This window comes from Miscanthus floridulus, chromosome 1 (genome assembly GCF_019320115.1).
Source record: "Miscanthus floridulus cultivar M001 chromosome 1, ASM1932011v1, whole genome shotgun sequence".
Taxonomy (NCBI): domain Eukaryota; kingdom Viridiplantae; phylum Streptophyta; class Magnoliopsida; order Poales; family Poaceae; genus Miscanthus; species Miscanthus floridulus.
In genome coordinates, this window is record NC_089580.1 from 111732405 (window position 1) to 111804493 (window position 72089).

General features: G+C 43.0%; 2 protein-coding genes across 4 annotated transcripts; both read left to right on the forward strand.

The window, feature by feature from the left end:
- The first annotated feature begins 24133 nt into the window (after positions 1 to 24133).
- LOC136538952 (probable E3 ubiquitin-protein ligase RHB1A) lies at positions 24134 to 29053 on the forward strand. 3 transcript variants are annotated; one of them, XM_066530879.1, is made up of 6 exons: positions 24134 to 24380; positions 26077 to 26182; positions 26810 to 26984; positions 27058 to 27225; positions 28271 to 28380; positions 28753 to 29053. In XM_066530879.1, exons 2-6 carry the CDS (start codon positions 26117 to 26119, stop codon positions 28780 to 28782), a joined length of 549 nt encoding a protein of 182 aa, XP_066386976.1. In that variant the 5' UTR covers positions 24134 to 24380; positions 26077 to 26116; the 3' UTR covers positions 28783 to 29053. The 3 variants fall into 3 exon arrangements, with proteins under 3 accessions (XP_066386976.1, XP_066386970.1, XP_066386981.1); XM_066530873.1 differs by having other exon boundaries at positions 24134 to 26182; XM_066530884.1 differs by having other exon boundaries at positions 24136 to 26182; positions 27076 to 27225.
- Positions 29054 to 47187: 18134 nt separating this feature from the next.
- On the forward strand, positions 47188 to 48354 carry LOC136461539 (uncharacterized). The gene has a single exon (XM_066460812.1). It carries the CDS (start codon positions 47188 to 47190, stop codon positions 48352 to 48354), a length of 1167 nt encoding a protein of 388 aa, XP_066316909.1.
- The last annotated feature ends 23735 nt before the right edge of the window (positions 48355 to 72089 follow it).

The window sequence follows — 72089 nt, forward strand, 5'->3', positions numbered from 1 at the left end:
CTACAAGTGGTATTTCTTACAAATTGGTATCTTTAAGCATCTAGTTACTTGTTATGCCTATGTTTGCATTTTCATACTTATATCTTTTGTCATGCATACACTAGGTATATCTTATGGTAGGCTTGCTCGGTTTCGTTCTTAACCCTTGGAGCAAACCTACATGGTTTAAAATTGTTTAGGAGCATGACACATAGCTTGTCTTACAATTGTTTATCTAATATGTGCCAAAGTCCAAATTGTAGATAATTTCTCCCGAATATCATCTTCTAAAATGATTCTCATATTCATGTGATGTCATTTTTCAAGTGGTATTTTTATTCTAAAATCAATGTGCATGTTTCCTACAAGTATTCCATACTTGTGTGCACAAATTTAGGGGGATGTTACTCTATAAGTTGGATGCCTTGAGACTAACACCTTTTCAAGCTTATCATGTGTGTAGTAGTCTCATTGCAAGGAAAATGGAGTCCCTGGAGTTAAGCATCATACTTCAAATATCCACCACCTATTGCAAGTGGTAGAAATCAAATTGGTTTCCACATGTGGTATTTCTAAACCGATATCATTATGTTGATTTTATTTTGATATTCATATGCTTTCTCCATGCATTATATAGATTAAATTCCCTTGAGCAATAATTTGCCAAATATGCATATGCCTTGCTTTCTACCATATGTATGCATATATTTAGGGGGAGCTTACTCTATATAATGTGAGAGTCAAATTTTATGACCTATTCCACTCTAGACACAAAGGATCACAAAGTTTGACCCTCCCTTGTGCTACTAATGTCTTCCTTTTTGGTGTTTGATTCCAAAGAGGGAGAATTTAGAGGACCAAAAGCAAGCATTAATTTGTAGGGCCATAAGCTAGATAATTTACAAGTAGTAATGGTCTACAAGTGGTAATGATCGAAGAAAGGGAGGATAGTGGATTATGGATTAGTCTATGTAATGAGGAGAATTTGTAGGAAGCAAGGCTTAAATCCATAATGCCACATGGGGACATTTTGCAAGGGCAAGATAAGTTTTTATGTAGTATCTTTTAGTCTTACAAGTAGTATCTTTTAGCATCATATAAACTTGCCCCTTGCATTGCATCCTAGCAAGTAGGTAGTTTTTTAAATTCCAAATTTTTATTATTTGCTTGCTTTGGTCGTGTTGTCATCAATCACCAAAAAGGGGGAGATTGTAAGGAAAATAGACCCTAGGCCCATTTACTTTAGATTTTGGTGTTTGATGACCAACACAACTAAATTGAACTAATGAATTTGCAAGTGATTGTTTTGTAGTTCAATAGGATGCAAGACATGACTTGGACGAAGGCAATGTGATGATCCGATGATCAACACCATAAGCAAGACCTTAGAAGCACAAGAGAAGACACAAGATATCAAGCAAAGTCCAAGCACGAAGATAGGAACCAAGCCGTACGCAAGATCATGAAGAAACGAGCTCATAGAAGTGACCGGACGCTGGTAGCACAGTGACCGGATGCCCTGATCAAAAGGCTCGGCAGTAGCAGTGACCGGACGCTGGTGGCAGATCGATCGGACATAGGACAACAGAGTCCGGTCGAGTACAGAGAGGTTCTAGAGCGGTGAAAATGCGACCGGACGCGTCCAGTGGCAAATGCGACCGGACGCGTCCGGTGGCATGTGACCGGACGCTGGCAGCGTCCGATCAGTGGATCGCGGCTCCAACGGTCGGGATGACCAAACACGTCCAATTAGGACAACCTTAGTGTCCGGTCAGTAGCAGAAAAGCAGAATTTCATCCCCAACGGCTACTTTCTCAGTGGGGCTTATAAATACAACCCCCAACCAGCCAAATAAAAAAGTGGAGCTGAGAAAACATATTTAGGATGTTGATACACCATTTTAGTGATCTCCACTTGCATAGTGCTTAGTGTTTCATCAGGTGATTAGCATAGGTGCTTTTGCGAAGTGCTTAAGTTAATTAGACCACCGCTTATGTGCTTGCTCTAGGTTTAGGCCTAGTGTTTAGTAAGGTTTGCATACCTCTTACCACTCGGTGCTTGCGCACACCATTGTTGTACATTGGAGGGGCATGTAGTCTTGCGAGATCACACCAACCGCGTTTGTGGTGTGGCCACCACCATGTACCAGAGGGAACAAGGCCTGCGGCATTTCAACCGGAAACTTGATAGTGAAGACGGCGGGGAGCATCCGAGAGAGGCTTGTCGGAAGGCACGTCGGAGACCCACTTGCACGTGGGAAAGGCCCGAGGCTATCCATGGAGTTACCTGACCAGGAGCTTGGCCCTTGTGAGGGATTCCTTGCTAGGGGCTCCAATGAGGACTAGGGGGAAGCTTGCGCTTCTTGATACCTCAGTAAAAATACCAGAGTCGTCGACGAGAGTTTGCATATCTCTACCTTGCTCTTTAGCTTCCGCATTTACATTGATTGTATAACTCCTTTGGCGGTAGAGATAGCAACACATTAGCAAAACTATAGTTGCACATTTAGATAGTTTATCTTTTGCATAGGTTTTACTAAGGTTAGAAAAAGAGGCCATAGTTTAGAGTTAGAATTTTAAGTTGCCTAATTCACCCCCTCTCTTAGGCGTCACGGTCCCCTTCAAGTACTTTTCAATGTAATCAAAGTGGTGAATCCAAGCATGCATTATGAGTACATCCCAAAACCAAATGCATGGAAGGATGGGAGACAGATATTCTTCCATGCTTTGTGGTGCTTCCCTCAGTGTGTCGAGGCCTTTAGGCACTGTCGTCCTGTCTTCTCCATTGATGGTACATTCTTGATTGACAAATACCAGAGCAAACTTCTTATAGCCATATCCTGTGACGTGAATAATAAGTTGGTTCCTTTGGCATTTGCTTTGGCTGAGAAGGAGAACAATGATAGTTGAGGATGGTTCTTGAGGCTAGTCCGAATACATGTGGTTGGGCCTAGCAGGAGGTTGGTGTCATATCTGATAGGCACCAGGGCATACTTAATGCGTGCGAGAGCAGATAGAGGGGTATGCACCTTTGCACCATTGTTGGTGTACTCGGTACCTTGCCGAGAATCTACTCCAGAAGGATGGTGTGAAGGATAACTTTGATCTATTCTAGGAGGCTGCTCCACAACTTGAGGACAAGTACTTTCAGAAAAAGTTGGAGCAGGTTAGAACCACATCAAATGTAGAAGGTAGACAATGGCTCATAGGTTTGATGAGGGATTTGGAGAAATGGACAAGAGCTCACGATGTCGATGGATGGAGGTATGAGTTTTAGTATAGCAACATGGCGGAATCATTCAATAAGTTGCTATTGGGGATCCGTGGTATGCCCATGAATGCAATCGTTCAATTCACCTTCTACAAGCTTGTTGCATGGTTCAATGATAGACACACCCATGCATTGAAGTTGCAAAGTGATAGAGAGATATGGGCTCTAAAACCAAAGGCACACCTAGAGAAGGCAAATGAAAGGGCTGGCACACATGAGGTTATATGTTTTGACCATGCCACAAGGACTTATAAGGTCAAGCATAGGGGTGGTACAACGTCCAACGGCGAGGTCCGAGAGTCAAGGATGCATGTGGTAATCTTCCAAGATTTCACATGCACTTGTCGTAAACCAAGGCAGTACCACTTTCTATGTTCTCATTTGGTGGTAGGAGCTAGGCATCACAACTTTAATATCGAGAATAGGATACCTCACGAGTTCAGTGTCGACACGCTTGTGCACACATGGAGCCCCCACTTCATGCCTTTTTGGGACCCTAGAGAGTGGCCTCCATATGATGGGCCAAAGTACATTGCGGATCCAGCTTACCGTTGGAACAAGCATGGATCAAGGAAGAGGAGGAGGCACATGATGGTTATGGATCAAATACCTAGAAGAATGAGGCATGGGAGAGGAACCCCATTTCTTACTGACCTCGAGCAATATGAGTGCGGTAAGTGTGGTAGACTAGGACACAATTCATGCACTTGCCATTGGCAGATTAGTGAGGTGTGACTATTGGTTGTTTTCATTATTTCATATTTGTCGTATTCATTCAATTAATTATGCATGTCTCAATTTATGCTTGTAATTGTGTCAATTACTTATACATTTCTAAGTTTATGTTTCATTGTATACTAAATTTCGATTTCATTGACTTTTTTGTAGGATAGCGCAATTCTACTTGCTCGACCCGATGTACGAGGAGACCCACCGAGGATGTCTCATAGCAGAGGGGTAGATAATAATCTATATGTTTTGTTCAAATTTTTTTGAGCGTACATGTGTTCGTGAAGTAATGGGAGACTATGTTTTATTCTATGTAGGACCTTCCGCTCCTTCGTCCTAGAACCCACAATGGGTTCTTGGACATGCAGTACGACAACAGGTACACTCCTTTCCTACAAAGAGTTGGCCTAGATGTCATCTCTTTTCAGGTTCATCGTGGGTTGCCCAAGTTCAACTCAATGGCCATAACTGTGTTGGTTGACAAGTATTATCTTTAATCATTGCCTTCATTCATGGCCATTTGTTCATGCGCTTGCCTTTTTGACATGTAATATTGCTTTGTCTAAAATGTAGGTGGCGGCCAGAGACTCATAGCTTTCACTTGCCTTTCGGAGAGATGACAGTCACGCTTCAGGACTGTCAGGAGATGCTAGGTCTGAGGATTCACGACAACACAGTGACTAGGCAGTGCAGGTTAGAAGGCTAGAGAGCATGAGTAGAGGCCTTCCTTGAGAGTGAGGTTGGCAAGCAAGGGGCTCGCACTTCTGGAGTTCTAATCTCCTGGCTCCGGCAAGAGTTCACATAGTGCCATGAGGAGGTAGATGAGGAGATAGTTGGGTACTACTATAGGGCATGGATCCTACACCTGTTTGCCTACGTTCTCTTCCCCGACGCCATGGGTGACACTACGTCGTGGATGTGGGTCCACTGCCTCAGTGACTGGGACCAGGCAGGTCAGTATAGCTGGGGCTCTATAGTGTTGGGTTTTCTTTACCAGTAGTTTTGTGAGGCGTGTTGTCGGACTTCGTCCTCAGTGTCACTTGGTGGATGCGTGTATCTGCTCTAGTTGTGGATGTGGGCTCATCTACCAGTTGGCCATCCCGAGGTTTTGGCTCATTGTGAGTGGTTCCTAGGCCAGCCTCCACATCGGCAGCCGATGTGGGCGTACCTTTGGGACCAGGTTAGGGTTCCGCATGCGAGGTTAGAGCGGGAGTACATTGAGTTCACGAACGAGCTAGACATGCTCATGGTGTGTAGTGTAGGTAAATTTTATTTCCCATGCTGGTTTGAAATGGTTTAGTATAGCATCTAACATCTTGTTTGGACATGTTGCAGGTGTCGTGGGAGCCGTACGATGGAGAGGGGCACTTTCTTTTCAGTTGAGCAACATGTGTGGGTGCAACGATGACTTCTATAAGATGAGGTGCCCTCTAATCTGTTTCTATGCTGTCGAGTTCCACCTACAAGATAGAGTTGCACGCCAATTTAGAGTGAGACAGCTTTGGCCAACGGCTCCATTCTCGACTGACGTTGACTTACACAAGTAAGTGTTTTGCTATTTTAATTGTCTCGTGATAGTCCATTTCCATTAATTCCTATATAAGATGAAGTAATGATGACATACGTATACTTTTAATATGGTGACATATACATGGATTGAGATGAATGTGCGTGTATGGGTATTTCTTGTTCTCATCATTATGGCAAGTTATATGACTATGGGTTCAACCCATGTCATGATCTATTTTCTCTTTTTTCTTTGAAACCCACATGGTAACATTTTCCATAGTGAAGCTTACATATGATGATACAGTTATGTATGATTTCTTCAATCACTCTATACCTTTCTTGAGAAGCTTGCATCAAATAGCCCCATCATATAGCTTAGGCGCCATCGTTTTACAGCATCAATTTCATACCAGCCAGAAACTAACATCTTACGTAATGTGCAGGTTGGATCATTAGAAGAACAGGAAGATTTTTGATTGGGAGAAGCACCACCAGTACTGCATTGAACAATAGGAGCTGTTGCACGACAACGTGGACGAGAACAACGAGCCGCACACGAACCGTGAGTATAGGCGCTACCATGCTTGGTACCAACGTGCGACACGTTGCAGTCTGAGGCTACAATGGACACAAGATGACTATGCCGACATCGAGTCCTTCGACGATGAAGACACGGCGTACGACCAAACTACTCGTGTAGGAAGGCAAGTGGAGGCAGGACCAATTTTGGATAGAGTGGTAAGTCAATTGCCTTATTTTTCTATATTAAGTTGCATACCAATACATTCTGCGTTTAAGGTCTCTATTTTAGTTAGTGGCACCTTTGAGTCATAGCATCCTTATAATTTAGTACAACTGATGGAGTTAAGGAACTGGTCAAGAATTAACTAGTACTCTGTACTAGATTCGTAGCGTCCTTATTTTTCAATGTCCACCACAATCTTACTGTGAACTTTGTTGCAGGGCAATACCCTCAAATGCTCGGTTGAAGACATTGAGCGCTTTTATCCGAGAGTCAGGGACGACGACACGCATAGCTTCCTAGATATAAGATTTAAAATATTCTTTAAAATATATTATTAATATGCTAAATTCTTTTAGTTAACATTATTTTGTACAACAGAGACTGTCACGTCGGCTACGCCGTGCGGCTGCTCGTTATGGTTGTAGGACAGCCATTACGCAAAAAGTGCACGTTCCTTCCGCAGGCAGAGAAGGCTTAGGTTTATCTAGCCAAGCACCTACAGGGTCCATAGGCATTGCATACGAGGATGAGGTGGACCAGAGGCATGAGGAACTTGGCCTGTCTCAGCTCTAGGATGCTCCCTCGACTCAGCCTACATAGCCTTCAGGCACTAGGCGACGCCATCCACCTGACCCTTACACTCCAAGCACCGACGCTCTTGGTCACAAGGGTAAGGGTAAGACTAGAAGGCAGTGAGAGTTTGTGGTAGATGTTATTATGTAGTATTATGGACTTTGTGGATTTTCATTATGAACTATTATGGACTGTATGGACTATTATTATCGAATATGAACTACTATGTACTATAATTATGGACTGTGTGGACTATTAATATGCTCATGTATATGATTTTAGATGAATGTGGCATATATTTGTATGTTTGTACATGTTGTATTGAGGTTAAATATTCATCTCATATTTGTGTATGGATGGCATCAAAAAATAGGGCAAATTATGGCGAAATTTTCTGCCTAAAGTACATATTAATCAACGACATTAGTTTTTTCGGTTCAAAGTAGTGATTGAAGTCTGAAATCGAATAGGCTTTTTAGTCATGGAATCTAGAAGAAATAGCCTTTATAGTGATTTGTCATGTCACTGTCGAATAGACTTTTCAGTGTCCTTCAAAATAGTGATTGAAATCTAAAATCAAATAGGCTTTTCAATCATGGAATTTAGGCTCTCCTGTGTCCTATGATGTAGGCTTTTTGGTGATTTTGAGTAGACTTTTTAGGAGCATTTACAGCATAATACAACGGTTAGCAAACCTGCCTTCGCCTATATATATGCATTCTAGGATGCATTGCTAACCAAAAGGAAAACCAAACTAGTATTTGGTTTTGTTGGAGTAGGAATGTCTGGAGGGTCATCTAGAGGAAAGGGTTTTGGGAGTGGGAGAGGAAGGGGGGGACGAAGGGAACTCTCATTGTGTGGGAGGGGTCTCTTGGGCCTAATTTCTTTAAGGAACCAGTGTATCAGTTTCCTCCCAAGAGCAAGAGTGATTTCACTAAAGAGTGCCCTCTCAGAGGATACGATAATAGGAAGGAAGATTGATAAAAATGCATACATGATGAGGACTGCTTAGTACAGATGTTCACCGAGGGGATCGATGGATGTGGTAGAACCTCCTAAGTTATAGGGCCCACATGCACCTGTCATAGTCCGACGACCTTTGACATCTATGCATATGTTTCCATGAACTTAAAAAGACTATCGGGTGTCCTCGGGGAACCCCGAATCATCCACGATTTCTGAGCAGGATCACGTTACAGAGTCATTGCAGTATTACAACATTTATTCAAATATCAACACGAGAGTAAAAACAACGGAAGTCTTACGATAACATAGTTTACAAACTAGTTGTTTCAAACCTTACAGACTAAGTTCGATAATTATTACAAACCATAGTAGTAGTGGAGTGGCATAATTAATATATACATAACACACAAAATAAACATCCTGCCCAAGGATCACACATTTACTTCTCATCGTCAGAACAAACGATAGTCATGCAGCACGATCCAAAACAGATCTGCTCATGAGGCTCACCTGCAACAAGGGTCAACGAACCCTGAGTACAAAAGTACTCAACAAGACTTATCCGAAATATTAACTGATAAACTCAGTAATGCAGGCTCAGGAATTCAAGGTATTGCTTTAACAATGATCAAAGTTCTTTTGCGTAAAAGCTCTTTTAACAACATTCTTTATATAGAAAACTTCTCAAGAATTATATACAAAGCTGACACGATCCGCACTGAGATCATGAAACTTCATATCCAACACCTTCACAAGCCTTATTCAAGTTCCGGTTATTAATTCTATGATGATGAACAGTGAGTTGAGTCTCCATAATCGAGGAGCAACGATGATTCGAACTGATTAAACAACCCAGCTGGGGATTCCAGACCACACGACATATGCAGGTCCCCGACCTACATATACCAACCTACCCTCGGATCCTCTAAAACAAGAACAGGTCCGCGCCACCCGAGAATACAGTACTCCACCATTCCAGCCCATGGCCACGTGGGTACACGCTATTCCCGCCATCTCTCCACTCCCAGTGCGCGAGTAGCCATTCTTATAATAGAATAACCGAGTAAAGGCTTACCGGAGTATGTGGTTAGTACTACAAATTCTCACCTCATGTAATTCAACAACGGACGTGCCTTAATCGACACAGGTGGAAAGAACCTGCTCACAAGACCTCCATGTCTTGTGGCTCACACACACCGAGTCCGCCCGGTCTAGATTTATTACTCCACATTCCCATATCACATGCTAACTTAATTAACCAATGTTCCATTTAAAACTTGCAGGTGGCAGGTAGTCACCCGACTTTCATCGTTCTACGCATAGCTAACCAAAACTAGGCATATACGAGTTTAAAACTGGTAATATGGTAAACATGGAATAACAAGGGTGATAATGCACCAATTAGGCTCTTACTTAACTCCTAATCACTTAATGCAGTACCGGAAAGCAAAAGCGAAATTAATTTGTAAAACACAAGGTAGGGTTGTATGCATCCGGGGCTTGCCTTCGTTGACGGAAAAGTCCAGTTCCTGCGACGTTACACAAGTATTCGATCTGACCTCAACAGACGGATTAACCTCCTCAACAACTTGATTAACTACCATGTTTTCACCTTCATTCACTACACGTAATAACAATGCCATGTTTAACATGATGCGGAATACGAAACATGATGCTCGATGATGGATGCAAAAATTAACAATTTGAATACAACTTTCCTTCGTGGTACAGTTGCGAGTCAAACAACTAAATCTTTTTCGTAACACATACATCAATTGCCAAGGATCATTATCAACTAATGACCCAAGGTCATCACTCAATCCAAAATTTTAAACAAAACCTAAATCATTAAAGGTTACTATTTGCTTTTATGAATTAATTATTTAATTCAAAATCATGAAATAAATCAACTTATTCTAATTGAGCTCAAAATTTTTGTAAATGTTCATTACATGATAAGTAAGTGACAAAACAAATTTCATAATTTTTGGACAATTAAATAAGCCTAGAAAAATCATGGAAATCCATTTATTAATAAATGGAGCAATTTTTTATCACATGCAAAAATTGCTGAAAAAACATTATTTTATATTTTTCTTAAATAATATACATTACAGAGGAGTCACACAAAAATTTTCATAATTTTTGGAGCTCTAAATAAATCTACACAAAAATAACAAAAATAGACACTTTTCATTCAAATCTGAAAATAGAAAAATCTATTTGAATGCTGAGTCACTGACAACGGGTCCCACCTGTCATCCCTAACCTCATGCGCTGACCACGATGGCGACGGCGCTGACCGACGTAAACTCATCGATGGTGAGCCCAACGGCGACGGCCAACGTACCAAAATGATCATCAAGACTAGGCGCATCGATTGACGTCCCTATCAGCCCTGATTACGGTCCTATACTAGCTCGTCGTCGGCCATGGCGGACGTGGTGGCACGGCAGCGCTACGCCGGTGGTGTGTGACCGGTAGAGCTCAAACAAGGGATCTAGGAAGCACCAGTGTCTCACCTCGAACACGTTGAAGCAAGGAGCGAGGTCGGAGAAGCAACGGAGAGGCGTGACGACGATCACGGTGATCACGGCGGAGCAAAACGTCGTCGGCGATGGTGTACCGGCGACTGCAGTGGTCAAAATGAGCAACCAGCTATGGATTAAGTACTACATCATTGAGACAAAATAGAATCAGCCAAAACCAGGGACGGAGATGCACCGTGGAGCTCTGGCCGCGGCGATTCGTGCTCGGCGGAGGAGTTGCCTGCTGCGAGGAAGAAGACGATGCAACTCGAGTTCCTGACTAAGACTAGCTGAATTGGTGGGTCGGCTGGATGCGCAAAGATATGGCAGAGCTGGAGCACGCTTTGCCGAGACAGCAATGGCGCTAGGTCAACGGTGAGAGCTCGATGGAGCTGCGGCGGCGGTGACTGGAAAAACAGAGAAGGAAGAAAAACGATGACGACGGCGTCTCGGTTCTTATAACACGACTCAGAAGCTCAAGGAAGCCACGATGGAGCCGTTTCCACGCCAGCGTGACGCCAAGGACGGCCACGACGCACCTGGAACGCTGAAGAAGGTCGCCGGCGGTGTAGCTACGGCGGTGAACACTGTTCACAGTATTTACAACTTTGCCATTCGCCAAAATTCACAAATTACTCCCAAATTTTCATAACAACTCAAAAATCTCCAAAAACAAAAGTTGTTAAAAATCAAAAGTTCTACAACTTTTCTTTTATAACCATCTTCTAATTCGGTCTAGTTTTTGAAATGAACTTTTAAATTTAAAAGGGGAAAATTAACGAATTACGCCTTTTCAAATTACTCCTAATTTTTCCAAACAACTTGAAAAACTCCAAATATAAACTTTGCTTAACTAGTCAAGCTCTACACTTTTGCTTTAAGGCTCAACCCCAAAATATGCTTAGATTTTGAAATGGATTTTCAGGGTAGGATTTAAATGTTGAAAAGCGGGGTTTTCTCGAAAAATTCAAAATCCAAACAAACTTTGAACTTGAGTCAAACAATACAATGCAACACATACCCCATAAATATAAACTTGTGTTAGTGTATGCATCTCAAAGTTTTCACCAAATGCCAAATGCTTTGCAATGCATATGATGACATGTCAGATTTTAATATTTAAACACCCGAGGTGTTACAATCCTTCCCCCTAAAAGAAATCTTGCCTCGAGATTCAAAGCCATAGGGTAAGTAATGGAAAAGGAAATGTGTCGCGAGAACACATACAAACTCTGTCCATAAAACAGCTGAGGTCCCTTTACAAAACACAATTTGTAGTAACCGAGCTCAACTAACATTACTCTATTCTATATTGACGCTAAAAATTAGGGAAACTTTTCTAACAAGTAATCTTCTGATTCCCAAGTAGCTTCCTCTTCTGAATGTTGATTCCATTGTATTTTATAGAACTTGATTGCCCGTCTTCAAGTAACACGATCTTTCCGATCTAACACTCGGATAGGATATTCGGAATAAGTTAAATCCGGTTCTAGTTCCACTCCTTCAACTTCAACGTTCTGTTTAGGCACTCGGAGACATTTTTTTAATTGAGAAACATGGAACACATCATGCACAGCTGCGAGATGTTCAGGTAATTTCAAGCGATATGCTACTTTTCCATACCTCTCCAAAATTTGATACGGTCCAATGTATCAGGGTGCCAACTTTCCTTTAATACCAAAACGGTTAACTCCCTTCATTGGTGATACTTTCAGATATACAAAATCTCCTTTGTTGAATACCAATGGTCTCCATCTTCTATCTGCATAACTCTTTTGTCGGGATTGAGCTATCTTCAAATTACTCTGTATTTGCCTAACCTTGTCTTCTGTTTCTTTTACAAGGTCAACTCCAAAGAATCTTCTCTCTCTAGGCTCAGACCAACTCAACGATGTTCTGCATCTACGACCATAGAGTGCTTCAAATGGAGCCATTCTAATGCTTTCCTGATAACTATTGTTGTATGAGAACTCAGCCAAAGGTAAGCATTCGTCCCACTTATTGGAATAGTTAAGGACACAACACCTTAACATATCTTCAAGTACTTGATTAACTCTTTTAGTCTGTCCATCAGTCTAAGGATGATAAACTGTACTATACAGAAGTTTAGTACCCAATGAAGAATGTAATTGTTTTCAAAAGTTGGAGACAAACTGTGTACCCCTATCTGACATAATAGTCATGGGTACTCCATGGAGACTCATGATTCTTGCTAAGTACATTTTGGCATATTGGATCGTAGGATATATTGTCTTGACTGGAAGAAAATGCGCTGACTTAGTGAGCCGATCTACAATAACCCATACTAAGTCAAATCCCTTTGATGTCTTGGGTAGACCAACAATAAAGTCCATACTTATGTCCTCCCACTTCCAAGATGGAATAGGTAATGGTTGTAACTCACCAGCAGACTTCAAATGTATAGCTTTCACCTTTTGACAAGTATCACACTTTGCTATATATCTAGCAATCTCTATTTTCATTTTAGTCCACTAGAATCTTTGCTTCAAGTCATGGTACATCTTGTTACTTTCCGGATGGATTGATAACCTAGTACCATGTGCCTCATCTAGAATTGACTGCCGCAACTCAGGAACTTTTGGTACCACCAGGCGATCCTTGAACCATAACACATCTTCACCATCTATGCTAAAGCATTCTGCCTTTCCATTCTTGACTCTTTCCTTGATATGGGCTATACCCTTGTTTTCCTTTTAAGCAGCAATAACTTGATCTCGAATAGTGGCTTCAACAATTATGTTGGTCAAACTTCCTTGTTGAATTACTTCTACATTCAACTTTTCCATTTCTTGACATAAATTCAAACCCATTGTTCTCACTGTTAGACAATTGCAATAACTTTTGCGACTGAGGGCATCTGCAACTACATTTGCTTTACCAGGGTGATAATGTACTTCCAAATCGTAATCCTTAATCAGTTCTAACCATCTTCTTTGTCGCATGTTCAACTCTGACTGAGTGAAGATATACTTTAAGCTCTTGTGGTCTGTATACATATGGTACATATTACCAAGCAGGTAATGCCGCCAAATCTTCAGAGCATGAACCACAGCTGCTAACTCCAAGTCATGAGTCGGATAGTGTTCTTCATGTTGCTTAAGTTGCCGGGATGCATAGGCAATAACTCGGCCTTCTTGCATCAACACACATCCAATACCAATACCTGAAGCATCATAATAAACATCAAACGGCTTCTCGATATCAGGTTGGGCTAATACTGGTGCAGTGGTTAACAGTCTCTTTAAAGTCTGGAAAGCCTCCTCACAATCTGATGACCAGACAAACTTAACTTGGTTCTTCAACAATTCAGTTATGGACTTTGATATTTTTGAGAAATCTGGAATAAACCGACGGTAATACCCCGCCAATCCTAGAAAACTCCGAACTTGATGAACTATGGCTGGTGGTTTCCAATCAAGCACATCCTTCACTTTGCTAGGATCAACTGCAACTCCTTCGGATGACAAGACATGTCCAAGCAATTGCACTTCCTTAAGCCAAAAATCACACTTGCTGAACTTGGCATATAGTTGATGTTCTCTCAAGCGGGTCAGAACAATTCTAAGATGTTCCGCATGTTCTTTCTTATTCTTGGAATATACTAAAATGTCATCAATAAACACCACTACAAACTTGTCTAGCTTAGGCATGAATACTGAGTTCATCAGATACATGAAATGAGCTAGAGCATTTGTCAAACCAAAAGACATTACCAAGTATTCATATAATCCATATCTTGTGATAAATGCCGTTTTGGGAATATCTTTAGGCTTTATCTTAATTTGATGATACCCTGATCTCAAATCTATCTTGGAGAAAACTTTGGCTCCGGCCAATTGATCAAAAAGCAAATCTATCCAAGGTAGTGGATACTTATTCTTGATGGTCACTTCATTCAATGGACGATAGTCAACACATAACCTCAGGGTCTCATCTTTCTTTTTCACAAAAATTGCCGGACATCCCCAAGGTGAAGAACTAGGTTGGATAAATCCTTTCTCAATCAATTCTTGTAACTGGGTCTTTAACTCGGCCAATTCCTTAGGTGGCATCCTATAAGCTCTCCAAGAAATCGGAGCTGTTCTAGGTTGTAACTCTATATTGAACTGTACATCCCTATCAGGTGGTAGACCGGGTAAATCTTCAGGAAATACATCCAGAAATTCACACACTACCGGAATATCTCTAATCTCTTTGACAGCAGTTGCACAAATCTTGCCCACTGATCTTCTTAGGGTTGGAAGTTGGATAAGAAGTTGAGAATTACTATCCGGCAAACTCACTCTTAAGGTCCTATTCAAAGCATCTATAACAGCCTTATGCTGATACATCCAATTCATTCCCAAAATTACATCTATATCCTGATCCTTAAGGATAATCATGGTAGTGGGAAAAATATGCCCACCCAGGTTTACGGGTACCTGGTATACCATTTCCTTAGTACATAGACGTCCCCCGGGCGACTGTATAAAGAAACTTTCCTTTGTTGCCCCAATTGAAATTTCATGCTTCACGACAAATGTTCTATTGATGAATGAATGCGATGCGCCAGAATCAAAAAGTATAACTGCAGGATGATTGGCAACAGGAAACATACCCATCATCACTAGTTCCCCTTCCGGAATTTCTCCAACTTGAATATAGAACACCCGTCCTGTCTTCTTCTCATCTTTGTCCTTCTGAGCATTCTGATTGGGGTTCTTGTTTGGTGCCTGACCCTATTGTTGATTGGCAGAGGCCTTTTGATAATTTTGATTAGCCTGCCTAGGATATGGACATTCCCTGGAGAAATGACCAGTCCTTCCACAATTGTAACACGGATAGTTGTGACCCTGGGATGTTGGAGCATTGCCACCAGGAGCATTGGTTGACTGTGAATTCGGATAGGTTATAGCAGGACGGACATTTGACTGTTGCCCAACTTGGAACTGTGGCGGACGGTAAGGAGGACGATTATGATGTACCGGATGATAAATCACCCTCTGCCTCTTCTGATTTCTCCCAAAAGATCCAGACATCACACTCTTTTTCTTTTTGAGCTCCTTATGCTGCCGATACTTTGACTCTAAAGCAATTGCAATATTTACTGCCTCATGATAAGTAACATTGGTGCAAGTGGTCATTATAGTCTGCAACTTGGTATTCAGGCCTCTCATAAACCACCTCTTCTTCTTAGCATCAGTATTGACATGTTTGGATGCATATTGGGACAGATGATTAAATCTTCCCACATACTGCATCACGGTTTGATCTCCTTGTTTTAAAGCAAGGAATTCATCTAGCTTCATAGCCATCACTCCTTCAGGGATATAATGGGCTCTGAAGGTAGTACGGAACTCAGCCCAAGTGATTGGAATGCCAACTGGTTGCATAGCCACTAAGTTTGCCCACCAAGCACTTGCTGCTCCTCTAAGTTGCTGGGCGGCAAACGCAGGTTTCTGATACTCCGTGCATGGAATAAGGTCAAATTTCTGCTCCATGGTTCGAAGCTAGTCATCAGCCTCCAATGGTTCATCTGCCTTGGTGAACACCGGGGGTCTTATGTCTATGAAATCAACATATGTAGCCTCCTGTCTGTTATGGTGGCGTCCATGGTTTCCATGCATGTGATTCTGATTACTCTGAGCCATCTCATGAAGCAAACGAGAATTTTCAGCCATCACATTGACAAGTGCGGTTATAGCATCAGCTAAATTTGTTGGAACTGGTGGCGGATCTGGAATACCGTCCTCATCTTGTGAAGTTCCTGGAATAAACGAACCCCGCGTACGACGCATCTGCTCATAACAAACCAAACTTTATTCACATGTCTTTATTGAATTGTACCAAAGCTTACTCTAGACACATTATATAGAGTTTACTAATGTACAAACAAACCCACGAGTACAAAAACAAAACTACATAGCTTAACTAGAGCTACTACTATACTACTCTACTCTTTTCCTCAATTTCTTCAAACTTCAGGCTCGATATCCATTCCGGAATTATTACCGCCTTCATCATCACTTTCATCGATCATTACTAATTCTTTAGGATCTTCTTCTTCTTCCTCTCCCGATTCATCATCATCAGCAAGGATGACACCGGGGTCCATGGCATCAGCTTTAGGCTCATGATTAGGATTTAGTAGATTGCTAAGCCTATGAACTTCCTCATGTAGATAGGTATTATGTTCTTCTAAATCTTCTACATAGAATTCTAGCTCATGAGTTCTAGCTCTAGCTACATTTTCCCTCTGCCAAGCTTCATTTCTTCCCTCCACCGTATGAACCAACATACGTTCGCAGTTCCTATGCGTGGTAGTGAGATGCCTCAATTGACCCTGTAATTCTCCTATTTGTATAACATCCAAAGCCCTATCTCTAGTAGATTGTGCTAACTCTATAGAAACCCTCAGTATCTCTGCCTGGGGATCAGGCCTAGTACTGCTACTACTAGCACCATCATTTCTAGGGGCAAGTTGGTGACGAGGAACTCCTTTGGGTCCAGTGGACTTACGGGGCATCATCTTAGCACGAGCCATACTGTAGGAAGCCAATTTAATCCAAGTGAGACCATTTGATCAAAATCCAAAAAGTAGCTACGATGGATTACATTCCTCAAACCAGACTCACTACTCAACTCCAGACTAAGAGGTGAAGGAAGTAACGAGTGAATTATTCATGATGCATGAATCGTTCTTACGAACAAAAACATCAAAGTTTATAATGCACATAAATAACATTTATTTTTACATAGGGCATAATAAGATTACTACTCCACCACACAAAACCATTTTAATCAAATATGGAATGGTGAGAAAGAAATAAGATAAGTCAGAAGCAATTTGGACCAAATTATCAAGTTAAATTTAGTCATCCCAAATCATTTTAAAGTTTTTGTAAAACAATACAACAAAAACCTTGTAACGATAGCGCTCTGATACCATTCTGTGGCAGAACCTCCTAAGTTATAGGGCCCACATGCACCTATCATAGTCCGACGACCTTTGACATCTATGCATATGTTTCCATGAACTTAAAAAGACTGTCGGGTGTCCTCGGGGAACCCCGAATCATCCATGATTTCCGAGCAGGATCACGTTACAGAGTCATTGCAGTATTACAACATTTATTCAAATATCAACACCAGAGTAAAAACAACAGAAGTCTTATGATAACATAGTTTACAAACTAGTTATTTCAAACCTTACAAACTAAGTTCGATAATTATTACAAACCATAGTAGTAGTGGAGTGGCATAATTAATATATACATAACACACAAAATAAACATCCTGCCCAAGGATCACACATTTACTTCTCATCGTCAGAACAAACGATAGTCATGCAGCACGATCTAAAACAGATCTGCTCATGAGGCTCACCTGCAACAAGGGTCAACGAACCCTGAGTACAAAAGTACTCAACAAGACTTATCCGAAATATTAACTGATAAACTCAGTAATGCAGGCTCAGGAATTCAAGGTATAGCTTTAACAATGATCAAAGTTCTTTTGCGTAAAAGCTCTTTTAACAACATTCTTTATATAGAAAACTTCTCAAGAATTATATACAAAGCTGACACGATCCGCACTGAGATCATGAAACTTCATATCCAACACCTTCACAAGCCTTATTCAAGTTCCGGTTATTAATTCTATGATGATGAACAGTGAGTTGAGTCTCCATAACCGAGGAGCAACGACGATTCGAACCGATTAAACAACCCAGCTGGGGATTCCAGACCACACGACATATGCAGGTCCCCGACCTACATATACCAACCTACCCTCGGATCCTCTAAAACAAGAATGGGTCCGCGCCACCCGAGAATACAGTACTCCACCATTCCAGCCCATGGCCACGTGGGTACACACTATTCCTGTCATCTCTCCACTTCCAGTGCGCGAGTAGCCATTCTTATAATAGAATAACCGAGTAAAGGCTTACCGGAGTATATGGTTAGTACTACAAATTCTCACCTCATGCAATTCAACAACGGACGTGCCTTAATCGACACAGGCGGAAAGAACCTGCTCACAAGACCTCCATGTCTTGTGGCTCACACACACCGAGTCCGCTCGGTCTAGATTTATTACTCCACATTCCCATATCACATGCTAACATAATTAACCAATGTTCCATTTAAAACTTGCAGGTGGCAGGTAGTCACCCGACTTTCATCGTTCTATGCATAGCTAAGCAAAACAAGGCATATACGAGTTTAAAACTAGTAATATGGTAAACATGGAATAACAAGGGTGATAATGCACCAATTAGGCTCTTACTTAACTCCTAATCACTTAATGCAGTACCAGAAAGCAAAAGCGAAATTAATTTGTAAAACACAAGGTAGGGTTGTATGCATCCGGGGCTTGCCTTCGTTGACGGAAAAGTCCAGTTCCTGCGACGTTACACAAGTATTCGATCCGACCTCAATAGACGGATTAACCTCCTCAACAACTTGATTAACTACCACGTTTTCACCTTCGTTCACTACACGTAATAACAATGCCATGTTTAACATGATGCGGAATACGAAACATGATGCTCGATGATGGATGCAAAAATTAACAATTTGAATACAACTTTCCTTCGCGGTACAGTTGCAAGTCAAACAACTAAATCTTTTTTGTAACACATACATCAATTGCCAAGGATCATTATCAACTAATGACCCAAGGTCATCACTCAATCCAAAATTTCAAACAAAACCTAAATCATTAAAGGTTACTATTTGCTTTTATGAATTAATTATTTAATTCAAAATCATGAAATAAATCAACTTATTCTAATTGAGCTCAAAATTTTTGTAAATGTTCATTACATGATAAGTAAGTGACAAAACAAATTTCATAATTTTTGGACAATTAAATAAGCCTAGAAAAATCATGGAAATCCATTTATTAATAAATTGAGCAATTTTTTATCACATGCAAAAATTGCTGAAAAAACATTATTTTATATTTTTCTTAAATAATATACATTACAGAGGAGTCACACAAAAATTTTCATAATTTTTGGAGCTCTAAATAAATCTACACAAAAATAACAAAAATAGACACTATTCATTCAAATCTGAAAATAGAAAAATCTATTTGAACGCTGAGTCACTGACAACGGGTCCCACCTGTCATCCCTAACCTCGCGCGCTGACCACGATGGCGACGGCGCTGACCGACGTAAACTCGTCGACGGTGAGCCCAACGGCAACGGCCAACGTACCAAAATGATCATCAAGACTAGGCGCATCGATTGACGTCCCTATCAGCCCTGATTACGGTCCTATACTAGCTCGTCGTCGGCCATGGCGGACGTGGTGGCACGGCAGCGCTACGCCAGCAGTGTGCGACCGGTAGAGCTCAAACAAGGGATCCAGGAAGCACCAGTGGCTCACCCCGAACACGTTGAAGCAAGGAGCGAGGTCGGAGAAGCAACGGAGAGGCGTGACGACGATCACGGTGATCACGGCGGAGCAAAACGTCGTCGGCGATGGTGTACCAGCGACTGCAGTGGTCAAAATGAGCAACCAGCTATGGATTAAGTACTACATCATCGAGACGAAACAGAATCAGCCAAAACCAGGGACGGAGATGCACCGTGGAGCTCTGGCCACGGCGAATCGTGCTCGGCGGAGGAGTTGCCGGCCGCGAGGAAGAAGACGATGCAACTCGAGTTCCCGACTAAGACTAGCTGAATTGGTGGGTCGGCTGGATGCGCAAGGATATGGTGGAGCTGGAGCACGCTTTGCCGAGACGGCAACGGTGCTAGGTCGACGGCGAGAGCTCGACGGAGCTACGGCGGCGGTGACTGGAAAAACAGAGAAGGAAGAAAAACGACGACGACGGCGTCTCAGTTCTTATAACGCGACTCAGAAGCTCAAGGAAGCCACGACGGAGCCGTTTCCACGCCAGCGCGACGCCAAGGACGGCCACGACGCGCCTGGAATGCCGAAGAAGGTCGCCGGCGGTGTAGCTACGGCAGTGAACACTGTTCACAGTATTTACAAGTTTGCCATTCGCCAAAATTCACAAATTACTCCCAAATTTTCATAACAACTCAAAAATCTCCAAAAACAAAAGTTGTTCAAAATCAAAAGTTCTACAACTTTGCTTTTATAACCATCTTCTAATTTGGTCTAGTTTTTGAAATGAACCTTTAAATTTAAAAGGGGAAAATTAACGAATTACGCCTTTTCAAATTACTCCTAATTTTTCCAAACAACTTGAAAAACTCCAAAGATAAACTTTGCTTAACTAGTCAAGCTCTACACTTTTGCTTTAAGGCTCAACCCCAAAATATGCTTAGATTTTGAAATGGATTTTCAAGGTAGGATTTAAATGTTGAAAAGCGGGGTTTTCTCGAAAAATTCAAAATCCAAACAAACTTTGAACTTGAGTCAAACAATACAATGCAACACATACCCCATAAATATAAACTTGTATTAGTGTATGCATCTCAAAGTTTTCACCAAATGCCAAATGCTTTGCAATGCATATGATGACATGTTAGAATTTAATATTTAAACACCCGAGGTGTTACAATGGAGGTCGTCGCTTCTTCACATGCCCGCGAGCATAGATAATTGCTATTATATTTCGTTTGTTAAATATGTTTCTCGAATACCCTTACAACTCATGGGACATACTTATTGTAGTCTTCCGAGTCTGAAGAAAACTGTGGGCTCACTAGGTGGTCGATCCTCGACCAATTTATCCACATCAGCAATACATCTACTACCTGTAGGACCAAATTTTCAATCTACAAAGGGAAGTTAGCAGCAGGTATAAGGAAGACAAAGACGACGACAACAACAATGGTGTAAGTTCACAGGAGGCACTCTGCAATGATCCATATTGCACCTACTCTAATCACAAGAACAAGGGGCCTTCGCCGTCACCCCCGCCACCACCACCACCAATAATGGGAGGCTACTGTAGAGAAGGTGCAACACAATTTGCTTTGTGTCCACACTACTAGGACGATCCTATCTTATTCACACGGCACATCCATGTGTTTGTTGTTTGTTTTAATTACCTAAGACATGTTAGGTTTAGTCAAAGAACTATGTACTCTTGTTTGGTATATGTTCTCACATGCCATTTCTTGTGCTTGTTGTTCGCTTCAATTACCTAAGGCATGTTAGGTTTAGTTTAGGATCTCTGTACCCTAGTTCGGTACATGTTCTCACATGTCATTTCATATGTTTTGTGTGTTGAATTATATAATGTCCTACTTCATTAGGTTTTGTTTGCAGCACGCGATCACATTTCACTACGTCCGTAATATTAAACTGAATATTATGACCACAAATAATAAAAACAACTACGTAATGAAAAGTCCAATACTATAACACATTAAACAACACAATAATACTAGAAGTGCGTGCCAATAAACTAAATAACGCAATATATGACCTAAGCATGCCCATACTTAAAGTGTATTACATGACAACACAATGAAAAATCCAACAATAGACAACATTATTAATGAATAAACTATAGAACTAGCAAGTAATGGAGACTACTGAGTGCAACAAGGCCACTTTCCCTTTCTCAGGGCATTGTGATTCTTCTCCATCGCTGCTTTTCGCTCGGCGTGCACGCTCAGGCTTCTTCTCCCTCTCCTCTCTGTACATAGCAACACGTCTCCTTTTCTCCTCTTCCTTGTACTCCTTTTTTACAGCCTCCTCTCCGCATCTCTTCTCCATCATCTCTTTGTCCTCTGTCTTCCACCGCAACAGTTCTATATCCATTCCTTGTCTTCAGGCTTGATCTTAGTGTTGATCCACTGCTTAAAATTATAGAGCGGTGGAGGGCTCTGCAAAAATTGCAATTGTTACAAAACAAAAAATCATGCAAGATGTCATATGACACAAATATCAATTCCTCACCATCTTGTTAATGCGGCGCTGACAAAGTGTAGGCTTAAACGCAAAATTGGAACACATCCAATACCTCTGCCTATACGTGTCCTCTTCATCGGACTTGTCTACCTTGCAAGGATCGCCATAAAAGCACATGGGCACTAGAATACCACTAGGTAGAGACAATGGGTCGAAGGCATTTTCGGTCATCCAGCCATAACTACAATTTAGCCATTTTCGTTCTAAGAACCGAAAGCAATTAACATTAAACCCTATACCTAGGGTTTCCCATTTGATCCACAACAATGAACCCATATCATAACAACGTGCGCTGAGATTACCTTGGTTTGGTAGCTTTTTCATGCCTTGGCATCCTACGGTTGTATAATATAAATATAAATATTAAAATTACATGAAACCCTAAGTAATGACGATTCTTAAGTTGAAAAATCTGACTAATATATACCGAATCGATTTGAAAAAAAAACTAGGAGGGAGCGATGATACCTTGCTCTCGAAGATATATGGATCAAATCAAAGTTTCTAAGGTCCAATATGCCGATTCGTGAGGTAGGACGAAGTGGGGAGAGAAAAAACCCGAGAGGGAGGAGAAAGAAGAGGAAGAAGGCTCGGGCAGGAAGCTCGGGCGCCGAGTTAAAACACCACCTTGGCGCCATAGATCTTGGCGCCAGTAACCACGACGCCAAGCTTACGCCAATAACCACGGCGCTAAGCTCGCCGCCAAGATCTACGACGCCAAGCTCGGTGCCAAGATCTACGGCGCCAAAGTGCCCCGCAAGTCACCGCCACGTCTGCGCCGAGCCCAAAACCTAGACGCCAAAATCTATGGCGCCGAGATGTGTAAGCTTGGCGCCACCAACGATGACGCCGAGCTAAAGGTTCAGATTTTAAAAGCATACCTCCAGGAACATATTTGTGAAATTTTTTCAAAAAAGAGCTAAAAAACAAAAATTTCGGGTTTTTTTTACGAAGAGCCCACACTTACTCCCAGGTATGCATTGCACATGTACTTGATTACCATTGGTCTCAAGATCTATCCAATCTTCAATATGCATTTGTCGGGATAAGCGCACCTAGGGATTTTTCCTCCCGCACGGGATGAGTATATGGAGCCATTTTTCCGAACTGAGAATTTTCCCATTGTTATCGTAGTCCGTAGGACATGTTCTATTTTCATAAAAAATATCACACGATTACTTTCAAGTTTCTATGTCATACCACATAGCACTAGAAAAAGTATTTCTGAGTGTGGCCTTTTCTCTCAGTTTATCAGCTAAGAATCTATATCACAACAAAACAGCTTAAGGCCCTGCTTGGTTTCTATAAATCAGATGACTTATTAAGTCAGGTGACTGAAAACAAGTGACTTATAAGTCATGTCTGTTTAGTTGTACATGACTTATAAGCTCACTAAAGGTGTGGGCCTCACGTGAAAAAGGGTGACTTATAAGTTTTAAGCAGGGGTGAACCAATTTAAAACTTATAAGCAGGAGTGACTTATAAGTTGGTGGTGTTTGGCAAAATAAGTCACTTTTTTTATTTTTTAACTTATAAGGCCCTGTTTGGTTTCAAATAAGTCACCTACTTATAAGTTAGTTAAAAGTGAAAAAAGTGACTTATTTTGCCAACACCACCAACTTATAAGTCACCCCTGCTTATAAGTTTTAAGTTGGTTCACCCATGCTTAAAACTTATAAGTCACCCTTTTTCACGTAGGGCCCACACCTTTAATGAGTTTATAAGTCATCTACAACCAAACAGGCATAACTTATAAGTAACTGATTTTCAGTCACCTAACTTAATAAGTCACCTGATTTATGAAACCAAACGAGACCTAAATAGGTGACTTGTTCGGAATCAAACAGGGCCTAATACCGGCCGAACAGAAACGTCATCTCGAGTATGTCGGAAAACAAGGAAAATGGGGCATAAAGTTTGGAGAGTGGTCTTTGGGAAATCTGTTCCGCAGAATCCGAGTCCACTAGCTCTCCTCCCCAGGGCTTTCAACTTCCCCCATACGGCCATACCCCATCGCCTCGCCGCCGAGGCCGAGCAGCAGAGCACCAGCGGCCTTTCCCTGTCTCTCCGCCGGATACTACTACACCCGCCGCCGCAGCGCCGATCCTGTCCCAGCCAAGCGGAGCGGGGGATCGGATTTGTTGCTTCCTTCTTTTCCTCCATCTCATGTTGGTGGTAAGCAGCCCCAGCTAGCTCGGATGGATTCTTCTTTTTCCCCTAGTTCTAAGCGGTGGTGCTCTTCCCCTATCAATCCCAAACTCATCTTCGTCGCCGTTCGTCTAGTTGCTCCGTTCTGGAGTTGCGTGCTTTGAGCCAAGCTGGTAATCGTATGGCTCTTGCTGTTCTTGCTGCTGCTGCTGTTGACTGTGCAGGATGGACTAGTTGCGACCTTAGGATCTCTCGCTACCTAATTCAGGTGCGGGTGCAGGTTAAGTCGCATAGATTTTGGGGGTTCAGCTGAAAACCACGTGCCCCATGCCAGCTGCGCCCGTGAGTGGCTTTTAGCACGGTTCAATCGAGCTGGTTCAACAATACCTTGTTATTGTGCTCGTTTCTTATACCTGCTGGTTTTTTTTTTTCTTGGCACCTGTGTTTTCCGGTTTCCGATTAGAGTTACTTCGTTACATATTCAGTTATGCTTGATTATTATCCTGCGGACAACCTGATATTGTTTCCTTGTCACTGACACCCTAACGTGCTGTTGATAAATGAAAGGCAATTTATCTTCTCTAGCATAGGACAAATCAAGTTGGTTGACACTAGTTTTGGATTGTACTGGCGGCTTGTGCCATTCATTATATATTTTATATCTATCTGTATATCATGCATAATTTTTGTTGACAATTTGGCAGAAATATAATAATTAATCCTAAAGTTGGATTAGTCCTTCTGAAATATTAGTGTTTACCTATGTCAGATAAATTTGAGCCTGTACTACTCATACTGACTTAGATGTGTGTGGATGGACACAAAATGTGGTGGTTTCTCAAATTTTTAGTTGGGGCATTTGCAGCACCAATCTGCTTGTTACTTAATATAATTTTTCCTTACCCTGGAAATGTGATGAAAAGAGTACTAGAAACAAATTTGAAAGGTCAAAACTTTGATGCTCTGTGCTATACTGAACTCATTGTGAACTTTCTGATGCCATCTGTCTTACAACTTCCACCCAATGCTTAGCAAATCCTAGGTGGCATGCATACTTTAAAGTTGTGGCATCGAATCTTACTTGCGTCATTGCGTGCATATAGAAGTTAAATTGATCACTTTCAATATAGGACTATAAAGGAGCTAGTGTGCTCATGTATGTCCACTGTACCAAAGTGTGGCCAGGCTGGTTTTTAGGTGGAAAAGAGTGGCATAACCTAAAATGTGGTGGTGTCTGTAATATGATTTTGCTTACCTATGTGCTGCTTGTTGGGAGAGCTCAGCACATGATAATGTGGTTCCTTCTGGTGCCAGGATATTGCCTAATGGTGTTCTCTCCCTAGGTAGTCTCTAGTAAGTAATAACTGTATATTACCCACCTGATTAAGATGGACTTTCTGCTTCCCAGTCAAGTTTCTGCTTCTTGATGTTACTAGAAAAATGTCAAGTACTAATTGAAGCAGTTCTTTTTTGTTGCTAAATGATATATTTTTTGAACAATAGCTGTTGAGTGCCATTAGAGTGAATTATCGAGAATAGTCTGGCAGCATTAAGTGCCCATAGTTGCAGTTTTCTAAGCTACACACAATCTTATGCTGGTGTAATGGTTGGTTGTTTACCTCATGCTGTATTTGCTATTTTGTTATATGATTCCCTCTTTCTTCTGTCAATATATTTTGTTTCTTTATTGGACTGTGAGAGATGGAGTTTTAATTTCGCATAGCATCTAGAGGACTGCCACTAAGATTTTAAGTTGGTATATAATGGGTGGCTGTTGTTGCTGTTCGTCGAGAACATCTGAAGCAGTTAGAGCACCAGTTGATATCTATGTACGTAAACTCTCTTTTTCTTTTCTACATCAACGTTACTATCTTTCCTTTTGTGACATATCTCTACCAAATAGCATAAAGATAATGTCAGTGAGTTTGTCTTACAACTGTCTTACTATACTGTCAAAGCTGAAATAGGCAATCTGTTATTGTACTCTTCATAACTGAAATCTGCAAGATGTTATCATATGTTTTATTCAGGACCAATCAATTATTTTAGACATGTGACCAATAGATTTTTTTTTTTTAATTTCTTATGCAGCTCCGCTCTTGTAATTTTCTGGCATGTCAATATCTATATCCCCTGATGCTGAAAATATATGAATGCTGATGTTCTGTACTCTCTTCTGTTTGCAATTTCAATGCAGGAGGATAAATAATTTTGCCTTGTACCGTCCATTTTTATTTCTTGACATTCCCTTATGATTTACCATTGAAAATTATTTATACAGTGTGCATTTGTGCTGTTTAGTTTAATATAGTTTGATAATTGCAAAATTTTCCAGAGTCATAATTCATACTTAAGTTGACCTAGATATAGCTTCATGTATTTATTAGTCTTTCAAACTATTAATTACCTTGCATGTTATTTAAGTTTTTCTTAGATTTTCTTGTTCTATTATTCAGCGTCAACAAAATCTTGAGGAGCATGGGCCGTTGTCTTCAGCTTTTGATGGATCATCTCCAGCCTCTACAATTGTTGCAGTAGACACAAATCTGGATACTTCCACACCTGACACATATCGAGCACCACCTGCACCCTTGCCTTATGATGTTGTTTTGGCAGTCCCAAATAACCCTGGTAAATAATTGACTAGCAGTTATATGAGCGATGATTATTAACTTCTTGTTACTATCTTAATGGTTGATCTTAGGTTTTGGAAACTCTGTAGGTTTGGAGAAGCCAGACACTAAGAGCAAATCTGATGACCAACAAGAGTCCATAAATGATCAGGAGTCTTTAAAGGTGGATGAGTCATGTAAGAAAGATGTCACTGAAGATAAGGCTGATGAGGAGGATGTTTGTCCTATCTGCCTTGAAGGTTGTGTTTCTCTTGATCACTGCAGAGTTTATTTGTTTAGGTTGATAGGTTATTTTTTTCCTCGAACACGCAGGAGAGCTGTGTATCTTATATTAAAGAGAGCAGAAGGAATTTGTCCCATCATGACCCTTACAAACAACCATTCTAACTCCACTAGGATATCAGAGGGGTTGTAACACTGAGAAAAAGATCTCCCAAGCAAACCAGGATAATGACCCAATAAAGACTATACAACTAGCCCTCATCATAACCTAGGCCCAGGAATTGGAGCTTTTTGGCTCCAACAAGACCCCAAAGTATCAACTCCCCCTTGAAGAATTGATGTGCAATCTTTAGGGAGGGGGAATTCCATAAGGTCCAGGCCCCCGAAGTCACAGCGTTATTAACCCTTCCTTTGAGCTTTGTTGATGCGACAACATGCTTTTCTCCACCTTTCAACAAAGCTTGGTTTAGATCGTCTGGGAGTAACACACCCAAGACTAACAGATGCTAGTACAGTGTGCCAAAACTGATGAAAAGACACAAGTAGTTAATATGTGCTGGACATTCTCCTCTTGATTAAGTGAAGCTTGGTTGATAGGTTATTAACTTTATATTTGTTGTATCCATCTTTATTTGATTGTGTATGGAACTGAATGTGCATGCTGTTGCTACTCTTTGTTCAGGTCTGCTGTTTTCTTGCTATCGGCCCATGTTAGATTTCTTGGTATCATAGCTAGTTCTTCACAAATTTGATGTTGTCATTGTGTCGATGCAAGTAGATGTCACTAGTGTGTCCTTCATCTGTGTTATGGATTGCACCGAGATAGCCTTAAGCAATTCACTAGTCTGCAGACACACTGTTGTCCTCATGTAAATTACTTGTTGCTATTTTAATGTTTCATAATTATTATGTTTTTTTGGGTATCTTGCTGACTTTAGTTGCTGATGTACATATGTACTCTGATTATCCTCAGTGGCTGCATTGAATGGTACCATCTAAGTTATATCTTATATTGTTGTGTTGAGCCAGAACACTCATGTAATATTGTTACCTGTTCACCAGAATACGATGAAGAAAATCCCCGCTCTGTAACTAAATGCGAGCACCATTTCCATCTTTGCTGCATTCTTGAATGGATGGAGCGAAAAGATACTTGCCCAGTTTGTGACCAGGTTAGTACTGAAATCAGTATCGGCTCTAATATATTGTATTAATTTATAAACATGGATGTTTTTTTTCTTTTGTTGTCATTTTTTTTGATAGGTTCTTTTGTTGTCATTTACTGTATATACATGGGGATTCATTCTTTCTTTTTAAAAGGTAACCCGTTCATCAAGCTTAATAACAAACTTAGTAAACTCATGTATAATGAGAACACACGGACTTCATCTATGTGGCTCTGTTCTGGGAGGTGTTTAATTTACTACATGTATATTGTTTTTTCAGTTCAAATCACTAGGTTAGATACTTTTGCTTTTGCGCGAATGATTGCTTGGAAGACATGGTTTCCCTTTTTTTGCTGTAAGCAGCCTGTATTATCGCAGATAACTTTGGTGGATGAGATGTTTGAATAGGCTTGGTAACCCTGGTGGATCATCTCTTGAAGCTGTTTGTTGCTGAGGAAGTGCAGGCAGCAACTACTTTACTCTTGATTTTGGTCCATTCTGGGTGGCTTTCATGGTGATGAATTGAGGGGGCAAAAATTGGAAGGATGAATGACATGAAATGTATTTACGCCACGTCCTTTGTCGTGCGTTCTGTGTTATGCTTTCGCTGTTCATAGCAACAGGTGGATTAGGAAACTGCTTGGTTGAATATATATATGTCGGCTTGCAGGTTCATTCAGTTCAAAGTCCAAAACTCTACCCTTTTGCTTTTCTGAATTCAGAGTTTCAGACATCTGCTGGTTCTTCCATGATCCGGTCAGCTGTGTATATATCATGCATTAGGTGGGTGACAGATAAAAATGGTCTAGATGGAGATGCGGGTTGCTTTGTACAATCCATGCTAATTCAAGCTTCCTGTATATAATCTTCCTGTTTTCTTCGTTTTGTCTAGTCAGACAAGTTTCGGGGATATAATTTTCTGTTCTGCTGAGTTTTTGCAGATCCTTACTGTTCTGATAAAACCTACTGACCATCCCAAATCCGTGCCAGACAAAACATGTTTCGGGGATATGATACATCTGTCAGCTCTTGTTAAAACAGCTTTGGGGCCTGCTAAACTAAAAATGTTCGCATTATGTGCCTTGTTGAATTTCATGTGATGGGTGAATATCCCAGCTCAGAAAACTTGCAATTTTCTGCCGTTCTGCGTCAAATCCTCCAGGGTTGCTATGCAATAGTTGCATACAATTACTGTTAGTTACTGTTATAAAGTACTCACTCAGATAAGATGGCATGTCGATTCAATTTACCAGTCAGACTTCTCATGTGCTAATCGGTACGTCTTGGCTAGTTCGCCTGATGTTCTCGTGGGATGACCGGCTGTGGACCTGCGGTTCATGCTCTGATATTCTAAGGGCCTATTTGGAACGCGGAACGCTGGATATATTGTGTTTCTGCGTTTTTCATGTGAAATTGAACTTATTCCTGTGAAATTCCTGCGTTCTAAACAGGAAGTCTTTTAAGTACTTGCAATTGGATGGCATTCTCGGAAAGAATAGATCTTTAGTTTAGGAACTTACTTTCGGATGTCAGTCACATTTTCTGACAGTAGGAATAAGACACGTAGTCTGTTCAGTTTCTTAGCTGCAAGGAATTGGCTGAAATCGGTTTGACTTTCAGTAGGCTGTTTTGGTCTTGTGTTGTCCATGTTCTACATTACCAGGCTACCGTTCTTATGAAGGTATGTCTCCAGCAAGACATCGGCTAATAATATTATTGTATTCAAGATTGAACTTTAATGGTTGGTTCCATAACAAATACATAGAACAAGACAATTGAGGCAAACAATACCAGTATATCAAAAGTATGACCACGTGTAAAAAGATACACAATATAACAAACATCATACAAGGATATAATGGAGTTAAATAGTACTCACCCGTTTTAAGTTATAAGTCGTTTTAGGTGGTTGTGTTAAGAAAACTGTCTTCATTTCGCAACCAGTCTTGATAATTGTTTTCTAGAGATGATTTTCGTAACTCAACCACCCCTGAAAATCAATTTATAGGGACGGTTTTCTTTACATAGCTGTTCCTAGAAATTGATTTACAAAGAAGATTTTCTTAATACAACCATACCTGAAAAGATAATTTTTAGGGGCGGATTTCTTAACAAAAACCGCCCCTACAAATGTGTTTGCGGTACAATTAATAGCTAGCCCAACACTACCAATGCCATATCTTTATAGCATGGTGTAGTGTTGGTTTTAGAATCGTCCCTAGAGCTGTTTTTTTACCGTCCCCGGAAACCGTTTCTTTAGTAGTGTCAATTTATCTTGTGCATTGTGAATTTCAATCAAATCATGCTAAGGCCATGTTATGATACATAATTAAAAGGCGCTATTACTTTTGTTTTTTGAGGAAACAGGTTGGGGAACCATTACTGTGTATGCTGCACGCATTTTAGTCTAGAGAGCAACACAATTGCACAGCCGATCAACGCCTACACGCTGAATTGGCCACCATCATACCACGCACAGCGCATACGTGGGCAGTGAAGCATCCTGACTCGAGCTATTTCCTGACAAACTCAAGCAAAATAACACTTCTTTTTATTAACTTCATCATCATGAATAATCTTAATCATGGCATACTTATCATTTGGTCATGTAATGCAAGTACTACCCTAGAGTTATTCTCAACTTTAAAAACACGGTGTAGACTAGACGTACACGCATACTCATATGAGCACCTCACGTAGTAATTTTGCGTGATGCTTCCTCGTAGAACTTTTCTCCAATACTTGAAAAATTAATTTTCAGATGAATCCTTTTTTTTTCATATAATTCGGGTTATTTGAAATTCTGTTTCCATGTGATGTAAAGAGGGCCAGCTCTCTCCTCTTATGATGTATGTAACAGTCTACTGTACAACTCATATTTTTCCAATTCATGCATATTCCTTTATCATGGAAATACACTACTACACAAAACTTTACCGAGGCGGGCATTTTGGATTAACCGAGGCGGTTTCCGCCGAAAGATCACGATTAATTGTGCCTTAACGGAGGCGGTTGGTCGCCTGCCTCGGTTAATCAAATAAAAAAATAAAAAAATGAAAATCCGTGGACAAGCCCAGCGAGCCCATCCATGGTCCCGCCGAGCCCATCCACGGCCGCCGCCGCCGCCCACTGGATGTGCGTGCTGCCGCGGACGCTCACCGGATCGGAACGCCGCCGCCGCCGTCGTTGTTGGATCCGCCGGCGGGGGCGCGCCTAACCTAGATCCGCTGCCGGATCCAGGCACCTGGTCGCGGGAGAGGATAGGGGAGGGCAGATCCGCCTCCGGGGAGCCGCTGCAGAGCCCTCGCCGCCGGATCCGCCTCCACTAGACCGCCTACAACTGGTGGGGCTCGCCGGATCCAGGGGCGTGGAGGAGGTGGCGCCGTCAAGAGGGGGAGGGCGGCGCCAGGCTGGGGAGTGGGTGCCGGGAGGAGGTGTGCGGCATTGGGCCACGGGTGAGGGAGGGCGATCGATGTGGCGTCGGGTGAGGGAGAAGTGAGAGAGGGAGCGACGGCTGAGGGAGTGAGGGAGACAGGGAGAGTAGGTTGGGAGTGAGGTTAGGGTTTTCATTGTGTTTATATACTCAACACTGGTATTGGGCTTAGAAAATGGTAGCGGGTTGGGCCAGATTTTAGGAGGCGGGCCTTATAGAATAACCGCCTCGGTTAATGATTTACCGAGGCGGTTGCGTTATAATGCCCGCCTCGGTTAATAGATTTAACCGTCTCGGTTAATCCAAGCATTACCCGAGGCGGTTGAAATGGTTGCCCACCTTTGAGACACTTTACCAAACGCTGCGCAAAATTTTTTTGTGTAGTAGTGGTATGTACATAACCCCCGAAAGTTTGAGACTGAGGGGGTGTTTGGTTCCCCGCCAGCCTCGCGGCACGCCACGAGTAAAAGGCTACTCGACACTGGTATTGGGCTTAGAAAATGGTAGCGGGTTGGGCCAGATTTTAGGAGGCGGGCCTTATAGAATAACCGCCTCAGTTAATGATTTACCGAGGCGGTTGCGTTATAATGCCCGCCTCGGTTAATAGATTTAACCGTCTCGGTTAATCCAAGCATTACCCGAGGCGGTTGAAATGGTTGCCCACCTTTGAGACACTTTACCAAACGCTGCGCAAATTTTTTTTGTGTAGTAGTGGTATGTACATAACCCCCGAAAGTTTGAGGCTGAGGAGGTGTTTGGTTCCCCGCCAGCCTCGCGGCACACCACGAGTAAAAGGCTACTGTTTGGTTTAGACTTTAGATGTGGTAGCCACAGACTTTTATAGCTGAAAAACACGCCACACTTGCGGCGGTCCTTTCCTCCACCACGTTCTTTGGCGGTGCCACAGCCTACTTGGCTAGCAGCAGCCAGAACCAAACAGCCTCTCAACAACTGCAGTGCAGCACCTACTTCATCGCCAGGTAAGCTTTATATTTGGTGACTAGTTAATAATTACTTCCTGGATGCAGCAATCAATAGGGGGGCTGTCATATCTATTTGCCGGCACTAAACTCTCACAATCACCTGGGAGTAGTATACCCTCAAAACAGAATCGGAAATGCTCCCAAAAAATTTTTCACAACAAATGGTGGTAGTGCCTGGCGCAGGGTTGCACTTTCAATCCAAATGAACCAGCAATAATCAGAGAGCATTGCAGGACGACTCCTCAGGCGCCCGATTCATTTTACCTATTTCTTGCCCTTGTTAGCGGCTAGCTAGCCTGGCTACCAACACAAGCCGAGTTAAAGTTGAAATTCATTCAAAATCAGTTCATTTTGTTTTGAAAAAAACAAAGCCAACCGGAGCAATTTCTAAATAAGAGTCACCAAGCCAATTCAATGAGCTTTTTATCCAGCCTGACTAAGGGATATTTTGTTTTTCCTTTTTTATTTCTCGGTGATGCTAATAAATTAAACCACAAACAAAATTTATATTTCTATTAAAATGCTAAGGAATACAGATAAAGTTTCCTTTGCCGTTTTTGCTGAATGGCCAAAGAAATTACACATTTCCTTAGGGGTTTACCTAAACCGCCATGGACAGTCTATGTATTTCTTGCGGTGCTCTATATAACCACCAAGAAAAATTAGTTAACCATCACACATTTCACACTAACCACGTAGATATAGTGTGTCGGTGTTTTGAAAACCGGACTAGTAAACTTATATGATTGCCGCGCTGCTCTAGGAAGACGATGGTAGCATCCAATAGACACGAGGATTTATACTGGTTTAAGCTGGAGCCCTACGTCCAGTCTCAGAGATATAGCTCCTATTCAGCGATATAGCTCCTAGAGCTCAGGTCACTACTACCGTGCCTAAGGTTGCTAGGCCGTGTGGCGCTGGCCGCACTCGTTTTGTCGGGAAGCAGAGAAGGGTTTGTTTGTGAAGTGTCGCGGTGCTCGGCTGGGTCAGTTTGTAATTTCCTGGGCTTTGATCCAGGATTGTCTCTTGATTTAGGTGAAAATTTTGTTTGGGCTTGGCACCAGGGTTTCAGAGGTGTCTTCCTTGACCAGAGGTAGTCGCCTTAGTCTGATGCCATCAGGGTCGTGGTTCTTGTGGGATGCGTTGCCATCCGATTGAGAGTCGAGGGTTCAGGGGCGCTGGCGCCCTCATTTTCTGTTCCCTGATGCCCTTTGCGACCCGGGGGGTCATGATGCCTTTGTTACAGGCAAGTTTTTTAGTTTCGCCCCACGCGGGGAGAGGCCTGTCCACCGTAACCACGCGGTCAGAGCGGTGCGCCTCGTCGGGGTCGATGGGTAATCCGAGCGGGACCCGATATCCTCCTCAATCAACGTGGAGTTCGGTTGTGCCTCACGTGAGACGTCCCATAAATCATCGGCCATCAATCCCGTTGGTCCCCAATCACCTCCGTAGCGGCCAGAGGGAAAGATGCCTCCCTCAGAGGGGTCAACCTGGGAGACTTCAAAGCGGACGACTCGAACACAAGGAGAGACGGTCGTGTGGCTCTGCACCACCGATTAGAGCCGCGGGGGCCTATCTCCTCCTTGCCCCTAGCCCTTTTGTGGCCTCGAGCCCTTCTAAGGACCGGCCTAGAGGTGGATTCCTAAGTATGACATCGGGTCGCGACCATGACCCGTCTTCCCTGCGCTCGGGCTCTGGGGCTTTCGGGCCTCTTTCACCGGGGTCATGATTTACCGGTGTTCACTCGACGCGTGATCGCATGTGTGTTCTGCGGTCATGATGACTATGGGTCACTCTACACGCGGATCCTAGGGGCGGTCAGTCTCCCCAGATCCTTCGCGTCTTAATGGCGCCTCTGCACATTATGACTCGTCGGCTTGTCTTCCGAGGGCTTGTGGGTCCCGTATTGGGGTGGACTTTGCGTGGGTGCGGTTCGCTTCCCCAATCACCGCAACATAAATAGTTCCCTCTACCCGAGCCGACCTCTTACCTTGTTCTTGCCTCCTGCCATCATTCCTGCAGTTTTTGAAGGAAAAATAGAAGGAGAGGGGTCGAGTTCATGCAGTTTACCTTTAGATCATGTGTGCCACTGCCGTTGCCATCTGCACCATCGCCTTTGCTTCCTCCTCCGTCTACGACGCAAGATAGGGGAGTGGATTCCTTTGTCGGTGACAAAGGTGAAGTTGCAGCGCCTCATGGCGAAGGGTCTTCTTCCGTCAAAGGAGGTTGCCAGATGAAGGGCCCCCACCGGCGAGGCGGTGCCTCATCCGTAGCCTGGGGAAGTGGTATCGTTCACCGACTTCGACAAGCGCGGGTTTGGGATCCCAGCGTTTGACTTCCTCCGTGGTTTTCGACTTCCTCTGTGGTTTCCTCCGTGAGCATGGGGTCCAGCTGCAGCACCTCCCTCCCAATGTGGTGTCACAGCTGGTGGGCTTCGTCGTCATGTGTGAGGCCTTTTTAGGGATTGCCCCCAACAAGGATCTATTTTGGAGGGTTTGCGAGGTGAAAACCCGCAAGGAGCATGGTTCAGATGGTAGCGTTCTTGCCCCCATGGGCGGGATGAACCTACAGATGCGCCAGGGAGTCTCTCTGTTATCCATGCTTGCCACTGAAGACTTCGAATTCTGGTTGGCACAACCATTGGTTCTACGTCTAGGACGATGCCATCGCCCCCCTTCCCACTTTCTCTAGCGCTGCTCCGATGAGGTTGGACTCATGGAGTTGGGGGTGGGGCAAGAAGCGGTCGTCGAAGGTAACAGAGATCCTACAGATCCTTGAAGGCTGGGTGTCGGCTGGGTTGGATGGCGTCATGGTCCTATGGACCATGATCGAGCGGCGGGTCCAACCCTTGAAGCGGTGGGTGACCCTATTGTGTGATTACTCGAGACCATGGAGACGCTCGATGCTTCTAAGGTCACAAAGTGGGTCGAGGGATTGGCCTCTTCTGGAACCGTCGTCGCTGTCAAATACACTGTGGAGGCGTTCTCGGTGACCCATCGGCCTAATCTGGTAAGCCACCTCGATTTGTTCTTTGTCTCTTTGCTGAAGGTTGTTAGCTAATCAGTTTCATTTCCATAGCCTGTACCCTCATTCTGCTCTCACTTCTATCTTGCATGCCCTAAAGGTGCCAAGCATGTCGCCCAAGAGAAGGCGGCCATCGAGAAGCAGAAGCGCCTCAGGTGGGAGAGGGCGAGGAAGCAGATGGAGCGTCAGGAACACGGGGCTTTGTCATCGGATGACGACGACGACGATGATGATGATGATGAGGACTCCGAGGAAGATGATGAGGACCTGGTGACCCTTCAGAGCATCCTCGATGTCTCGCTTGGGTCCAGTGGTGGTGCCGATAGCTCGGTAGGCGCTGGGACCGAGGAGAGTTCTGCTCAGAAGTGGGTGGCTTCGTCGCCACTAAGGGAGCCAAGCCCAAAGCATCCCTATGCCGCCACCACTGGCGCCCAAGACTCTTCTCGGGTGGATCCTATTGCCCCCTCCTTGCTAGGGCCCGAGGCTCTTGCCTAGGGAGGAGGCGATGATAATGTGGTGGAGATGGGTGTTGCGCGTAGGGCGGATAGTGGATCCTACCGCCCTTTCCTAGAGATACCCGAGGGGGAGGACCTAGACCTCCTTCAGTGCCTTCTTGCCAGTACGGTGGCTAGACCCCCTACGTCCCCGGCCTTTCATGTGGAGACGCCAGGACCCAGGGAGGCAAGGGCCATTAGGGATTGCAGCGTGAAGGACGCCGGGATTGTCGACGCTATCGGGGGTGCCTCGCTGGCCTTTGGCCCGATGGCATCGACGTCAGTGCCTCCTGCTGTGATCCCTTCTATTGAACTATGTGCTAAAGGGTGGATTGCCCTGCCCTTGGTGGAACGCTCCACTAGGTACGCCGTTCTTCTGATTTTTTTCACACTGTGCTTGTCTACGTTGTCTAGCCGCTTGGGCTTTGTTAATCTTCGTGATGCAGGGAACCCCTCCTGGAGCTTGCGGTCCTGTGGCCCATGGGAAGCGGCGTATGCCCCTCTACACGTCCGGAGTTGCTGGGAGATGGTGCTACCCTAGGGGTGATGGCTAGGCAGGCCTCTGCTGTAGCCTTGTGCTCACCCCTTGCAGATGAGCTTGACCTAGGTAAAGACTGCCTCTCATGGCACCATCCGATGAATTCTGGTGAAGCACTGTTTGTGGTGGATGATGCGACCAAGTGAGCCACAAGGGAAGTTTCTTCCCAGAGCCACGAGAGGATTCAGGTGACCTTGGCTGAGATGGGCGACATGGCCACCATGGTCGCTAGGCTAAGCGCAGAGGCCCATTGTCGGATGATCGATGAGGTGGAGATTCAGGCGCAAGTAAGCTCTCCGGTCCTCCATTTCTGCCATGCTTGTTCCGCTATTGTCGTGGCCTTCTCATTGCCCTTCATTTCTACAAGAGCTAATGAAGACTTCGATGGAGAAGTCCCAGTTGGTGCCACCGACCATGGCTACCAGGCCACGGTGGAGGCCGAGGTGCAGCGCTTGCGCAGGGAGTTGGAGGCCTCCTAGAGATCAAGGGAGGACCTAGCTCACCAAGAGGCACAGGCTCAATCTCAGGTCGAGGCTTTGATGTCTCAGGTAGCCGGTCTCAAAGACGTGATGGCTGTCCAAGAGGCTGAGCTTACCTCGGCTGGCATTGCCCAGGAAATGGCCGAGCAGGGGCATCAGCACCTTGAAGCTGAGTGCTAGAAGCTACACTCCGCTTGTAGCGGCAAGTCCCCCTCCATTTTGCACTGTGTCTTTGTTCTGTCATTGCGTCTGGCCATGAACCAGTTATCTTTTCTCAGGATTGCACATGAGGGCACTCTTGGATCAAGAGGAGAAGGTGATTGTGAACTAGAGGATGCTAGAGGTGGACAACTAGTTAGCCACGTTGATCGCCTCTAGATGGGCTCTCTACGAGGTCATGCTCGATGCCGGTTGAGGGAGTGCCTAGCTGCCGCTTTGCCTTAATGAGGCCCGCCTCCATGTGGATTCCCTGATTTCCAAGGGATTTCATCATGGCACTCTTGCTGCCCTAATGTCGGTCGGCTCGCACTACAACGGTGCCGATTTTGAAGTCGTTGGGCAAGGGCATGCTCTAGGGAGGTTTGAGAGCAAGGTCCTTGCCATCGAGAGTGCTATTGCCCAAGGTGTGGAGGCCCTTGTGAGCAAGATGTTGGGCGTGAGCATTCACTATCAGCATCAATCTTTCATGGTGTAAGGTTTTGTCAAGGACTCCTAGGGCTTTACGGGTGGCTAATTTGTAATGAACATGTTTGGTTTTTTGCGCGGAGGACAGGTGATCAGCGCATTCTTTTATCATTTGGTTGCCTTTTCGCTTTCCTTTTTGTTTGAATTGGAATGTGCTTCATCCCCTTTGGTCCCATGCTCATAGGTGCTTATTTTAGCATGGGGTTGGCCCGCGAGACTAGAACAGTGCGTACCCTGTTGGAGCGATGTGACGTCGTGGGTAGGTCGCAGATCTGGGTCGATGTGAGAAGAAAGTGAGCATGTGGCTCATGGCCTTTTCCCTCCTATCCCTTTCACCTTGAGCAAGCGAGTTCCCCGTTTGTGCTGACGAGAAGTCAAGACTTGGGTCATCGATTCGTCGCGGCGAGGGGCTTGTCGAAAAAGAGTTCAAGACGGATGGATCGCTGGGATGATGATAAATGGTAGCGTCCGATCATTTGTAGTTCTGCGTCCGATCACATGAAAGTGTGGGCTACAACGGCTACCTTGTCTTGTACTAGACACGTGGCAGTCTTGGAGAGACCAGATGCGTCTAGTCGACCTACCAGACACGTCCGGTATTCACTAACGGAGCCTCCGGTGCAGCGTCCGGTCGACACGCAGTCAGCCCAATAATTGAGCCAACGACTCTATTTTGTGGGGGGCTTCTATTTAAAGCCCCATGGCCGGCTCAAGCTCACGCTCTTGGGCATTTACATTAACATAACAACCTTGTGAGCTTAGCAAAAGTCCTCCCACTCATTTCCATCATAGATTAAATATCTTTGTGAGATTGGGAGACAATCCAAGTGCATTGCTTGAGTGTTTGCATCTAGAGGCACTTGGTGTTCGAGTTTCATTACAGGATTCACTTGTTACTCTTGGTGGTTGCCACCACCTAGACGGCTTGGAGCAATGAGGATCATCGAGCGGAGGGTGGTGATTGTCTTTGGCTCCGATCGTGGTGATTGTGAGGGGTTCTTGACCTTTCCCCGGTAGAGCACCAAAAGGTACTCTAGTGGATTGCTCGTGGCTTGTGTGATCCTCATCTTGTGTTGGTTGTGCGGCACCCTATTGAGGGTTTGGCATGTGAAGCCAATTAGCGTGTGAACCTCCAAGTGAGTGAATCACCACAACGAGGAGTAGCTTGCCGGCAAGCAAGTGAACCTCGGTAAAAAATCATTGTGTTCATCATTTGATTCTGAGGTGATTAGTCTTCATTGTTATTCATTCTTGCAATTGATTGGCTCCTTCCTCGACACGGTGGTATAACCTCCTTGCTCACTCTCTTACATTACTGCAAACTAGTTGTCAAGCTCTTTAGTGTAGCTAGTTGTGAGAGCTTGTTAGTTTGGTTAGTGTGACTCTTTAGTTAGCTTTTGAGAGCACACTAACTTAGTGTAGTGACATAGCTATTGAGTAGATAGAAACTATATAAACTAGAATTGTGGTAGGTGGCTTGTTTTTTAGTAGGCTAGCGCAACACTTGCTTCGCCTCATAATTGTCTAATCAGTTTGTTAAGTGTTGTTGTAGAAATTTTTATTAGGCTATTCACCCCCCTCTAGCCATTAGGACCTTTCACTAGCTAACTTGGCTTGCAAGCTATGCCATGTTCTGGTGCACATCCGGTCGTGGTTATCATCATGGTCTTCTGGCCACGTTGCGACAGGGTGTGACGTGGCGCTACTGTGTCGGCCGTGGCAGCACTATAGCCTCGATGGTGGTTCGTCAGCCATCCTATGCAATGCGGTGTCTATTGTGGCCTTTGTCATTGTCTCCTTATTCCTAGGGGCATCATACCCAAAGTAGGTAGTTGCCCTAGATCATGATCGCTTGGTCGCTTTGCGGGGCCGAGGGCCTCGACCTCAATCGTTAGGGTCAGGGCACTCTACTGGTCTAGATGGCCTTTTTGTCGAGCCCCTTGCCGTGGATCCCATCCTGTAGTGGGTGTGATCATACAAGCATCTAGTCAGTCTATATTTGGATGGTGGGTATCATACCCATTGCCACCGTGGTACGGTGTTATCTCGTTGGTGCGGCATGGCACAAGGATGGTGTCTGACCAGGCCAAGGTGACTGCTATCCCCTCAATCCTTGTGGGGTCAGTGTGTCATGCTTGCTCTTGTTAGAGCAGGCATGCTTAGCTATGCTTGACCTCCCCCATCCCTTTTGGGGGTCATGATGGGGAGAGGTCATGCTTCTTTCGAGCGCCATGTGGCTAAGGCAGGTGGAAGGGTTAGGGCTGACCCCATCTTTAGCACCTGGCCTGCTCCGCTCAGCTTTCGCTGGGCCTCGGTTGTTCAGGCCTTCGTTAGCTGTTGTGTTGCAGGCCGTGTGACCTGCTAACTAATCGGTGCCTTGAGACACCCTGGGGTTACAACCACGACATAGTGGAATTTCACAAACTTCTGATGTTCATTTTTGAATGGACTTGAATGATGCCTAGTTTGAGGGGGGGGGGTTGAATAGGCATTTTTACAAAAATAATCCTGTAAAACACACATTCAGATCTCACAACACTTAGGAAAACTAGCCTAGTCGGTTCTTCTGCTTGCTAGGGTAGAACCGGCCTAGCCAATTCCTGGAATCGGCTTGGCTGATTTTCTAGGGGTGACCCACAAAAGCTTGGTGTGATGCTTCTTTTGCTCTCCTTTCTTCCTCTCTTCAATCCAAGGTGCTTTGGGGGTGCTTTTTGTACCTAGGTAACTTGCTCAATTTATTCCTACACCTACAAACATGCACAACCTAGTAGCAACAAGTGGAGGCTCACAAAATATAAATGCAATGTAAATGTAAAGGTGAGCCAAACCAACAAAGAAGATGCAACAATTTGTTTGACCAAGCTTAGGCCTCACCAAGTGAGGCATGTCTCCATTGTGGAAGTTGTGAGTGACACAACAAAGGTCTACTCTAGCCAGGTCCAAATAAATTGACCTCTTTCCACTCTCCACTAAGTTGATCTTTTCCTTTTTTTAGAGGTAAGATCAAGCCCTTACAAACTTCTGGTCGTGCACCCCACCTTGATGACTCGCCAACAACCACTGAGCCATATAGGAGAAAAGCTCCAAGAGTTACAAATGATTCACACGAATGTCACCACAAAGTGCTCAAGGGTTGCTCAACTCTCTTTTTGTTCACACACAATGTCGCTATGCTCATATCTTTCTCTCTAATTCAAAGAATATGGCTGAATGCACTCATGTCCCATAAAGGGTGAATCATGAGCTCTCTCTAGGCTTTGCTGGTGTATATGGACATGTAAAAGTTTCAATAACCGCCCAAAGGCTATGGGAGGGGGTATAAATAGACAACCCCCAAAACTAGCCGTTGGCTACCTGGTCAGTCAAAACCAGCCTAGCTGATTTTTCAAATCATAGCCTTTGGGGCTCTGACATAGTGTGCAAAGAGCTAGAAAATCAGCTTGGCCAGTTTGGGAACCGGTCTAGCCGGATCATCCAGCCTGCATAGCCCCAATTTATCTCATAAGTGCTTATCTTAGTTTTCTCACTTGGGTTTGTTTTGAGCACTCCTAGATCACATCTAGTCATAGTGTTGCACCCCTCTTGATAATGACATGCCTATATTCAAGAAAAAGAAATTCACAATTAATACCACCTGAGCTTGTCATTCTTCAAATAATGCCAATTTTCTCAATTTGAGGGCTTTCAACACCTTCATTGTCTTGAGATGAGATACCTTGAGCTGTGACTTTGAGTTCAAATAGTTTGATCAAGACTCCGCTAATCAAGCAAAGTCACTTTTCCAATCATTTGATCCTCCACATCAACATGACCCTCATAGCTTGATGTTTGCAAAAGAGGTGGACAACCAACTTAATCTTTTCACTTGGCCCAAGCAAAAAATTAGGGTAGTATCACAAATCCTAGCATAAAAAATACCCCACACCCTATCACCATGTGTCCCCGCCCCCTTTGTTTGCCAGCAGCCACCCATGTCACCCCCACACGCCGTAGCATCGCATGGCCCTCGCACACCCTCGCAAGCCGCCTACCACCCTCTCCCCTCTTGCCATCGTGAACTGCCCGCACCATGCCCCTTGCCCCTCCCGTCGTCGCCCGCCCCTCATGCCGTCATGACCTATCCTTCTTTCCATGGCACCCCAACAGATTCTTGGATTATGCCTTCTCTATACCTAATCTAGTTGAAGATGGCCCCATTAAATATCCTAGCGCTAAATGTCCAAATGTTGTTAGACATAGAAGGTTTGTAGTAGAGATGCACTTGTATATATTTGGATTAAAGATGACTACAAAGCATGCACTACTATACTCGGATCTTTCACCGCCGCATCGTAACCCCCATCGCAGTCCAATTTTGGCCTCGGTAGTAAGCTATCGACAGTGATAGTCATAGCCATCACCGTTGTCATCGGAGACCGACTGTGGTGTAGACTATACCGCCGTATTGGCTTATCATCCATCCATAATAAGGTCATTACTTCTGTCACATTGCAGCACAAACCCGTCTATGGGTATACACTAACACCGCCGCATTGGCAAATGATCCACCTGTGTGGAGGCTATCATCCGTCCTATGGGCACATCAACCGTCTGTGTAGTGGTCACCAGCACCGTCACCTTGTACTTTGACCCGACTATCTATGGTATAGCTTCACTGTCGCTTCGATGATCGAGACGCCTGTGTAGAGGTTAACACCACCGTTGCTTTAGCGTATGAACCGCTAGTACAAAGGTCATGGTCATTGTCGCCTTGCACCATGATCCGCCTTTGATGATTGTTTAGTCGGTGTTGGGTTACTAAACGATTCGACGGTGATACACTTTGGATCCCTGCCGCATAATACGTATAGCGACGGTGTTGAACGTTTGCACCACCAACGGCGGTGGTGATAACAAAAGCATACAGATATAATTGCATCCATAAACCATGTTCTTACTATAACAACGGACGCTTACCATAATATCTTTCTCAACTGATGTCCTAACACAAGCGGTACATAGATTACAAACTAAAGGTACTGCTCTCTACAGACTTACATAACAAAACGACATAGCTATGCTCCTCCCATGTGGCACTCCTGCTTGCTAGGCACTAATGAATATAATTAGTGCATCCTTCAGATTGGTAGCCAATGCACCATGGTACCCCTCTTCTTCATCTCTGATCCACAACCTGAACAAAGCAGCAGAATTAATAATATTGAACATACCATTCCTTTAGTTAACAAGATAAAATTGGTCTATACATACATAGAATAAAAATAACTCCCTACCTGAACAAAGACTGTCGCGACGATGAAATACAACAAATACACCTTTACTGCTCTGCTAATGGCTCCATGAATAAGGGAACATAAGGAAGATAGGTCTGTTCATATGGAAAAACCCTCTTGATCTACAAAAGCGGATGACACAGGCATGGATGACATGAACCTTTCCGAGGTCCATGTCATATGCAATTAGTGTTCTATCCTTTGCAACAAGGAAAATGAAATTCTATTCTGGGTTCTATTCTGGGTGAACTGTAATGACTCTGTACTCCTCATCACAAAGCTCAAAACCAACTTTAATATTTATGTGTCCAAATAGTTCCTCCGTGTCCACAATATGCTTCAATCTCCAGTTATCAGTACCATAGTCTTCAAGTATCCACACTAAAATCCAAGACATATTGTGAAAATTAGTACAACACACATACAGGTGACCCTGAGCTTGATGGTTGGACATTTCAGCATCACGTGGTTTACGAATTGTCCTCCATGTATTTCCCTCCATATCCACAACAACTATCGCAGAGTACTCAAGCATGTGCATAAAATCATTAAGAAAAACACTTCTCGATTTTGAACGTAGAACAATACCCTCGCCTCATTCAAATTTCTTAAAGATCCATGCTACAGTTTTAGATGAGTAGATCTCCACACCTACGCACGGGCTGCATATTATTGAGGAAGAATAGTTGAGGAGGCAACAAATCACCTCTCTCTTTTCTTTAGGCCTCAAGATAGATCAGTTAGAAAGAAGAATCATCGGTATGATGATTGTGCCTCTACCTTTGAAAGTTCATGCAACCTTGAAATTTTCCAATTCCTTGGCCTTGGCATTAGCCCTCTAGTTATTCATGAGCTCTCTTTGGAATGTTTGAGTCTGCTTTTTGTACATTTTGACAAACATACTTTGGATGAGGCAAACCTTGAGTGACTTGGGATGTCGGATCAATAAAACCCCTCTTTTGTATTGTTGATGGTCATTACATGATCATCCGACCGTCAACTTATCAAAATTTGAGATGAGTAATAACATAGCCCACACTTATAACATTTCAAAAATGGCAAACATGGGTTTTTGGGAAGAGTTGACGTATAGGGACCCACTTGTCGAAAATGGACCGATTTGGGCCCTATAGGGGTCGCCCGACCCACTAGGCACCATCCGATGTCCATGCGACTCCGTCTATAACTCTGACAAGGAAACATCGTATTTAGCCATAACTTCCGATGACATGCAATTCTTATTCCACCAGAAGAGACTCGACGTAAGTCAAGTTTCCTTGTGGTGCATGTAAGTAGTGCCTTATTATGTTTCCACATTTGGGATGTGCCGATGCAAATATTTTTAACCATACATGTGATATATACTATTCTACAGAAAGGAGAGGATGGATGGAGTTGCAAGAGAAAGCCGCGTTTCTTTACCCTTTTCTTAGCCAAGCATCGCACGAAGGCTCGCAGATGTGGAAAGATACATATCCTTCATTGAAGAATGTACACTCAAACAAGAAGAGATTCAAATCAGGAAGAAGGAGGACAATAAAGTAATAAGAGCAGAGGTTGCATTGAGTAGCTTTGCATGCTCATATTTTTCTTCCTTCGGGCTATGCCCATCTCGTCAACTCACCCAAAAGAGTATCCATCAAATGCAAGATGATTTTTGAAAGTTCCTGATGCGTGAGGTGATCAGAAGACTATTTCTGTGACTTCGAATTTGATTATGCTCGTGACCTAAGTATGAGAGACTTCACGCCGCGGGCAACACACCTTTCTTATCATTGTTATCATCATGAATTACATTGTTAACAGTTTGTAGATTGTCTGTATAAAGTGACTTCGAAATAGTGAAATATTGGGCCACCATATGCGAAATTTGGTGGGCAAATAAGATTCTAAATATGGCGGGAAATATACAAATTTTTAAAAAATAAAAATCATGTTTAGGGGCAGTCTAATTTAAAACAAACTGGCCTAGCAAATAGATTTTTAGTAGTGATTATGTTAAGACAACAGCCCCAGAAAATCAATTCCCCGGTAGCGTTCCGTTAAACAAATAGCCATGAAAACTGATTTTTAGTAGCGAATCTGTTAAGTCAACAACCTCTAAAAAATAGATTTCCAGGGACGCTTAAGACAACCGCATCAGGAAATAAGTTTCTTGGAATGACTTCTTTACACCAACCGCCCATGGATATCTATTTCCAGCGGCTGTTGTGTTAAGAAAACCGCTCCTAGAAATTTGTTTTCAAGGATGGTTTTAATTTCACAACCGATCCTGACAATCGTTTTTTTATAGACGGTTTTCATAACTCCACTGTCCATGGAAATCGATTTTTAGGAGCAGTTTTTTACACAATGTCCCTAAAAACTGATTTATAGAGATGATTTTCTTTTTATTTGAAAGAATATAGAGACGATTTTTTAACGCAACCGTCCCTGGAAAGATAATTTTTAGGGGTTGATTCCTTAACAAAACTGCCACTAGAAATGTGTTTGCAGAATTGCAGGGGTGGTTGAAAGCCCGACACTACATGGGTTGGATCTTTACGATCGATGGTGTAGTGTCGGTTTTAGAAACCGCCACTAAAAATCGTTTTTTATCGCCTCTAGAAATTGTTTTTATTGCAGTGTCAATTTATCCTGCATTGTGCAGTTGCAAATTCCAATCAGATCAATTTTTGGTCAAGGCCACGTCAGGATACAAATGAGTATTTTTTTAGGAAATAGGTCCCTCTGTGTGTGGGTGGGGGTGGGGGGTAACTATACACAGGGTAAGTCTATGCACAAAGCAACACCAAATCACTAACCGACAGCCGATCAACGCAACGCCTACATACATGCTGAATCGGCCACCAGTACCACGCACACCGCATGCGCGGGCACCGGGCGGTGAAGCTCTCACATCCTGACTAAAGTTTCATTTTTTTTTTATTTTGACTTGTCCAAAACTTATTTCAGACTAATATTGGACATCTAAGTAGTTTCAAATGCAAAAGTTATCCACTATAAAGGTATAGGTCTTTTTTATCATTACAATTTTGTAAAATAATTGCTCCTATTTCTTGTCAAACATGCAAAATAACACTTTGCGTGATGCATGCAAGTACTACCCTAGAGTTATTCTCAACCTTAAAAACATGGCGTAGACACAGACGTACATGCATACTCATATGAGCACCTCACGTAGTAATTTTGTGTGATGGATGCCTGCTCGTCATCCCAGAACTTTTCTCCAATACTTGAAATTTTTTCCAGATGAATCTTTTTTGCATATAATTCAGGTTATTTGAAATTCTGTTTCCATGTGATGTAGACAGGGCCTTCCAGCTGTCTCCTCTTATATTAGTGCCTGTAACAGTCTACTGTACACACAAGTCATCAACTCAATTTTCCAATTCATTCATTTGATTATGGAAATGTATAAATATGTTTTCCTAGTAGAAAACAAAGCAAAAAACGATGGTTTAGGAGTCAACAACAGCAGTACAACACCTACTTACGTATCACCAGGAAATTAATATTTATATTTGGTGACGGTTAATATTTACTTCCTGGCTTTTGCATGCAGCAATTTATATTAATTAATGAGTAGAGAAGCTGTCATGCCATGGATGCATATCTCTTTGCTGGCACTAAAACTCCCATATAATAATCATATAGGAGTAGTATTATATCCTTATAGCAGAACCAGGAATGCCCCAGAAAAGATTTTCATAATAAATGGTAGTGCCCGGCACAGCACAGGGTTGCATTTTCAATTCAAATGAGCAGCAATAATCAAAGAGCATCCCTCCCAGCAGGCAGCCGTTTCATTTTACCTGCTTCTTGCCCTTTTTAGCCGCTAGCTATCCTGGCCACACCAACACAAGCGGCATAGAGCCATAGACGACGCATCCGCATTCCGCAGTATGGGTTCCTCCATGAGCACGGCGCATTCGATGGAGCACGTCCCGGACGACGCCCTCGGCGAGGTTCTCGTCCGCGTCCCACCTCACCCCGCCACCCTCGCGCGTGCCTCGCTCGCCTGCAAGGGCCTGCACCGCTTCATCAGCGGTGCCAAGTTCCACCGCACTTTCCAGGCGCACCACAATAGCACGCCGCCACCCCTGCTGGGCTTCTTCCATGACGACCAAAGCCTCCCCAACAACTTCCTCCCCATCGGGGACTCGCCGGACCGTGTCTCTGCCGCGGCGTTCGACCCCAAGGAGGACCACGGCTGGCGCTTGGTGGACAGCCGCCACGGCCGGGTCCTCCTCCAAAGCCCCGACAGGGCACGCTTCCTCGTCTGGGACCCCGCGGCTGGACGCCGGCGGTACATCGACGCGCCGCCGGCGATGCAGCACGCGGACCACTTCATGTTGAGGTTCAACAACGCCGCCGTGGTCTGCAGCTGCGCCGCCCCGGGGCACGTGGACCACCACAGCGACTGCCACGACTGCCCGTTCAGCGTCGTGTTCGTCGCGGCCCCTGACGCGGGAACCACGGTGGCCTACCTCTACTCCTCGGAGCTGGGGCTCTGGAACGAGGTGGCCTCCGCTGACTTGTCGAGCAGCTTGTGGTTACGCATCAGCGACAGACCGGTCGCTCTGGTGCGGAACGTGCTGTACTGGACACTGGTCCACGAAACCTCGTGGCTGCAGAGCAGCATCCTCGCCTTCGACCTGCAGACGCACAGGTTGTACCTGATCGAGCAGCCAGTTTACATTTTCGATGCCGAGCAAGAAAACGTGCAGGTGATGGAGACGGAGGACGGCCTGCTAGGGCTGGTCGCCGCATGCGGCTTTAGTCTCCAGCTCTGGGTGCTCCGTGAGTACAATGGCCGTGGCACCGAGCGGTGGAGCATGCCCAATCAGATTGACTTGTATGACTTGGCTCTGGGTCCCATGGACTCCACAGATCAGTTCGACATGGTCTGGATCCTGAGTGTGGAAGGCTGCAGGGTCGTTTTCGTGCGCACTGAAGGTGGGATCTTTGAGGTGGATCTCTGGACTGAGGTGCCCAACAGGAGGATCTGCGATGCCTACGACATTCAAGCTTTCTATCCCTACAAAAGCTTTTACTATCGAGGTACCTAGTACTATATATGAATAATCCATGCATCACTCTCCATTCATTTCGTTGTGTCATGAAATATATATATGATGCTTCTAATTTATATTTCATAACTGAACCCTTTCCTGCGATGTTGAATTTCTGAAATTGGTACAACAGCCAGGGAAAAACTAGTTCTCCTGCCTGTACAAGTTAGCATGTTATTACAGGCAACTCCAGCGGCCAGGTAAAGTTCGTTTAAATTTACTACTCTGTCCCAAATTATAAGTTATTTTGACTTTTTTATACATCCATTTTGCTATGTATCTAAGTATAATATATGTTTAGATACATAACAAATTAAAAAAAAAAAACTTGGCCTGCGGGGTCATGACCGCCCCCACGGTATTGTGACTAAGAAGAATGTCATCTCACATAGACCATTACAAGTCGTTTTGACTTTTTTTACATCTATTTTGCTATGTATCTAAGTCTAATATATGTCTAGATACATAGCAAATTCAAAAAAAAAAAAACTCGGCCTGCGGGGGTCATGACCGCCCCCCACGGTATTGTGACTAAGAAGAAGGTCTTCTCACATAGACCGAGAAATTTCCAGAACCCCCCGCCCCATCCATACACAGGGAGTCGCCACCCATGAGAAGGTCCATCTCTTAACCTGTACTTTGGCCTGGGGCGAGCGAGGGGATTTTTTTTACCCTTAGCCTAAAATTCGCTCCCATAGGAGTTCGAATTCAGGACCTGGGGGGTGCCACCGGAACTGCTAACCAACTAGACTAACATCCTTTGGCTACATAGCAAATTCTATGTAACAAAAAAAAGTCAAAGCGACTTATAATTTAGAACGGGGGAGTATGTTCTGTACTTCCAATTGTTGTTTCTGATCCCCAGCTTGACTTGCAGTACGTGGTCATGTTTATCATAGAGTTCATATAAATTTATCATAGAGTTCTCCTGCAGATATTGGTTAGCATACATATATTACAGACAATTCCAGTAGAAAATTCCAGTAAATTTATACCAGGGAGAACTGGTACAAATTTACGCTGCTTCTGTACTTCGGTTCATTGTTCCTCATCTTGACTTGCCAGCGAAACTGAAATATCTAAATCTTTGGGTGATGAAATATATGATGCTTTTATTTCGTATATTTCTGTAATTAGTTTAGATTATGCGGGGGAAAACCAGTTCTCCTGTAGGTGCACATGTGAGCATATCTGAGACAATTCCAGAGGGCACGAAGTTTATCCTAGAGTTGTTATAAGTTTACGTTGGTTCGTTACTTCTGTTCATTGTTTCCCCAGTTTATCCGAGAGGAGCCTCTCTAGAGCTTGTTTGTGGATGCACCCCTGAGTGTCGTTTATTCAATGCAGGGAAAGGGATACTTGTCAACACTTTTTTAACACACTACTAATTTGGAACCGAAGAAATGATGCCGTCTCTTTTCTTTTAGTGCCCTATTATCAAAATTTAAACAAAGCTAGGAAATGGTGGCATAACCAAAGGCAAAGCTGAGCTAGATTTAGTGCTCTTTCTTCTCTTGTCCATCAGGTCTCTAAAGATTGCCATGCACAATTAGAATTTTCTTGGGAGCAAAATTTACTGACTAACACACTATTTTATGGTTATAATTAATACGTCAGAGATTGTATTGACAGCGTCACCCAAGGCAAAGCTGAGCTAGATAATTAATTTATGAAATGGTAGTGCACTAATTATATTACAAGTGCGTGACATAGCATTTGGTCAGTTAAAAGGGCACATATCATAGAATATTTCCTTTTGTCAGGAATTACTAGATTACCTCAAGACCTCTTTTTAATGCACTGGCAACTTGTGGGAAGAAATGTTGTCCTACACCGTTGTGTTACTGGTGTTATAAATGATTTATGCTATATATTGAACTCTGTACTTCTTTAGCAGTACGTGGCAAATTATGTAGCATACAGGGCATCCATGGATTTCAGTTGATTGACTTCATTCGATGTTTAAGTTATTCTTGTCTATTTTTAGACAATGAAGTTATTCTATCTTGTATGTAGATCCTACTTTGTTTTAATTAACTCTTCAGAATATGTCACATTACTCACATATTTTGTTTGTGGTGCTCTACACAAATAAAATTATGAGGCTATCATCAGTTGTCGATATCCAACTGATAAAATGTCATAGAATTTCATGGATTTTAAGAAACTGCATATGTGTATAAATTATATATGTGTGTCCATCTCTTAACTTTTGTGTTCTTGTGCTATCTGATGTTTGAATTATCAAATGTGCACAAGCACACAAGAGACAATCTTCATGTTTGTTCAGCATATTCTCCATGTTAACAAATGGATTTTGCATTTTATTCTCTTTCGCATAGTGCATGCGTGAATGATGTCATTTCTAAGATGTGTAAAGTTAGTTGAATTATCACATATTCCTGTTCGCATGTTTATAGTGTATACGCTTGTAGTGAGTTTTCAGTGGTTCTATAGATCAGATGCATAAACTAAATTTCAGTGCTCCCTCTCTGTTTTATAAATACACAACTCTTAATTCATATTGCTAATAATGTAGACTTCAATATTGCAAATGTTGACAAAGTAGATGGATCATATGCATCTATCAAAATTCTGATTTAATTTATTACTTGATCGTCTTTCATGACTGCTCTTAATGCTATTTTTTTTGCCATGGTAGGTACTGGCGGCGCCATAGATGCAGCAAATGGACAGAGCTAGATTGAAAGCTGTTGCAGCTCAGCTCATTCGTCGGCCATATATATGGTGCAATTAAAAGATTCATATAAGCTTATCAGTTTCAATTTCAGAAGTATTGAAAGACTTTCTTTACAGTCAGATATTCACTAGCTTGTTGGCAACATGAGATCTAGTCTTTTATTTTTTGCGAACTGTATTCAGTATGTTCAGTTAATTTTATAACTTGATTTCCCCAATTCTGAAGAAAGGACAACGAATTCAAATTTACCTGGAATATTTGTGCAGTTGATTCACTAGCTAGTTAAATTTCTTATACGCAACTGAAGAGTGCTGCTATCATTGATCTGCCTCCAAATACCTTTCGTCTTGAAAATCCTCTCTATCTCCTCCCAGTTGTCAGCTCTAGTAGCTCGGAAACTCATATGTTGCCCAAAGTCCCAAACATTGTGTTAATGATCAAACTTGATACCTATCTACGAAGCTGGAATATCCTTAGTGGTCAAGATTTTCCTTGTGATGAAATGAAATGGAGCATGGATAACGAGGTAACTACACTTTTTCGACTTCTCTTCGAAATTGACATAATATTGTTTATCATAGTCTACTGAATTGTTAGAGAACTAACTTCAACCGCACTCAATGAGCCAAGCCTAACAAGCCAAACTAAAGTCCAGAGTCATTAAAAATTAGCTTATTTTTTTGAAAGAAAAAAAGGTCAATCAGAACAATTTTGAAATGATCCACCAACCCAGCTCAATGAGCTTTTTGTCCAGCCCAGGTTATTTTATTTTTCCCTTGCGATGCTAATAAACCCCAAAGAAATTGTATATTTCTGAGGTGCTGATGTAAATTGCTAAGGAATATAGAAGTTTCCTGGGTGGTTTCGCTGAATGGCCAAGGAAATTACACATTTCTTTTGGGGCTTTACATAAACCACCATAGACAGTCTATGGGTTTCTTGGGGTGCGCAAATAACTGCCAAGAAAATTAGTTAACCATCTCACGTCTCTCACTAATGTGATCAAGCTAACTGTGTAAATTTAGTGGAAATTTCACACACTTTTGATCTTCCTTTTACACTTTCACCGCTAGAAACAGAGATTTCATGTGGGCAATAATGAGTTTTCTTGATATTTTTAACAAATTGTCGTGCAAAATTTTATTTCGTGAATGTGCTCCGAAAACAAAAGTGGAAATAATTTTTTGTGAAGGTATACAATGAAACTTCATGAAAAAAACTAAACTGACATAACGATTATTTCAAACTCTCATGAAAATACATGTCCTGCCACGAAAACAACATCGGATCCCCGACCTTTTCCATTGGCAACGGACTATTTCCCTTTTCACAGTCTTGTTGGTGCAAAGGAGCCACACAAGCCACATGCTCATTTGACATTTGTGCCAAGAGGTGGTATTAGCCCGCGCAAGCTTTCACTTAGCCCAATGAAGAGATCATGGCAGCACCATACATCCTTTCATAAAAAATACCCCCAAACCCTAACACCTTGTGTTACCGCCCCCTCCATTTGCCAGCCACCACACACGTCAACCCCACATGCCATGGTGTCGCACAGCCCTCGCATGCAGTCCGCCGAGACCTCGCCCCTCTCGCCATCATGAGTTGCCCGTCCCTTGCCCCTCTCATTGTCGCCACTTGCCTCTCACGTTGTCATGACATGCCCCTCTCAACCCCCCCGCTTGCCCACCCCTCGGGCCCACTCAACTCCATTTGCTCCTCGATCCTCGCTGCTAGCAACACACACCGTCACCTAACTCAAATTCACACATTGACGCCCCAAGCCACCCACTTTCATGGGTCTTGTTATCCTAAATATATTGCATCCATGAGGCCAATTCCAAACGTTGGCGCACTACTAGGAATATCCACTTCTATAACAAACAACTTTCATCACCGAAGGAGCCAAATTCGTCGTAATTTCAGTTTTATGATGAATTTATGATGAAAAACGGTTCGTCACAGAAGTCGCGTCATACTTGAACTTCCATGATGGATCCAGCAAATCGTCATAGAAGTGGCTTGATCTGTGACGAAAAACAGATCGTCAAAGAACTATTTTGGCATGCGTGGCAGGCGGCTGCCACGCTGGTGGGTGCTTCCGTTGGAGATGCTTTCCACGTGTACATGCTATAGCTAGTTGCATTGGAGATGGCTTGGGTACGTGTCACCTTGTTATTGCACAACGTGGCCATCTCTGGTTCTTGCACGTTTCAGGTTCTTACTAGACCACGTGTCGGGTCCCTGTTATTCCACATGTCAGTTTTCTTCGGGCACATGTGTCGTGTTGCCGTTGGATCACATGTCACTTCTTCATTGGACCATGTGTTGTATTTTTATTGGTCCACATGTTCGTTTCTTATTTGACCACGCATCACGGTGCTGTCCGTCCACGTGTTGTATTTTTATACGTCCATATGGCTTGATGATTTCCTTCCACGTATCGGATCTTAATAGCCCACGTGTCGTGCCCTGGCCAATTCATGTGTCATGCACTGGATGGTCCATGTGTCGCATTTTTATTTGATCACATGGCCTGTCCTGGTTCTACGCGTGCAGGACAATAATTACATCAGAAAAGTAATTTGAAATCATCACTACTGCACAGATTGACTACATAATTATTCAACCTGGCAATCAAATACTAACAGTTAACATTTCACATGTCGGTAGGAAGCCACTAACAGAGTATCACCACAACAAACCGTCACATGAGTCCACACAACAGACCATAAATGTTCACCGTATCAAGCCGCAGTGGTTGAAGACTGAGAGTTAATTATTAGGACAGCTTAAGCGCATGACCTGCTCACAGAGCCTATTGTACTCCTCCTATTGTCGTTTCTTGAATTCCTCAAACTCCCTTTTAGACTTTTCTATCTTCCTCTTCAGTTCATCCGCTAGTTCAACGAGGGCAGCAAAAATTTCCTGTTCACCAGCAAGCTATTCCCGAAGCATTATCTCCGTCGATGTCTCTACTCCGGTGGAGCTTGTCAGGATACCAGCATTCTTCAAACAAAGGTTTTTGCCGCTTGCCTAGGAGGGGGGCTAGCCCTAGGAGAGGTAGAGGACCTTGGAAACAACATTAGCACTAGTCATTGGTTGCTGCCCATTAGCAACAGGTTCTGCTTGCATAGCTTCCATAGCTTCCTGTGAAATTCAATCAGTAAAACATTAGGTTACAGATAGTGGAAGAGGACTTCAATTGAAAACCCAAGAGATTAATTCATAACAAGTAATGCATAAGACTTCCTTAGCCTACTATTGATAGAGATTACATAAGCACAATGCATAGGTCTTTTGTAGCCTACTACCGATAGAGATTACATAAGCACAATGTACAGGTACCATATTGATTGGTGTAAAATTGCAACTACAAAATTAAATGATGTTGCCACATTAGGCGCCTGCTGTGTTTTCTTCTTTTATGGCAATGTCTTCAATAGATTTCAAGGAAAGTAAATGAAGGTACTTACAACTGCTGCTCTTGTAGCATCGCTCAACCCTTTTTCGTACTGGTATAGAAGTCCTTGAAGACTTTCATAACATTAACATATTCATCAGGTTGACCATATTGTTCATGTCCTGGATCATTATGTTGTTCATCAAGTCCTTGATCGTGTTCTGCGGCCTTCCTCTTGTTCTCCCTCTGTTCACATTGCACATGAGTTTCTGTTTATATTTATACAAAGGCAAGAGTAACAATAAAACACAACCATCACTTACAAATGTTTACAGCTGGACAACATAGGAGCGAGATCCTGCAGACTGGTGGTACTTTACTTTTGCACAATTTCGCTTGTTCGTCTCAGATGTTTCCTATAGCTTCATTTGTATTGACTGCAGAACAAGTAGACCATAGCAAGACTAGATAGGAAATCGATGGGTTCACACACACCTTGTTCTTAGCACTAGACCAAATCTCAATAAGTTTACACCACTATGCATAGTTCATGGACGGGACAGGAGAGGTCGTAGGGATCTGATCAGCAGGGACGCCATTGAAGTAGGTTTGCTTCAACCTATAGCATGCCTACCATACCCTAGACTGTAATATATTTTAGCAAGTTTCTTATGTTGGTGGGTGAGCCTTGTTAATGTCTAGCCTTGACTGCATGCAATAGTGTGAATGAAAAGTAAATCTATTAAAGTTCTTCAAAACAGAGTTGAATGTCAAGAGGGGATACCCATACATACAGTTAGCCTCTCCACAAAATTTTTATAATGGACGGCACCAAAGGGCTTCTTGTAATGTTTCCAATGCATCAAAATTGGTATTGATGCCTGACTACTAAACCTGCCTCTGAGGCAAACTTGATAGCTTGCACTGGATCATGTGGCCTTTTGTCCCCCGCGGTAATAGAGATGGGCATCCTCAATCCTCCTAGTGATTTTCTCATTTTGTCAAGCAAAATTTCATGAGTTCGAGGCCTCAGCTTTCTCGCTCTGCTCAGTAATGGTACTATAAAGTTTTCATACATTCAGATTGTTAGAAAAGTAACATGGATATCAAATAGCTAGTGCGAATTGATTGATAGACATCTGTAAGGTAATACCAACCTAGGCAACTTTCATTGTTCTACGAGTGGAGGAAGACAGGAGTTTTCTCAGAGGGCTCCTCTTTGGCATGGCTATCATCATCTGGCCGTGGGTAGTCTCACAGGGCTAGGTAGGGTGACGTCCCATCAAATGTCTCTAGTCAATTCATGAACTTTGAATTGATCCCTGGGTTTAGGTGTCCATGATGATTGAGAATTATGTTCACTTACTGCTGATACCTCCACCCTTTTGCCAGTGGCAGCCCTCCGAGTACAAACTCCATGAGCAAACTCTCCTGGTCATGTTGAATTCAATTGCTTGGAGTGCCTTCGCCCTAGACTCATGGCAGCGTTGCCTTTTGTCCTGCTGGCAGAACCTCCTCTATGGCTTATTCGACCCGGACACTGAAATTGAAGATACAAACTTAAGCAGCAAGCATGTACAAATTGCATTGCTATCCAAACAGTAAAGCATTGCATTGCTACCTACACCCCACTCTGAACTAAATACAAGATAAAACAAGCACCTCAATTGCTAGGGGTACTAGCTCATCTTCTAAATCTAAATCTGTTTCATCTATATCATCAAGTCCCTCAACTACCTCCCCTGGTTTAGGGATATATTCCAAATCTTAACCATGTTTACCCTTTGTGCTTCACTTTTTTTTCCTTTGGAGACATAGGATTTGAGCCAACACATATTCCAAGTTCTTCCATCTTTCTAGATTACAAAGGCATTTATTAACTAAAGCTTCTACGTAATGTCAACACAACAGAGCAAGAGTATGCAAATAAGCGCCTAATATAACTAGTAACTATAGCTTATATGGAAGTCATTATTCCAATAAAGCGCATGTCAGCTACACTCAACTATAGGAAATATGTAACCCCATCGCTATCTACATATCCTTGGTTCAGCCACTATAGTAGAGCCCACATCATAAAAAGGAATTTGGGTACCTCTTCCTCTGTGTCCGTGTTTAGATCTAGTCTTGTCATCATGGTCGCAGAGCTAGTGTGGTCGGCATTGATGAAGGGGTACTAGATCTAGCTCCGGCTAGGGTACAGATCCGGTCGGTCATGGCAGGTGCCAGGGTAGGGGATACGGATCTGGCTTGTACCATCATCGAGGCAGTCCTTCCACCATCAGCTGACCTACTATCGATGAATCGAAGGCAATCTGGCTTTAGCTAGGGTTCGGAAATGCATGAGAGAGGGTGCAACTAGAGAGTGTAGAGGGAGTCGAGCTGTTGTGCCGATGGCGCCTAGGGTCCGGAGCGGGGTGGTAGAGGAGGTGGCTGGAGAGTGGAGAGGGAGGCCATGGGACTAGGATTTGGAGCTGGAGGAGTGATGGTGTGGCTAGAGAATGGAGATGGAGGTGGACGCGGTGACTCTTTGCGCTTTTATGTGGCCAGCACAATACCACAAATGCCCTTATTTGAAATCGATGGCGTGGTAAACCTATTTTCCGCGTGGAGGGCAAAAGAGAGACATCTAATTTTCGGTGCGTGTTGGCGGGACTGCTCGACGCGGTGTGAAATCAAATTATCGGGCAGGCAGATCGCCCCGTCTGCTCAGCAGAGACCAGAATTTATTCCATGTTTTCATAGAAAATGATTACGACAAAATGTTACTTACCGAATATCTGTCTTTTATTTTTTTCTCTCCTGTGCACGTGTTTATATATCCAATGAGTTAGTTGTTGCCTTTTTGTTTTTTCCATAATATCTACACCTATAAATAAACATAAAACTAAAAGAGGATGATAATAAATAATTGAGGGATCCATGAATTTGACACCTAAAAATTACCAAAAAAAGAAAAAAATAAACCTGCTAGCTGTAGCTTGTTGCGCTGCATCTGCCGATTTTTTGTGTGACTACATCTGCGGCTATTTGAACTAAGGCCTATAATTTGGAAGCAAGGGGAAGGCAGGCCAAGGGAAGGGATAGAAAACCATCCATAAATAACTAAATGGGTTATTGATATCTCCATCGATTTCCCAACCTGTAAGAAGTCATGGATTCTAAGGGGATTTGAGTTTTTAGAGAAAGAGAAAAAAATCCTCCTCCTCCTCGCTAGTGCTCTAGCAATTTGCCGACTCGCCAGACTCATCGCTGGACAAGTCACAGTACTCCGGATCATCCTCGTCCTCGCTGGAGTCACAGTTGGTGTTGTACATGCCATCGCTCGAGTACATTCCCATTGCTCATCGCCGTTACTTCTCGAATCGACAGTATAGTAGTCGAGGGGTTGACGCGTTTTCCTGCTCTAATAACGAGAAAGTCCATGGCTCTATGCATTTAACACGCCAGACTCAATTGTCAATTCAGAACTCATATTGTGGGTTATAAGGTTATTTTAGTGAAATTGTATTGGTATTGGTACACAACCTTTATTAGTTGGTGCAACTCCCATTTTCCCGAAGTCTTCGTTACACTTTATTGAATTGCTGCAGCCCTAGAATCCATAGTTTCTGTTTCATAATTCACCCAAAATTTCATTCTTTGTTGCAGAATTAAATAATCTTCTATAGTTGTTTTTACTACCTTTACCTGGCCTCTCTTGCTCACACATAGTGGAAGCTAATACAAGGAAGGTGGGCAAAGTCCTATTTAAGCCAATAAGCAGTGAATGTGTTGGTGTTGACAACAAGGGTGTGAACCGCCTGATCTCCAAGAAGATCGTCAAACGGAAGAAGAAGGGCTCTGATGATTCCTCTGGTGATGAGTATCTAGATATAACAGAGAATGGTTGCTGTCGCCGTGGAGCTAGAAGCTTTTACATTCATAGACAGTGGTTGGCATGGCCGAGAATAAGGAGGCGGCGGCGACAGCGGTAGTGGTGTACGCAGCGGCCTGCACGGGTAGAGCATCTCTGGGTGGAAGAACTTCTTCACGGGCATCTCCCTTGGGGAGGTGGTGGCTGTAGGGCGGGGGTCGAGCACATGGAGAAGCCTCTCCTCCCATTTCTCCCTGATCCTCTCTAGCTCCCTGAACCTCTGCTGCAGCAGGGCGATGGAGAAGAACATCACTTGGCCTTCGCTGCTCTGCACCCCCATGATTACTGAGGAAAGGGAAACTAAAGTAGTGAAATTCATGAACCGCTGAGATAAGATGGTAATGCTTTTGAATGTATTGATGCCGGAACATTTGGACATCATCTACATGTAACCTGGATGCTATGAATGAATGTGCTGAATATTTGGACTCCATCTTTATATGTTGTGATGAAATTACTGTATGGACAGTCCATATTTTAATATGCTGTTGCTACTGTTTCCAAATAATTATTGTATCCAATTTACTGCATGGGTAAGTGTATATTATTCTGTCGGTGGTCTATTAACACCTGACAGAAAAATACAATTTTTCTGTGCGTTCACCTAACCTGACAGAAAATACAATTTTTTTCTGTGAGTGCACCTCTGTAACTCTGACGGGACAACACTAACAGAAAAATGAATTTTCTGTCGGGTTTTACTTTTTTCTGTGAGGAATAATGCACATAAATTTTATTTAGTAGGAAAACGTGACAACCCCTCGACTTCTACTCTAACTGCTCATTTATTTTTAGTAATTAGTAATGCTACGTGACTCACGTGTTCTAACATTTGTTAGTGTCTGCGTCGAGTATAAATCTCCTTCCTGATCTCTTTTACTTTTCACCTACAAGTTGCTGGCAAAGGAAAGGAGGCAGTGTTACAATTTCATTAGCAGCTATTGCCCATAGAACAACAGTGATCGTCCTTGTTGAGGTGAGTTTTAGTTTCTTTGTCATTTTATTCTAGTTAGGATCTCAATCAAGGCTAAGATATGGTCTAGGCAATATTCTGTTGCTTTGTACTGGTTCTTGCTTGTTCAAGGTGTAGTGTTTCATATGTGGCTTTTTCTAATGATTTTTTCCTTGTGTTTTTTTGTTCTGTATATAGAGAGATGTCATCGTACCACAACACCCATATTTCCTCCACTAGCAAGCTTGCGCTTTGGTAGCTAGGAGTGTCGCCAGGTATCGTACAAGGGGTGCTTGTTGCTTGGGGACGTCATGTTCATCAACAGCCTCAACGGATCATTGTTGAAGCTATAGTTCATTATATGCTTGGTAAAGATTGGTTTGTTACAGTTGTCGAAGACTATGATAGTGGTGAGGTTTTTGTCTGTGTTAGGAATTTTGAGCAAATAAAAAGACTTAGTAGCGTTACCGTGTTTGTGGGAGGGGACTTGTCATCTTCACTCATGTTGATCGACTGAATGCGATTTGTCAACCGTCTGACATGAGTCCCCTTGGTAAGATGAGTTATTTTAGACATTAGAGATTAGAGAAATACTATGTAATGTACTTTTGTATATAATGGAATGAAGTTTTTATGTTGGTCCAACTATATTTATCTTCCTTTATTTCTTTCATATACTTTGGTTGATTCTTATTACATTGAGTTTTTTTATTTTGTCAAATTTGATAATTCTGACTCCTCGATCTGGGATGGAGGGAGTAGTTGAATTCAGATTTGGGCTGATCTTAACCGTTAAAGGATGGATGCACAGCTGTTGAAATGTTTCTGCACCATATAGATAGAATGATCCTTTATAATTTTCACTAGCCGGACACTAGTGGAGCGATAAGGTTTATCACAGAAGGTCTGGTGGTTTGAAATCATGACTACCCAGATAGTATTGATGAACGACATGCGGCATCTGTTTTCAACTGGTAGGCTCCTAAGCGCAGGCGTGCACACGTGGGTGGTGTCAGCAGGTAGTTCCAGCAGGGATGTTGCCTCATGGCCCATCGCATTGATGTGACAGGGCGAAGCCAAACCGCCCACCCATGCAAATGTGTTAGGGTCATGGGGCATGGCGTGGTTCCACGGCCCCCAAACTATAGAAGACACAAGGGCACGAGAGGGAAGGTTATCTACTACTTTCTATGATCATCTACCTTCCCTCCCTAGATCTCCTCATTCCATCCCAAAGCTTTTGCCCTTCACCCTACTGTGCCCTTTGCGCTGCCGATGTCTCCCATGAGGACCATGATCACGCAGTGGACAAAGTCATCCATCGACCGCAAGGCATTCGATGAGCTATGACTGAAGGCGGTGATCTTAGAGGCCACCAACGCGATCAGGTGGAGAGTCCCACTGAGAACCGAAGTGGAGCCAAGGCTAGAGGAGAATGAGGTCATCTCTTTCTCCCATTTCCACTCTTTTGGTTTGGGGTGCCGGTGCACCCCTTACACCGGTGATTGCTGTACTACTATGGGCTCCACCTCCATGACTTGACCCCATAGGGGATCCTACACCTCTCCATCTTCTTCATGCTATGCGAGGGCTTCCTAGGAGTCCCTGCCCACTATGGGCTATGGTGGTCTTTATTCTGGGTGGTTTGCTTAGTGCCTGGGGGTCCATCTTCCTTGAATGGGGGGGCGCCTTGATCCAACTTTGTCTCAGAATGGAGGATAGGTACATGAGCCTTGACTGCTACCCTTCCATGGACTTGGGGTGGCAAAAGTTGTGGCTCTACGTCCCTAATGAGAGCCCACCGCTACCATCTTATTCTCCTGACCGGCTGCGTGGTGACCTCCTAGAGTCATGGGCAGAACTACCGCCCTGGGAGGACACGCAGGATGTGCCCTACTTGCTGGATGTGATCAAAGACCTAAAGGACTAGGGCCTGATGGGGACAAGGGTGATCCATACCTTCATCGGCCGTCGGGTCCTCCCATTGAAGATGAGGCACCACCCTAAGTGGGAGTTCTAAGTCAAGATGGAACCTACAATCGAGTTGAGGGTCACCATCCATGAGGATGACCTAGACCAACTGGTGATGAAGGTTATGAGAGAGTACATACTGGATCGTGGCAGGGGGAGTGCCCAGAGGCCTTCAACACTAGCCATCCTCCATCGATAGATGAATCTCATGTTGTTTCTCTTCATTAAATTAACTAGAGCATGCAAGCAATGCTCACTCTAGTATTTGTGTTCATGCTACTTAATTTAACTAGTATTTGGAAATTGCCTACTTTCTCAATAGGTGGACATGGGCATGAAGGCATCTCGAGGATCATTGGCACTGGAGCTGTGTTCTTCATCCATGGTCGCACTTAGAAAGTGGCCTTAGGAACCATCCCCCGGTGGGGGCAGCCAACAACGACGATTCCATCCCCTACTGCACCGGACAGTCCTATAACTCATTTGCCTTCTCAATTAGATCACTCTCCCCCTTATCCTATGGGCTTGAACTTGGCTTGCATTGTGTAGAGACCGTCCCGTTGCCACACACCACCGCCGATCCTACCTGTCCCCGCATAGTCTTCTGGTGATGAATCATTAGACGATGAATAATACCTTCAGTTAAAGGAGTCTTACCACAAGCTCGTAGACTTGTACTCAGGGGCCAGTCTGGATGCCAACAAGTTGTGCGATGAGCTGAAGGCCACGTGCGTTGTACTTTGCATCGCCCACCAGGAAGCCAGCCAGGCACAAGATGAGAAGGCAACCACTGAGGTAGAGGTCTAGAACCTGCTTGTTGATGCGACTACTTCCTGTGACACCACATTCCCCGTGCAGGCAGCGGATAATCCAATCGCTATAGACAAGCGCCTCCAAGCCCTGCTAACCCAACTTTGGGCCATGGTATCCAAAGCCATTCGTTAAGGGGATACCATGGTGGTGGCCGCTGCCCAACTTTAGTTTGACGTAGAGGTGAAAGTCCTGGTGCTGCACCAGGCTTTTTCATCGGGACCAGATGATGAAGAATTTATGGATGATTTGTTTGTGAGCATCGAGCCAACCACCAATGCCATCTTAGCGAAGGTGAACATGGACGAGATCCTACACGCCCCCCTCAACCCTTGATCTGTGGGATGTATTAGTAGTACAACTATACAAGTCATGACTAGGTTTGGTCCACGGGATGACCATATGTGATGTCTTATTTGCATGCATGTTTGTGTTAGCTTCTATTGAACTTTGTATTAGTTGGGTTAAACTCTTTTGAGCATGGTGTAGCTCAGGTCCTTTGGTCATTTGTTAACTGGTTTGTAGCCCCTGTTGGCTGCTTTTGCCTACAAATTTCTTTCTATTCTCTTTCTGATCTGTAATATACTAATGGTGTTCGCCCTTTCTGATCAGAGGACGTGGGTGTATAGATGTTGAAATTTTCTTTGATAAAATTTGTTAAAGTTGAAAGAACCATGCAGCGAGGAGTTCATCTGAACAAGTCTTGCCTCGATCTAATATAGAACGGATGAGCCATAGCTGCTGAGTTTTACTGCAAACGCAAGAAAGTCCAACCGCTGTGTATTTGAACTCGTAGGACAGTATAAAGTGTCATAGCAATCAGTCTACCCCTAGACCGATGTGACTACTTGGATTAGAGTGAAATAAATACAGAAAAGACCTATCACAACCGCACTAGGCATTCAAGTGTCAAGCGTGTCATGGTGGTCAAAAGCTCTTTTTCTCGATTCACTTCTTGTGTCCAGCTTTCCTACCGCATTCACTTCACTCTAGTCAGCCGTGCAAGGTCTATGAAAGGAGCGTCCCCCTTCCCTCATCTGATAGCATTGCATCAATTGCCTACCTTCTGGCTCCCCCCTTCCCTCACTCATTCGCTTTGTCCCAACCACGTTCATGCTGGTTTGAGGATCTAGATAAAGGTAACGTGCTTCATATCAAACTGTACTATTTGTATGAACTTATTATTGCATTCCATGCTGGTTTAAGGATCTTGATTGACATTTATTTTAATCGAAATCATGCTTATAGATGATAACTAGTTAACATACCATGGATGTGTACCCTACAATAAACGATCACAAATTTCCCCTGACCACATCCCTCTAGTATATTCGATGAAATGACGTCTACCTGTTTGTTGTAAACCGTATGCTCGTCTGATAGTCTGAGCAGAGTAAATTTGAACGGGCTAGACATGTAACTCTTGTACTTAGCTATAAGTAGAACTTCTGCCTGATCGATTATGCTATAAATAGGAGTTGCACCGTCTGTGGCTGCATGCATGAAGTAAGGTACTCCCTCCTTCCCAAAAAACACAATTCTAGCTTTAAACCTGGACATGCGTTGTGTCTAGGTTCAAAGCTAGAATTGCATTTTTTTGGATGGAGGGAGTAGATGGAATTCTTAAACGGCAGCTTCAAACACAGCCGAGGGAGTGTAGATGATCAGAACCTATGCTACCATGTAGTGTATTTTGGCATTTGAAATTTGTCCTCAAATATAGTGTATTCTGTAGCATTTGATTTTCTGTTGCTTTTGCTTTTGCTTTTTTGTTGGTTTGTTTCAATTTTATTTGTTTTCTTTAGGCCTTGTTTTGATGCATGTGTATCCACTTCAATCCACATGTGTTGGAGTGGAATGGAATGGAACTTAGTTTAATTCCACTCGAATCTACTTCAACACATATGGATTGAGATGAATACATGCGTATCCAAACAAGGCCTTAGGGATTCAACGAACATACTTGTACAAAATAGGTTTTCCTGTATAACATGAGATGTGTCTAGCCCGATTAGATTTACAATGCTCAGACTTTCTTAGTGTGCAGTAAATTTCAAATAGTGTTGACACCAAAATTAGGTAAAATTCCCCTAGAAAGGAAGGAATCGTCCGATAGACATAATAATTAAAAGATATTTGGAGATGCAGGATATATTTGGAGATGCATGACGTCTAGGAGTTCTTCACCGGCCAAGAGTTATTCTTTAATATATTTGGGAGAAGAAGAATGAGGTCCAAGTGTTCCACACATGAAGATATATATGGAAAAGCAACAGAAGCAAGAAGATCAAGGAAAGAGCACACGTCATGACTAGATATATGCTCATGCACGGCTGATTATTATTCGGCCATGTATGATTAGTCTGGCCGTACGAAGAAGGAAGCTTCACCAGCAAGGACTCTACATAAGGGAAATTAGAGTTCATGTATTTTAATATTACTTACATATTATTCTTAGGCAAGTCACATACAGAGCTTATTAGGGGTCCTTAGTCTAGGATATAAATATGTACCCCCTAGCTATTGTAATAGACATCTCAGCGATCAATCAATAATCAATACCTTTACCTTTCGTCTTACGCCACCTCCTCAGAGTAGGAGTAGAGTAGATCTCGGCGAGTTCTTTAGCAAGCAGGGCTGCCATCGGTTAAGTCCGACCTCTGGTTTGTTTGAGTATCCATCATGACTTATATTTTGTTTGTAATGCTGTCCTTAGTTAAGTCTGATCTCTTGCAAACATGGTATAAGTTAGTTATCATCGGTTAATTGTAAGGTTGCATCGGTCTAGCTCATATCTCTTACAATTATCTGATACAAGTTACCTATGATTTTTATCAAAATTTGTATGGTTGAATCGGTCTGGCTCGTATCTCGTACAAATTTTGATACATATTAGTTATCAGCTAAATCTATTAAGATTGATAGGGTTTCCTTGCTATTTTTAATAGATTTTCTAGTTATCGATCTTGTTATAATTAGCTTTCTTACTATTTGTAACAAAATCACCCCTTGCCCAATTAAGATTAAAACGGATCGACTTTATATCTCTTTTGATCATCGTCTTGTTGCTTTTACCTTATTACATCTTGTTGTGACGATGGTTTCGGTTAGCTTAGCCATTTGATCTGGTCTTGATCGAAGATAGTATGTGGTCAGGACGTGTTTAACCCTAAGTAAATCTTGCTAGTTAAGGAAATCTAGTCTAGAATTGCTATTATGGCTGCCATCGATCCGGTCGACCCCCACTGTTAGCACTATAGATCGAAGATCGTTAAATAGCAAGTCTTGCTTATGGTCAAGTGTGGCCTCTGGCTGCATGTTATGTCTACATTGGCTATTTAGCCGATCGCCTATGCTTCGATGATCATAGCATGCTTTCATGATTCTGTTAAGCGCGTATAGATTAATATGCTTTGAGGGTTTAATCTATTATCTCTATCACTGTTGCATCGGTCTGGCTCATATCCCCACTATTAGAAATGGCAGATTGGATCTGACAAGTATATGGACTTATCCATGTTCAATGGATGAATGTCTGTGCGTTACAAATTTGCTTTCATTGGAATTGACTATTTTAGCCGATAACCTGTACATTGAGAATATATTGGCTATTCACATGCTTTTACCTTCTTTTGTCCTAGTTAAAAGCTAGTATGTTTCTCATTTAATGTTTTCACGTCTACTTCTTACACCTTTTTTTTGCATGTTTTCATGATCATCGGCTGTTTAGATCTATGTAATTGAGTAACTGATAATTGTTGATATGCTCTTTTTACTTATCATGCATTGTGAACATGCCGAGTATCGACTCTCTAGTCAATAGCCTTATCTCATCAGCTACTTTACCGCACATTTGGAACTGTCTGGATAAACACCGGCATGTTCCACCTTAAATTATTGTTGACAGTAGATAACAAACATTATAAACCATCGGTATAACATGTATAAGGGCATGAATACAATCACCAACAAAGGTTTAGGGGTTTAAACCAACGAATTCCATGAGTTTTGGTGAATCTGTATTTTCTGTAGGGTTTATCTAGAAAATCGTCAAGGTGGACTTAGATGTCAGACTTAATCGCAATTATCTACGGGATAAAAAACTCTAGAAGGTTCTAGAGGACACCACACTGAAGCGGAGGGCAAGAGGCCACCAGGTGGGGACGGCCGGTCCCACCCTCAGATCAGCCGATCTAGGGCCCCACCTGTTAGCCTCCGCCTCGCTACATCGATTCTCCACCGCCTTAAGGATTGCATATATGCCATTTATTCAAGTCGGTTTGATCTGAGGGCTCAGGATTGATGCTCTGGCCTATATATACCAGCCCCTATCACCCCCTAAGGCATAAGTCATTTGAGAAGACAGAAACCCTAATCAGTATTGGAATCCACATCGCACGGATACCGATGTAGCTTTCACCCGGGAGTATTCTAGAGTATCGTATTTATCCACAGGGAACGTGTAGTGTTCTAGTAAGAATCAAGGTTGTCTAAAGGTAAAGATAGAAAAGTGTTTTTTGTGGGTAGAGAGGGATTTTTATGGCTTATACTAGATAACTAAGGATCAACCTTACTATACTTTACTTACTTTAGAGCAACAGTACCTTTCTGACTCTCAAAATAGGTGAGAAAAGTAGTTAGGGGAAGGCTACCTAAGCTCTACAAAACACCAATCCTAATGTGGTGGATTGCAATGGCCTAACAGAGCTGTCACCTCTAGGGCTACCACAACTAACTGTGAGATTAGGCTCAAACTCAGGTAAACACTTGCCTAGACACTATGTCTACGCTAATGATTACTGTAACACCCTAGTGTTAAGCATTGCATTTGTCATTTGCATTGCATGAGTTTAAGCATCATCCATTCATTCATGAGCATGAGCATGAGCATATGAAGTTTCATTTCATTTACCTTCTCTTTATCACATGGGATGTTGCTCATATACTTAATTATGCTTGTGATCATATGTGACCAATGCATGACATGGTTGTGAGGTCATGAAAACACCTTAGACACATCTATGATGGTAATTGGAACAATGTTTATATTCATGACATAGAGCAAATTTGCATCTAAGTTTTGGTTTCATTTGAAATGCCATTTCATGATGCTAGTTTGACTAAAGTTGAATAGTAGTTTAGAGAGCTTGCATGGCTGTGTGACCTAAATAAAAGTTGTAGTTCACATCATGGGTAACAAACTTTATTTAAGGGTAATGAGCTAATTCAATGTCTAACATGGTCCAATAGAGCTCACAAGTATCAACAAAATGTTGTTTTGTGATTTAAATTTTTTCTAAGTGTAGAATGCTGATTTCAGTTTCAATGTAGCCCACTTTAGAGCTTTGTAGTTTGAAAACCATGTCAATTTAGACAAAACTTCTTTAATCAATCTTGTAGTACTCATGTAGCTCTACACTTTGTATTAATGAAGTTTTCACAAATTCACTACAAATTAGGAGATTTAGGGGCTCAAAGATCATGGGTTCAGTCAACTGAATCGACACTTAGCTGATTTCGACACCAGCCGTCGTGGCCGACCGTGCGTAGGCTGCAGCCGCCACCTAGTGGCCATACACTAGCGATAGTCCCACCAGTCAGGCCGATGTGGCAGCAAAACGGCAGCGACATGCCCTCCCTCCTCACTTTCTCTCACCTGCCTCGCTCTGCCTCTCTCTCACCATCGCCGTGCCCGAGAGAAGCCGCAGCACGCTATGTCATCGCCGCCGCACCTTCGCTGAGCTCGCTTACTGCTGCCACCGCGCCATTGTCCAATTACTCGTGCTCACCACTCAGCCATCACCTTCACCACATGTCGACCACCCATTGCCTTAACCCAAGCCAAGGTAAAGGCCTATGGGCCATCGCCATCGTTGCGCCATCACTAAGAGCGCTGCCGCTATGCACACCGCCGTGGCTGTGCATGCCTGGTTTTCTTCCTCGTGCACTTCTAGACATTAGGGTTAGGTTAGAGCTAGGTCTAGCTCAAGGCAAGAGCCTAAGGCCAATGTTGGCCTCGTCGGAGCAGAACGTCGCCGTGCCACCGTTGCGCTCGCACCGCCATGCTGCCATGCATGCAGTCGTTCCTCATCGACGTCCTCACAAGCCCTAATCCAAACCCTAGAACTCCGCTAGGTCACCCTTGAACCGTAGCCGTGCTCACCCAAGCTTGTCACGGTCGGAGATGGCCGGAGCACCAACGCGCACCGCCGCCCAGCCACCATGGCCGCCATCGAGCTAGCTCTGTCGAGTCTCTGAGCCAACCTAGGGTACTGGTTGATGTGGATTGAGTTGGGGAACACGTCGGTGGTGACGCTATCGCTGGTGACCTCATCGTCGGTGATCTTTTCGCCAGTCAACCTCCACCTCTGCCTCGGCCTTGTTGATGCATGGGGCCAGGTTTATTGTGGGACCCGTGTGTCAGTCACAGTGGGTGTATAGACCGGGTGCACCTAACTGTAGCGCCTAAAGTAGAAATTTGATTTTCTTTGTTTATTTTTCACAGATTTTGTTGCTAACTTGCAAAAAAAATATCTAGAGCTAGGAGTATCCAAATGGGTTGAACCAATTTTTTTAGATTCATCTTGAAGTGTACCGTCTGATAAAAATATGAAATCTACTGTTTAGGGTATTTTTCTAGGAGAATTAAATTTAGCAAGATAAGTGCTTTTAAAATAGTTTCTATCTTGTAAATTGCATAACTGGAGCTAGGAAAGTGATAAAATTGTGATTCTAATTTTGCTGGTCTTGTGTTGACATTCTCTAGCTAGAAAAAATATTAAACCTACAGTAAGTATAATTGAAATATGGTCTTCCTATTTAATCTTAATGAATTGCTAGTTTCTAGTGAAAATAAATGGGGTAAAAATACATAACATATGATCATGCAAATTTTTACACAGTATTCTCATGCTAGGAGAAAAGTAAGAAAAATATTAAATATGTTGTTTGACAATATTTTTTTTGCTAAAATAAGCATATGTAACTTGTCATTTTTGTAGAGGTAGCTATACTTGTCTGAATGGCTTGAAATTTGTACAGTAGACTATTAGGTTCAGGTGTAGCCTACTATAATTTTCATGGAATTTATTGAGCAATGGAAATATTTACTTTGTAAATCACCTTATTATCTAAGGAAATTAATAAATGAATATAAATAAATTAGTTAGGCTTAACCATGATGTTTTCTATGGTGTGAGTGATGCATATAATCTGTTGATACTATTAGTGAAGCTTAGAAGTATTTGTTTATAGGCAACTAGTTAATTATTGTTTTATAATTCAACTAGATGACTGCATGTGTAGTTTCTATTGTGGTGATGATTTCATGATGATAATGATCTTTTCTATAAAACATGTTAATAAGAAAGTTGTAGACAACTTACTTATATACCTTGTGTTAAATTTTCATTATCATAGGCCTTATGGTTTGAGAATTATGGTGGTCGGAAGTCTGCTATCTAAAATACTTGCTCTCTGGAGAGATTTGAAATATCGAATTGTTTGACATAGATAACTGCTGAATCACATTAAGATGATTAAAATAAAGTTGTAGGCAATTTCATAAGCTTTCTAGAAAGTCCACAACCAAATATATTTTGATATGTATAACTCCAGTTATGATCAAAATAAGTGGCAGCTATCTTGTAGTCCAGAAAATGATTTACATAAGTGTTTGTTTAAGTTACTAGAGAAGAGATATGCACCTACCCAGTAAAAGAAAATGTAACTTGTTATCACCTTAATGCAATGCTATTTAGAACACTTATGAGGATGCGTTCATCATGTCATATTATATATGTCATTATATATGCATCCATGATATCTTATTTCCTACTCATGCATATAGGATCATCCGAACGGATAACCCTATTGGAGTTCAAAGAAGAGCCGGAGGAACAACAGGAGGCACCTTAGGCCATAGCTCTAGAAGGAGATGAGCAAACTATTGAAGACTTACCCGAGTGCCTAGACCATAGGCCAACTTCTTTTTATCAAAGGCAAGCCCCGGAGCATTTTAAGCCTCCCATGCTTTACAAAATATCTGTTGAGTCCTTTATGTTTGATGCATTAGGTTATAAGAGTTGAATTGGAAACACTTGATACATAGAACTACCTTGTCTAGATAAATATACCTTTAACCCTGTGTAGGTCTAGGATCAAATATATGCTTAGCCATGCTTAGACCGGTAGAAGTCGGGTGATTTCTTGTCACCTGCGAGATATAGGTGTATACCGAAGCACGGTTGGCTATATTTGCTATCGTGGAATAGAACCATGGGGTAATGTAACTAGAGTCTGGGCGGAGTCTATGTGTAGGTTGACTAATGTGATTCTATCTATGCTAGTTAAGGACCGTACCATTGTTGGCACTTCTATCGAGATTGAACGCATGCCTCTCACTTAGCTGTCCGAATAACTCATTTCGACTACGAAGCCGAGTAGCTCAACTCAGGCCGGGCCCCATTCTATAAAAGTGCACACTCTGGATGGTAGTAAGGATATGTGGGGAGCCAGACATGAGCCCAAGGGTAAGCTGGGCCTAAACGTCCTGGTAGCTGGATGTCCCTAATTGTGCGGCGCTGGTCGAACCCACAAAATATAGACCTGAGTTGTACCAAAGGTGACCTAAGGTGATTGTTGATCTGGTCTACCTAGGTTTGTGTTAGGAATAAATTTCCAGCTAGTTGAAATCGATTTGAATTGTCATCTCTCCCATATAGTGAGAAACTTGACTAGTCCCAACATCATAGTAACTGTGTTATGGAATATGATGGTTCAGATGAACATGGAATTATTATACCGGCTATGGTTACTATTGTATGCTACTAAATGATATACCATGTGTTTGGCACATGTTAGTTGCTAATCTATAGATGAATAGCTATAATTAACTTGATGACCGAATTATAAATGTACAACTAAATTAGTCGTTTTTTATGCAAAATGTTGTCAAGCTAGCTCCACTTATAAAGCCTTGCATGATCCTTGGATTCACTTTATTTTTGGTTTATGATGGGTAAGTCTAGCTGAGTACCTTCTCATACTTAGGGTTTTATTCCCACTAGTTGCAGATAATACGATGTATCATGGCTACTGTAAGAACTACTTCTGTCCCGCTGTGGACGAGGAGTAGGGCCCTAGGCAAGGCGTCTCATGATAATCCCTTTCTTATGCTTTTGTGGAAATGTGATCATGAGCTGGCACTGTATTTGAACAGTGATTACAGATGTTGGTTTCAAACTTTATTTGCTTCCGTTACTATTTTACTTGAACTTGGTTTGTAATAACTTTTAATCGTACTCTGATGTATGGAACTGTATTTGTGAACTTTATGTAACGTATGACATGTATGTTGAATCATGTATGATCTTGGTTGTATGTTGGTTGAATTGAGACCCTTTGTGGCACTCGACAGACTACCGGGTTTATATGGGCTCAAGTATGACAGTGCAACCGCTTGTGGGCTGCTATTATACTTGTGCTCTTATAAATTGGATGGTTCTTCTACAATTACTACTCTAATCTAGATCTTAAGACTAGAGCACTCAATGCAAGCAGAATTCTGGTAAATAAAATATAGTAAAGATTGAATTCAATTAACTAGAGAACTTAAAAATACCAATAGAAGAACCTGGACGTAGCTCAAAGATGAATCAAATCCATAGAGGTACAAAGTCGAGAAGAATCCAATAGATCTGGCTCCTCCTTAGATCTCTCTCCTCTCCTCTCTCCCTATTTTCTATAATTCAACTAGATGAGAATCATCTAGAGGGACACTACTACAATTAGGGTATGAAAATGTGAAGCTCTAAAGCATAGGGTATGTAGAGGTGTGTCTCATGGAGGGGTTCTAGGGCGCCTATATAGTGGGAGCTAGAGTAGCGGCCAAGGAATCGAGGTGGAGTAGAGGGCAAGGACTCTAGGTGGAGTAAGGGGCAAGGAATTGCCATGTCATCGATCCACATCAATTCTCCCA

Coding starts and splice junctions, on each gene's coding strand:
- LOC136538952 (XM_066530873.1), top strand. CDS start 26,117: ATGGGTGGCTGTTGTTGCTGTTCGTCGAGAACATCTGAAGCAGTTAGA. Junction 26,183..26,809: donor GAGCACCAGTTGATATCTAT/GTACGTAAACTC, acceptor TCTATTATTCAG/CGTCAACAAAATCTTGAGGA. Junction 27,226..28,270: donor TTGTCCTATCTGCCTTGAAG/GTTGTGTTTCTC, acceptor CCTGTTCACCAG/AATACGATGAAGAAAATCCC.
- LOC136461539 (XM_066460812.1), top strand. CDS start 47,188: ATGGGTTCCTCCATGAGCACGGCGCATTCGATGGAGCACGTCCCGGAC.